Source organism: Eulemur rufifrons, chromosome 30, assembly GCF_041146395.1.
Source record: "Eulemur rufifrons isolate Redbay chromosome 30, OSU_ERuf_1, whole genome shotgun sequence".
NCBI lineage: Eukaryota > Metazoa > Chordata > Mammalia > Primates > Lemuridae > Eulemur > Eulemur rufifrons.
This window is the reverse complement of record NC_091012.1, coordinates 21,800,201-21,872,289: the sequence shown is the minus strand read 5'-3', so window position 1 is coordinate 21,872,289 and position 72,089 is coordinate 21,800,201. Positions and strand designations below refer to the sequence as shown.

Genomic DNA, 72,089 nt, shown 5'->3' with positions numbered 1-72,089 from the left:
TAGATTTAAAAACAGTGGGTACTTCAGCTTCCTGCCTAAAAACTATATTCTGGTTATCTCTAGTTTACTCTAGGTTACTAGTTACCCAGGAACTGCCAGTTATCTATAGAACTATCTCCTTACCTTGGCAAGAAATAATGTTAAATTTCAGAAGTATGTGTTTCATATTTATTTCTGGTTATCTCCAGATTCCCCTAGTTAACTAGTTACTTATGTATAGACTTTATACATCCTTACATAACTCCTTATATAAATAAGATATAAGAAGTTACAATACACACACTCACACACATATAGAGAGAGAGATTGTTTTCCCCATTATTCCACTAAGTGATAATACTTTGGAGTTGAGAAAATTGTTTTTTCACTTCCTGGATTTAACATCATTTCCTAAATATCAGTAATTATCTCTAGTAAACTAGTTACCTAAGCACCACTGATTATCTATAGTATTAATGCATTAAGAAATAAGGAATAAGAATTATGCCTGGGAAGCACATAATCAGTCAGCATTCTTACTTCACCTATTAATTCAAATTGTGTATAGTTGTATCTATTTAAATAGTTGCTGGTCCTACAAGATACGTTGAGTAGTAACTCATTATTCAATTATGAATTCAGACTTTAGAGTTCATAAGAATGCCTTTTATTCTTCTGCACTTCCACTATTTATTGTAATTTTTTTTCTAATCATAAATGAGTCAACACAGAGCTCCTCAAGGATCCCAGTGCCACCTCAGCAGCACATTTCTTACTTGAGTAGTGTCTTCTCTGCCTTCCAAGGGAACAGAGTTCAGAGGCAGGACTTTGATCTCACATAATAACTCATATCGCATACCTCCTTCCCCTAAATTTTCTCACCAATTCATCAATACTCTGCCAGGGCAGTTCCCATATTTCCATGTCATTTACTGTAGGCTGCTGTTGTCCAAACATAAAGGGGCCACTCTAGCAGGATATTAGGCCAGCCCCAGGCATGAAACCCCACGTCCTCTGTGCTCCCATGTCAATAAGTTCTCATATTGAATTATGTTCTGTCCCCTGTCATGCTGGCTCGACATTGTCAAAATCCATTCCCACCTATGTTATCCCAGTTCATGCAGGTGCATATTAGCCAGGTCCTGCAGTTCATCTGAATATAAGGTATTTCCCACGCAAACAGAAACTGTAGAGGTCTCCTGTGCTGTGATGTGCTGTGATCTCACCTATTCTTACTTTACACTTGTCATTAGACCAATAGCAATTAGCAGGATGGACATTGACTAAGACAAGCAACATCTTTTGAGGTAGTGTCCTCAGATGAGGTCTTTGTGGGGTCTCCAGGAACAAGGAGATTGCTTCCCAATTAGCAAGGGTTGGAGGTGCCTAATGCCAGGAAAAGAGTTCAGGGGATTCCAGGTATGCACACTCGTCCTGCTCATCACCTTTGCAGGTCTCAGGCTCTGCTCTTTCCTTGTCAGCGCCTCACGTGGATGCAGAGGCCCGCGAGTGCTGTGCGTGCCATCTCTGTGCGGTCCTGCCAACCCACAATTGGGACCAGGGCCTGATGTTCAGCAGTCTGTCTTAGGACTGGAGAAGGGGAGAGACCCTTAATCCAGTGGGTCAGGGTGGGTGGCGAGCTGGGCTTTCCCATCAGACAGACAGACAGACAGACACACACACACACACACACAGCCCTGTGATAGAGATCTGGGTTAGGGCACTCACAGAGTGGCCCTAGCAACTGCTTCTAGTGCAAGGGAACTCAGAGTCCACACAGCCATCAATCCACCCCCACGCCCCAAATGCCTTTCAATGACCCTGATTCCAAAAGGAGGTGAACACATGCTCGTGCGAGGCATGTCTGCCTCTCTTTGGTAAATGACATCCAAGAGAGACCGGGTCCCCTTCCTTCACCCCAAAGCAACAAACACGTATGATGTCACAAATATAGGAAGAGCCGGGAGTGTGGCTTCAAATACAGGCAGTTGTCCCATGACGCTGATAAGCCTTTCTCGTCAACGGGATGAAGCAGTGCGTCCTTGTCATGTCAGAAATCAGACTGTCACATGGGTCACAAGATTTCTGTGTCTTTCTATGGTACCTGAGGTTTATCTTCTGAGCAGAGCCTTAAGCCACACCTCACTTGCTCTCCTGACCTATAATGCTATGAATGAACGAATGAGTGAGATAGTGAAGAAAACACTGGAACCGAGAGGTAAACACGGCCCCACGAGAAAGCTGGAGTTGGCTGATGCACCGGACTCAGAGGGACACGGCGAGACAGAGGGGCTAGAGCGTATTCCCTCGTGTGAGGCCCATGCGGAGCATGGCGGTGGTCTATTCCCAGACACTTGCCAGCACCCTGAGATGTCACGGGGACGGCCGAGGTGGTGTGCCCCAGGGGTCGGGCTCTCGCTCAGGCAGAGTCCGGGCGGGTTCCGTCAGGCCCGAGGCGGATACAGCTGGGAAGGCCCTCTCCTAAAGCCAGAGCCCCGGGTTTCCCCACAGACAAAGTCAAGCATGAAAGTGAATATTTATTTAGAATGAGAAGAAAATTAACAACAGTCACAGCATAATTTCCCCAAACTACTATTTCTTTGGAAGTGTGTTCATATATTTTCTTAGCCACGCCACCTATGTAGTTGTACAATCTCAAGTGTGATGGAGCAGAAGTTCAAGGTGAGGGATGTGATGGTTTTGTTGTGAATCCAAACAGCTACTTGGCAAATTTTACTCAAACACATGGCCACGTGAACACGTGACGTGGGCGAACAGTTCACTGCCTCTCAGAACGAAAAACGCACTTGGGTTCGTGTTTATTTTCACATCGAGTTGGAAAAACAAACTAGATTTTCTAACATTTATCCTCAGAAACCCTCTCGTTGCAAGGTAGTCTAATCATTCATGGGCTTTACAACTTCTCTCTTCATGGCGTCTGCTGAATTCTAGTCCGACGAGGGCCACCTTCAGCCAAACGGGGGCTGCTTCTATAACCCATTTTCCAATCGGCAGCCCTGGGGCACCGACTGCTCTAGCAGCCTGGGATGCCTGGACAGTCTGCATTTATACCCTCGGGAGCCGTCGGAGCTGGCCGATGAGTAAGTCGGAAGATAAAGCTCGGTTGGTTTGAGGCAAATGAGTATGTTTTAGGGGCCAGGGGGATTCAGGACAAGGTGCTTGCTTTGCTACAGTTTAGACCGGAGTAGACGGGCCCCTGGGCAGTGGGGCTGGGCTCTCCGGAGGACAGCAGCCGGTCTGCGGGTACGATGACTCTAGCTGCCCTCCCCTTGGGGACAGACAGCAACAAGAGGAGGGTCCGGTCGCTGTCAGCTGTGAAAACAGCCTGAAGCCCGTTTTAGGAAATCGTCTAGCCATCGGAGAAGAACTACTGCCATAAACGGAATTTCAGGGAAACACAGGGTCAACGGTCTTGCACAGGGCTGACAAAATGCTTAACGCACGCTGAGATCTCATCCGCTGACACGTGGGCCACACGCAGGTAGGTGACCCAGGAACTTTGCGTTTCACTTTCAGCTTGCTTTTCAAAGAGGTATTGGAAGGTCGTGATAATATATAGGAAAACATGTCTGTCATCGGATTTAACCCTCAGGGCTAGTTTTCAAAAGATATAAATAGGCATTGCAGGGAAAATTCAGGCATCACCTTAAAAAGGAATCCCATAGTTGATATCCATGTGTCTCCCAAAGAATGGAAACTCCAAGTGATGTCTCTGTAAAAGTATACATCGGGTTTTAAAAACTATTGTGACTTCATAGCCGGCATCAGTGGCTTTTCGTGTAAAAAAAGAAAAAGAGTGTGTGTCCCGTGCGAGAATGTCAAGTAGGGTCACAAGAAATGGTATGAAAATCAACGGTATTTTCCTGTGGAACTATCTGGGCAGCCACACGTCCAAAAAAGGTCGAGGGAAATACAACTGTTTGCAATCCTTTTACAAAAAAGCTTGAGGAGGGTTTGGGAAGAAGGAACGACGGTGAACGTGCCACCCACAAACGCTAGAGATGGACCCAAAACGAGTTATGCACGTTCCCAAAGTCTCGAATTTCCAGAACATATTTACACGGCACAGAGAAGGGGTCACGCATTTCATACAGACGGGTTTTCCAATGAATCCTCGGAAGGAGGAGGCTCCCCGCTAACGCCTGCTGTGCATGGGAAGACACCTGAGAGCTTCCCTGGCGACTGCTGGTTTCCTTCTCGCTTTCTTTAGGATATTTTTGTCAAACAGCTCTTTCTCGCGGTAGTGCACGGGTGGGCCTCGCAGGTACTTCTCTTCCGCTCCCTTGTAGTCCAGCCCCTCAAGCGTGGCAATGGAACAGATGATGGCTTCTGGCAGAAGAACTTCCAGAACAAGGTCGATTTTCTCACGTCTTACCGGAGCCAGCATGGTGCCGTCTATGTGTTTGTAGACTTCTTGTAGGTGCTTTACCACGAGATCCAGCTGGTCCTCATCCTCCAGGTATGTTTCAACGCAGAACAGGCGCCTATTTGAGTTCAGAAACGACGTCAGCCAGCTGGACTGTTTCCTGCCTTTCAAGATGTCCAGAAGGTGGTGGTCGGCCCCCTTTCTCTTCACGATGAAGTCCACCAGCTTCTGGTTGGCTCGGTCCCCGGCGGCCTTCATCCGGTCGGGGAGGATTTTCTTGCAGGGCAGCTTCCCCCACAGGGACGCCTCCTCCTCCCAGTCTTCCAGGTCGGCGTAGTTCACCTTGGGAAAGTCGAAGTCCAGGTCGCCCTCTTGGACGGCTTTCCTCATCGGGTAACTGACGTCGGTGGCGTAGTACTCGAGGAAGGAGCCCGAGAAAGAGCCGCGGCCGAGGCCTTCCCGGTAGTGGGCGATGAGGGAGAAGCACCAGTTGACGCTGTGCTTGTACACCTTGCTGGCTCTCTGCAGCAGCCTGTCTTTCTCTTTGCACTCCAGGGGCTTCAGTCTCCGAAGGGGCACGCGGATGCCTCTCCTCTCGCGGCGCAGGTTGGCCTCAATCAAGAGCACCCTGGCCGTCTTGTCTGCCTTGCTGACACTCTTTACCACGGCCGGCCAGAATGGATGATCCTGAAATTTAAACCACACCATCATCCCCCTTTCAATGGGGCATGGCTCCTTCCGAAGAGCGGAGTCGGCGCGTTGCCTCGCTCCTTTACCACCAGCTGCTCCTTTGCTGCCAGCTGCTCCTTTACCGCCAGCTACTCGTTTACAGCCAGCTTCTCCTTTACCACCAGCTGCTCCTTTACCACCAGCTGCTCCTTTACCACCAGCTGCTCCCTTACTGCCAGCCGCTTGTTTACTGCCAGTGCGGATGGGATTCTTGGCCTTTGAGTCAGCGAGAGGCTGAGGTTCTTTCAGTACCTTCTCAAAGGGTGGGACTGGAAGCTTCCTCTTTCTACCTGCAAGATGGAGTGAGGACCGCTGCTTCGCGGGAGGGGACCAGCAGGCCGCTGCCATGCCTTCCAAGCCTGGCTTCCAGGCACCCTCTGCAGGGAGCTCAACATTCCCTGCCGAGGTGGGGCATTCGGAGGCAGCGGCCGGGGTCTGCGGGCAGGTGTCTTGTGCCTCTTCGTTCAGACCTGTGGGCACAGCGGACATGAGCCCCAGTGGCCGAGATGGAGCCGCCTGTTGGTCCTCAGCATGCACAGCCTCCTCCGTGACAGTGGGACCCAAGGACGTGACTGTGGAGCTGTCTGCCTTTTCCTTGTCCTCTTTCTCACCGCCATCCTCCAAAAGCATCAGGGAATCTTGGCATACACTGGAGCTTGACGATGCCTCTGAGTGCACTTCACCTGGGGTGGGGGCAGTGGCTGTGTGCCCCTCTGACTTAGCACCGTACGGGGCATCCTCGCCCTCTGAACGCAACAGCAGTGATCCCGGCTCTTTACTCTTGCCTAGACGGCTCCGTAAGTCCCCTTTGCGTTTCCGATACCTTTTACAACGTAAGTCCCCTTTGCATTTCAGATACCCTTTACGAAGTAAGTCCCCTTTGAGTTTCCAATACCTTTTACGAGGTGGTGGCCTGGCTCGCTTTTCCGGCACCTTGTGGGACAGCATCGTGGTCTCCTCCTCATCTGGTTTTCTTCCTGGACCCGAATTTATTCTCTCATTCAGAACCTCCAGGGCCACTTTAAGGGCTCTTCTGTAGTGCACTCCCTGTCCTGCTGGGGCTCTGACCCTCGCCCGCGGCGCCGCTGGTGAGGTGATGGCTTCCATCGCAGACTCAGTTAGGGCCTTTATGTCTGTGCTTTTTGCTTTAATTATTTCATCTATCGAGAGGATTTCAACTTCCACAGAAAGGGCCCTCTTCCTCTTATTTTTCAGTGAAGTCCCAGATCTGGACAAAACCTTTGCTGGCCACAAGTGGCCTCTCCACTTGCACAGGACATACTCAGAGTCCATTGTGATTTGAGTCGCGTGTGAAGAGGCCTCTAAGAGAGGCTGAGGTGCGTGGCCGTCATACTCACTGCTACTGCAGCTCTTCCCCAAAGCACGGTGCTTTCCGACGCCTCCTTTGCCTTCACACCGCAAGGGCTTTCCCTCCACCTGGATCTCCCCGAGACGCTTGAACTCGCGCCGCGGACGGAGGACACCGGCGTGCACTGGAACGTGGAAAAGGAACAGAAGAAACGTGTCAGAAAGAATTCCTTTGGTCAAAGCAGAAGCACCCTGCTCAATGGCATTGATAAGAGGTCCAATGAGGAAACATGAAAAGTGTGTCTTACAGGGGTTGATAAGTGGGAGTGTTTGGGGAAAAAACGCAGAGGGTGCCCCAGGACTTTTAGAGCACTGCAAACCCGGCGTCTTGCCCTGAGTGTACCGAGTGAACACCGAGGAGCATCTGTGTGAGGGACGTGTGTGTGTCCTGTCAGGGACCCCGTTTTTCTTACAGGACACTCAGTGACTTTTGGGTTCCTTGGGCTTCAGCCTATGGAAATGCTTCCTTTTTTCCTTTTCTAGGGTGCCCATGCTGCTCTGTGCCCCCCAGGAAGCCTGAGACGATCTCCTATGCACGGACGCTGGCTGTCAGCATGGCGTCACGTGCAAGGGCATGAACTTAGAAGCTAGAGGTCCACAAGGGTCATGCTGACGATGACTGGCTGTCATGGCCAACAAGTATGGCCACAGCATCGGTCATTCGCTGCGACCTGCACCTCTCTATTGTGGTTTAAAACATTTGTCTCCTAACACCAAATCTGTGATTCTTATCTTGAAAACAAGCGTCAGTAGAACAAGGTGCAAAAGAACATTGCACCCCAAAAGGTCAACACAACATGGCTGCAAATGAACGTTTAGGAAATGGGAAAGTCTTACCCAACATCAGGCAGGTAGCTTGGTTCTCACACTCCAACTGCTCCTGTGCACACCCTCAAGTGGTGCCAAACGAAGATACCCAGGGCCTGTGCACCGCTAACGTCAACCTGGAAAATCCAAAATGGATAAGAAATTAAGCCAAGTCAGTGGGGATGGATTTATCAAGTTCCCCTTGCCGACTCCCTCGTGCATGCCTTTTGGAAACAGAACTGAGATCTCAATCTCATCCATAAAGTAGATGTCGTATATATTTTCTTCCTTCTTTTGCATTCGAAAATACTTTCACGTTATGCTACTTTGTGGATGCTAGTCTCCTTCTATTTCAGAACAGCGGGAACTATGTGCTTTCGTGATAGCATCGGCCTCGGACGTATAGGTTCAATATTGGCAGGCTTTGTGTGTGTGCACGCACGCGTGCAAAGGTGTGTGTGAAAGAACAATGGAGTTTTTAATGTCACTGTGTTTTTCCAATTCTCAAAGAACATTACAGGGGCTTGCAGGGAATATGAAATGCATAGAAAGATATATAAAAAGGACAGCATGTTCCAGATGCTCACTCCTCACAGGATGACGCGTGTCCTTCCAACACGCTACCTATGCATGCGTGCACGCACACACGCACCAGTTATGTTCAACTAGAGTTCCTACCATAAGAGCACATTTGGACACATTGTCTCGTGAATGCCCATTTTCCTAAGTCGTTTTCTGTGGCTCTCTTTACAACGAGACTGCCCTGATATTTCCAAACTTTATGTAATGAGATGTCCAACATTATAGAAGCATTTCCACAGAAGGTGCTACCGTTCTCTCAGTTCTTCTCTTCCCACCGTCTCCCCTCAAATACTCTGTTACCTTGCTGTAGTTTTCTCTATATCTTGTACAATATATATTATAGCTCATTTGCATATTTTAGCCATGACTAGCTGTTCTTTGGAGCTTCTGTTCAGCTGTTCAGCCCTCCCTTTCCCTCTACTTACTAACCTCCAGGGGGGCGAACCAGGTGTGTCTTTCAGAACCCATGGATGGCCCTCCATTCTGCATAAGGACAAAGAGTTGCCTGGTTCACAAGGTAAGTCATTGCATCGTAGCTCATCATAGCAACAACAAAACTGCACAAACCCGGGTGATATCCGTGGGGAGAGGCTAACAAACCTATCGACCGAGCCAAAGATCCTACGTTATGTACCCAACAGAAGGCTGATGCAGACCTGAATGTACTGACAGGGGGAAAATTCAGTGGAAAAGTCTGGTTAGCGACCGATTAAGTACAGATCATAGAGTTTAGGTCAAATACACGATCACCTGGACAACAACGCTATCTATCTTGTCATAGGGTAAGGAAGACATTTCAAGGGAAGAGAAAAGTCTGGAAAGATAAACAGAGATCTCATGCCCTGGTTACACAGCAAAAAGGAGATGAAGGAGGCTTATGCGGGTAGATGGTATTTTTCAAGTCATGTTTAAAATGCTACACGGAGGACACATGTATCTGTATGTTCACGTGCCCCAACGTATTACGGCAAAGACGCTAAGGAGATATGGAATGAAACATCGGACAGAAGGAAAGCAAAGGAAGCGAGTTTGGCGAAACCGTGCTATCTGAAATAGAATTCAGGGGGAATAGATTTGAAATGTTCTTGGAGGGATATTTGTAATTGAGCAAAGGCTATATTCGTTGTTAAAGTTTGTATACGCAGGCACATAAGACATAGTCACTGGGAGTGCGAAGAGAGAGAGAGGAAGCCACAGTGGGGAAGTTTGCACAAGAAGGGAAAGCATCGAGCGGCACATGCACACGTGCCGACCCCCAAGTGTAATGCACTCTCTCACGCGCGCCCGCACACACCCACACAACAACAAACCGGGCCGAGGTTAATCCTGTAAAACTACCAGAAACCAAAGTGAAAGGGGCACCTTCAAGGGAAAGAGAGAAACAAACGACATTATTAAGCAGGGCCCTCTGTTGTTGTTGTTGTTGTTGTTGTTGTTGTTGTTTTTTAATAAAGGAGAAGTTGGTAAAATGATGTGGAGACCAAAAAAATGGTAAAAGAGAACGACGTGCTACCGAAGACAGCGCCACGGTGCGAAGCCGCAGGCCCTCCCAGGTGCGGGGAAAGCAAGGGACCGCGTGGGGCCTGCGCACCCACGCGCGGGGAGCAGGCCCTCAGAGCCTGGGCCTGGACTTCGGTGGAAGGCGGGCTGCCCTCTCCTCTCTAGAAAGAGGTTTCTAGAGAAGGTCAGGGAAGGGACCCGTGGAACCTGAGACCCCTGGCGACGGCGCCTGCCGGGGAGATGAGCAGCTCCTGCCGCAGTGGCAGGATCCCAGAGGCAGCCTCCCTTGGCCCCAGGTCTCCGGAGAGAGCGCACCAGAAATGACCCCGCCGGCGCTGGTCTTTCCACAGGGACACGACCAAGGGCGTGCTTGGAGTTTGAGGACAATCTACATTATGAACCGTCTCTCCCTACGGCAAAGACACGTCCCTACTGTGTGAAGGAACTCTGTCGGGGTGACACTGAGAGGAATGGCTGCAGAGCGGAAGGCACAGCCAGCCCCCCTCCCTCTTGACCGCCTGCCCCCTGTGAAGACCCCAGCCGGCCGATCCACACAAGGAGCCAGGTGGGGAAGGGACAGTGGGGCGGGCAGGTCCCAGTCCCACAACCACGGAGCAGCACCGAGGACTAGAGTCAAGAGACGTAGATACCCTGGACATGGCACCTGCTTCTGCCGAGACGCAACAGCATGTCCCGTAGAGGCTGGGCTGCTCTTCACAAGCACAGTAGACACAGACAGAGCCATGTCAGCAGCGTCCACTTCCAAACACGCAGCCACACGTCCCAGAACCTTGGTGAAGGGCCTTGCATTTTCTGCTCATTTAATAAAGAGGGGGCCCTTGCTGGGTTTAGCTTCATTTACCCAGCTCTCATTAGTGGCTCCATAACAGGACTTTCTCTTCCAGAGAAGATGCTTCTTAGCTCATGTGTCAGCTGCCCGGATGAGCACATCATCCCCTACCCCCGACCCCACCTTGCTCGAGGTTACATCGGCCCTTCCAGTTCTACCCGTCTTGTCTTTTGTCTACTGACCACGAGTTTCTCTCTCCCAATGGACACATAATAACGGTTTACGATGAGGAGGGGTAAATGAGTAAATTCACATCATTAAGGGAACGTGTGACAGCCGTTTCAGTTCAGGAATACTTGAGGATTGGTGCTTTACAGAGCTTAGATGACAGTCCTCTCACCAAACAGGTGTCACCTCGGGACAATGAGCTGGGGCTGGCAGACGACATGCCACTCAACCTCCTCAGCCTCCCTTTCATCAGCAGCTGCCAGCCTCGCTAATAAACACGAGGGATTAGAGCCCTGAATGGCCAACTAAAAGCCACACACACACACACACACACAATCACACTCACACACTCACACTCACACACACACGGATTGATCGCGGACACCTACTAGTCCTGATGTTTCTACAGTTACTCCATCCCTCTGGTCTGAAAATATCCTTGTGAAATGTGTCTGCCGCCAGGAAAGAATGGCTTACTCCGGTTGGCATGGAGACCAGAATGTCATCAAAAACGTTCTCCTTGACGTTAGCTTCCTATGGAAACCAGGAAGTACAAATGCATCCTCGGAGGCACAGTGTTGATCTAGATCTCAGTCAGTTACACCCCGCCCCATCCAAGGCGTGAATGAACGAGTGACGTACCAGGGACCTTGCTCGAAATCCTCTACGGAATAGGAGTTGGGGGCAGGGGGACTGTCACAAAATGGGCTATGGGGGAAGGCGAGTGAAAGGATGACAGGAGCTGTTCCCCCTCGAGACACACAGGCTCGGGATGCAGGTCCCGTGAAGCACCACTCTCCACGCTGCCTGAACACACAGGGCCAGGGACATTTGTGCAGGGGGGATCAGGGATCCTTGCTCACTTCAAAATGACCTTCACAGGACAAAGCCTGTGAGGATAAGGCACCCGCAGGCCAGAGGAAGGCAAAGCCAAACCTCAGGCTGTGGCAGGAACAAAGGACCCTGGGTCTACACTTGGCTTGGCAGCACACAAAGGTGCCTGTGAAGAATAATGACCCCGCAAAGTGCCCGTGACCTGGGACGACAGGGAGGTAGGGATGACCTGTCACATGTGGGATCCAGGCTCGGCATGTACTGCTCAAACCACAGGCCAATGCTAAATATGCTCAGAGGCAGGTCTCTTACCACTGGGGACACAGCACACACGTCCTGTCTCACAGCCAGCCGCTCCTAGCAGAGAGACGGAGCTGCCCTCAAGAGGGGGGGGTGGCGAGGGGGGAGAGGTGCGGTTCTGATGTCCAAGTTTTCCCCATTTCCATGGTGAAAATACTCCCCTCACGGCCGATTTCAGGCCCCCAACGTCTGGTCCCTGAGTGCTGAGTTGGCAAGTGGTGCCCAGAATCAGCTCTCTCGAGATGAAGCCCGAGACAGCCCAGCACAGCACGGGACTCAGGGACTCCAGTCTAGAGCAAGCACAGCCATGCCAGTCCACGCGCCACAAGGGAAGGGCCAAGCCGGACTCCATTTGTACCTGCGGACAAGCTGAATGAGGAGTTCCACCAGGTTCTTAGTGTGGAGGAACCACGGATACCTCTCCAGACCTGCCATCCGGCCTATCTACTTCCCCAGGCAGGGCAAACAGTGGCCTGCATTCACCGAGATCTTTTCAAATCAGAGAGAGAGACTCTCTGAAAGAGAGATGTCGGTTTGACTCTGAGCTCTGCCACTCACCAGCCTTGTGACTTTCACAATGTGCGCTAGCGTCTCTGTTCCCTAGCTTCCACTTTGGTCGAATAAACTGTTAATGTCTCTACCCTCAAAGGGTTGATTAAAGATCACCAAAGAAAACTGGTTTGAGCAGCTCCTAAATGGTCAGTTCAGGAACCCCGTTGGGGGATCAGTGAGGTCTTCCTTTCCCAACTTGGTATCTGTGAGTCCAGAGGGCCTCACACACTTCATCAGCGCATGCAACACATTGCAAGCAAGAGGTTGAATGAGGAAGCAGGTGGGAAAATACAGCTCCTTCCGCTTCTGGCACATATTAAAAAGACGTGCCAAAATGTCACACAACGTCATGCTTTTCAATATTTGTTTTGTTTTCAAAAGATAGATTTATTTTTCACATACTATGTTTATATGTAAGCATAAATGGGCTAAATATTGTTTTTAAGTGAAAACGTTTAAAAATTGGTTGCTTAGTTTTTTTTTTTTTTTCAAAACACTGGATGATTCCATTATATTGGTCTAACAATTCTTATGTGTCTCTTAAACACTGTTTATTGAAGTGAAATTCACATAATATGAAACGAACCATTTAAAGCACAGCACTCAGCAGCATTAAGGAAATTCAGAATATTGTGCAATCATCCCCTCTGTCTACTCACCCAACATTTGCACCTGTCCCAGAGGAAGCCCTGTGCCCACCAACCAGTCACTCCTGAGTCCTGCCTTCCCACAGTCCCCAGCAACCACCGATCTGGATACTTGGGGTGTTCCCATCTTTTGCTGTTGTGAGTAGGCATGCCAAGAACATTCGTGCACATGTATTTTTTGAGTACCTGTTTGTAATTTACTGAGGAACACAATGAGGAGTGGAATAACTTTGTCATGTGTTAACTATATACTTAACTTTTTGAGGACCCACCAATCTGCTTTCCACACTGGCTGTACTCCTTTAAATTCCCACCAGCAATGTACAAGGCTTCCAATTTCCCTACATTCTCGACAACAATTATTATTTTTCTGTTTACTTTTAGAAATTATAGACATGCTAGTTGAGGGTAACTACTATTCCTGATATTGATTTGCATTTCCCTAATGACTAGTGATTGTGAGTGTATGAGCATGTGATCGTCGGCCATTCATGTATCATCTTCGGAGCAATGTGGAGTCAGATCCTTTACCCACTCTCATTGGTTGTTTTATTGTGCTTTGCTTTGGAATTGTCAGAGTTCTTTTTATCTTCTGCATACTAGACCCTCACCAGATATGTATATCACTTGCCTTCATGTCCTCCCATTCTCTAGGGTACCCTTTCTTTCTCCTGATAGTGTCGCTTGACGCACAACCTGTTTTAACGTAGTCAAATCGATGAAGTCAGAAAGCAAGGTGGTGGCTGTCAGGGGATGGGGAGGAGGGAATGGAGAGTCAGTGTTTCATAGGTACAGAGTTTCCGTTAGCCAAGGTGAAAAAGTTCTGCAGAAGGTTGGTGGTGATGGTGGCACAAGAATTGGAATATACTTAGTGCCAATTAAATACACCCCTAAAAATGGTAACTTGTATTCTATGTATATCTTATTACAACAAAAAAGCACCAGAAAACACAAGCATAAATATTGTTATTCAGCATATATAAAGCACTTCAAAAATCTGTAGGAAAGTCATCCAAAACAATTGAAAATCCTCAAGACACTCACAAAGATATTTCAACGCAAAGGAAAAGCAAATGGCCATTATGAAAGAACTCTGTCTTATTAGTAATTGGAGAAATGCAAAGGAAGACCCCACGTGAATGTTAATTTACACCCACTAAAATGGCAGCGTTAAGAAATCTACTAAAGCAAGTGTTGGTCAGTGTACCTAAGAACGGGAACTGAGTCTGCTCTTGGGGCTGTAACTTGGAAACAATAGGGACATAGAGAATGTTCCCCTGGCCCATGATGGAGCAACTGCACTCCATCATACTGTGTAAAGCCTTGGGAACCTATGCCAGACATTAGAGTACTCACAGCATCATTGCTTAGAAACGGTCTAAACTTCAAACAATCGAGACATCCATGGACGAAAACTGGATGCCTATTTTGTGGACTGGGCCCACAATGGCACACCATCCAGTAGGGAAAGTGAAAGCTCTATGTCTACAGGTAGCGACATTTGCTCTCAACGAGAGCGGCCCCTGCTCTGCAAGAGCCCTGCCCAGAGTTCAGCGGGCCAGGAACCGCCGCATGCCAGCTGGAGGAGCCCCGGGGTGGTCCACGCCAAGGCAGGGGAAGGAAAGCAGGCTCTGTGAGGGACACACTGTGGAGCCGGCCAGCAAGTGGCAGAATCCTACCTAGAACAGGAGACCGTCTCCAGCGAGGTCCGGACCCGTGGGACACCAAGCCACGGCGGGTAACGGTACAGGCGCGTGTGCAGAACGCACACGGCCACGGGAGGGGGTGACTGAGCCACCATCTCCAGGGTGATGGCTGCTCCTCGCGCAGGGCCAGGGCCGGCTGGAAGGAGCCCAGAGGCGAGGCACTGGGGAGCGGCCCCTTGTCGTCGCTGCCCAGGACCAGGACCTGGGGAGCCCATGCTCAGGGCCCAGCTACTCTAAGCGTCCTGCAGGTGAATTGCTTCCCTGAGGGGGCGTCGCTCCTCGTGGCTCCGCCTCCTGAACACGTGCCATGCCGGCCAATCAGCGAAGCCGGCTGCTATCGCGTGGACACAGGCCAGCAGAGGAGCTTCCGTCCTCGCGGTGCCTGGGTCGCCAGTCTCTTCTGAGGGGGTGCTGTCGGGATCGGTCAGGTGAGGTGCGACTGGGTGGGGAGGTGGGGGAGGCCTGGGCCCCTGGACCTTGGGGACGTGGCTGTGGAGCCCGGCAGGCCCGGGGTTGATCTCTGACAAAATGCCCCCTGTGTCACCTGGGACCCGGATCAGGGCAAGGCCCCTGAGGGCGGTCCGGGGGGTGGGCCTGAGGGTCCCCAGGTCCTCTGAGGCTCACTGCGGGGCTCTGCGTGTGTGTGGGTGGGGCAAAGGACGTGGCAGGGGCGGCAGGACCCAACCTGGACGTGTCCCTCTTGCCCGGCTACCATAATAACGGGACACTCGGATCACGTGGGATCCCCCTGGCGTCTGCAGTGGCAAGTGGGCAGGGCTCTCACCTGAGTGTCCTGAACAGGTGCAGATGGGTTCATTACCCATTCAGAGGGCTGGAAGGATAAGGAGTCACTCCACCACGGTCTGTGCCCCCAGACGGACAGGCAGACAGGGCATCCCTGGGGCCCTGAGGGCCAGGGCCCCAGTTTGTCCCAAGGGCGTGGTGAGGGGCAGGCAGAGGGCACTGAAGTTGGGGTGTGCGGGGCAGGGGTGCGCTCTGTGGCCACAGCCCGGGATGGGTACTGAAGGGATGGGCCGAGGTGGGACTGGACGGGACTGGGCGCTGGCACCATCTTCCTCGTCCCCTCCTGCTGTGACAAGAGGCAGGAGGGTGAGCCAGCCCCACCCTTGTTGCACCTGGAGAGCCTCGCCCTCACCCGTGGGCTCTCACTGAACCGGTCCCCATTTCTGTAGTGTGTCTTTGCGCTCACAAGGGTCAGGAGTCATCTCTAGCGTCTGAAGACAGCCAGCCATGGCACCCCCGGGAAGGAAGCGCGTCAGGAGGAGGGCTGCCGAGGCCCCGGTGGAGGCTCAGCTTATGGCAGCCTATGACGTTCAGCATGGAGGTAAAAGCGCACAGAGGGGCGGCGGGCTGGGCGAGGGGCTCCCCGAAGCCTGTGCCCGTCCAAGGGCACGGTCTGTCTCGTCTCTTGGCAGACCGAGCACGTGGGCGGCCCAGGGCCCCGTCATTGCTATGGATTCCACCATGCAAATGCACCAGAGCCCCAGGTTTTTTCGAAAGCGGGTTCATGCTCCCACCCCCTAGCAGAGTTACAGAAGCTTTTAGCCCAGCTCTTCTGGACGGGTGCAGCCCTTGCTTCCAACGTGTCTGATAGGCAGTACACGGTTTGCCGTGACTGTAACGCCCAAAGGCTTGCAGAAGTGCCTCGGTGAAATGGTCTCAGACCCTGGCCTCATTTCACGCGACCTACACCTAAACCGTTCCACCTGTAGGTCTGCTTTGCCGGCTCTTGGCGGCCAAGAGGCCAGGAATTCCACCAATAGGACATGCCTCCCGCATCCTTCCTTTAAACATCTTTGTCCTTTTTGCTTTCAATGCAGAAAACTATCTAGGAATGGGTGACAGTGGAGAAAACAGCTCCTGTTCACGCACTCCTGAGCAAGATACGGGGTAATGTGTTCAGAGTCATTTTTGCCTGGTAGTAAAGTAATTAAGGAAAATCAGCTTCCACTCATGTGGCAGGCGTTGTATGTAAAGCACTTGGCAGAAGGCATTTCTTCTAATGCACACATGGTATTTCACTGACCAACAATGTAAATGTGAATGTAATGTCTTCGCAGGAATGAGGTCCAGAATATGCTGGAGAGATTTGAAGGTATGTTTTAGGAGATATTTGTAGGTGAAGACACTTTTCATAAACCATATAACGTTTACAGCAGGAACTGTCAGTCAGTGCGTGGCACTCCTGTCGTTTACTGCCTTGTTCTCAGGTACAGGATGTTACCTAAGTCTTGAGGGTGATTCAGCTCCATAGATTACTTGCCCCTTCGAATTGTTGATGTGAAGAGAATGGCACTGACAATGGTACCATCACTGGTGAGAGGTGATGCTTTTATTTGATGCACTGTGGAACATTAGAAGAAACTGATGAAATAATCTCTTCCACACTGTGCCACGTAGCGAGTCATAGATCCAGTTTTAACGTCAATGTTTCATTTTCCCGTGTCGGTTATTTCCCATAACTTCCCAATTACTTCTCCATGGGTGGCAGGAGTGCCGGTCGAGACCCCTAAAATACCTGCCTATCGTTATATTCACCTTAATAACCCTGGTAATGGAGAACGAAACACAACGTGGCTAGCAATGGAGTGATGTATGATCAGAGTCAATGGCAAGTTTTAAAGGAACATGTCCGATATCAATTACCTTAACTGTGTTAAAGGACATAGTCTTAAGTGTGAGAGTCAATTTTTGACTCCTCTGTGTGGATAATTCATACGAACAGGTGAGTTTTGATACCGTTGCTCAATTTGTTTGGGACAGTGTGCTTGATTTGTGAGCTGTCTTATAATTTGATCAATATACATGATAAACTATATTTCCAAATTATTTGTAGAATGCTGCAGTTCATTCATGATTACTGGAAAATAAGTACTGATGGTAGATCTGTTACAGAGAGTCAGTCGTAGGCTTGGCAAAGCATTATTTGAAGTAGTAAAAGTATTTATAAGTTTAGCAAATTTGAATTTTCCACAATGCAACCTTTTGATGACAATGATACGCAAACCCTCCACAAAATGATGTGGAAACTGTTCTTGAATAAATTTTCTCATTTCCTTGTCTTTTAGTCTAATTTATTTGAAAGGTTCACTGGCTAAATTAAATTTTTTATTCATTTTTCATGAAATTTTCTGTATCTTTTTGAAGGCCTGTTAATTGGAAAAATTTTCTGTGTCTCATGTAACAAATTCTAACAATCATTCATCTAACTCTGTCCTTTCAGTTGGTGAATATTTCATAAAATGTTATGAACCAGCCTTTATAGCCGTTATCTCATGACAAAATAAAGGGGTCAGTGTCACCCTTTTCTCACATTTTGGAAAACAGAAACTTTCAATCTTTAGCTGTATTTTCATCTTAAATTAAAAAGCGATGTCCCGTTAAGGCACACTGAATTAAAGGAGTAGCTGGAAGCTTTCACAAAAATATAAATAAATAAATAAATAAAGCGAAAAGGAAGCAAAGTATCTTGCTTTTTGAAATGATGCCTATTTGTTAGTGCTAAGTGTCTTTCCAAATACTGCGGAACCACCGTTGCCGGAATTGACTTGAACATATAGGACGGGAATAGTTTCCAAGAGTATATTTCAATGGGTATCTATTTGCAATGCAGGGGACATGAAAAAGGTTCTTTATGAAAAGAGAAAACATTTCAAAATGAACACCGATGCTTCTGTCAACACCATGCAGCAGACAATTGAGCATGCTTGGAAAACCCATCAAGAGCAAACGTAAGGTGGTTGGAAATTTCGAGCAAAACCATTTGTCTCATTTCTTAGTATACTCATGAGTAGAAACTACGGAAGAAACATACTATGTGCTGTATTTGGAGGATGCTCAAGTTGAAAATACATCTGGCTTGATTTTCCCCTAAGGAATTAATTCCTTTAGTCCTCTGACCTCACCCCATACCCCATAATTGAAATAAGATGTATTTCCTCAAGGTCAATAAAGGTGACCTATTTTGCTCTTGGCAATCACAGTTGATGTGCTTAACCTAAAGAAGTTTTTATTCCTTCCATGAATGTGCTTCCTGAATTAGAGTTAAGTGTCTTTAGCATTTAAGACTGTGTTTGAGCATATAGAAAAAGGTTAGTCTTATGTTGTCAATAATTTGTAAGTTTTGCTGGATTAGTCTCACTACTTGTACAAATAGTTGTCACAGGACAACATGGGGAAAAATGAAGTGTTTCTGGTGGGAGGTCACAGATGATAAGTGGGTACAATATTCACATGGAATTTATTTGTGACATCACAACCTGTGTGTTATTCAGGAAGAGAAAAGGAAAAAAGAAACCCATGTCAATAAAATGCATTTTCCTGGAAAATTTATAACACAGTAAATGTTCCGTGGTTTTGAAGAGCTAAGACATGTGAGGTAGCTTCTCTCTTAGCTGGTAACAAACAAAGATTCTTGTCATGAGAGTAAATCCTCTGTTGTATGTTCCCATCAGAGGATTGCAGCTGATGTCATCACCTTCTCCCTTCACGGTACATGTCGTGACAAAATAATTTTGTTTCGAAAGTGTTTTCCCTTTTTCTTATTGGTAGGAAGTGTCACAGCATCCATTATTCTGTTCTGCAGGCAGAAGCTTTGTCTGGATTATTCTCAGCAGTTCCAGGCTTTGATTCAGGAGTGGGATCTGGGTGCGAAGAAACTCAAAGAAGAGGAAGAAAAACTAGCTGTTGGTATCAGGCTTAGCTTTCTAATTAATTAATCTCTTGTCTCAGACTGTCAGGGATGAATCATTCATGCAAAACTTCCAGGAGAGAAGGTAGAGTCCAAGAGTACAGATGGACAAGGTGGGTGGGAGATGTGGCGACGGGAGCCAGGACGTCCTCTTTGGATTGGTCCTGTCCCTTTAGAGAGACACTAAGGTCATCAGTTAGAGGTAGGGGCAGGAGAGGAGGTGTTACCTTTAGGGCAGGGAACAAGGCCTGGAATTGTGTCCTGAGAGTGGGCCAGGGAATGGACTAGGGGACTCTAACTGCCAAGTGGCATTAGGGAGTCCATCTTAGGTTAGGGTCATAGCGATCATGAATTGACAATGAGACCAGTCAGCTTGCTTGAGTCAGAGCTGCTGTGCAATTGGGTTTTTCTGGGCTGGGGTCTAGCTGAGCACGTTGGCCAAGGGAGAGGGGTGCAGGGTGTAGAAGCAAGGACAGAGGTATGATGACTGACGATGGAATTGAAGCTGGAATTGAGGAAAATGAGGACACGGGGGTGGGGAGTTGAACAGTCAAAAGCGCTCACCCACTGGATGTTAGGTCCTGGGGACTACTGGGCTGTAGTACTGAAGTGAGTGACCTGCCAAGGGTGGGAAGTAGTGGCTGGATGTTGGGAAAAATGGAGAAACAGCACAGTACCGTGGTCCAGGGAGTGGCCTCTGGAACCACAGTGCTTGAGGTCCAACTCTGATTTGACCATTGGAAGCTGTGAAGCCTGAGCACATCCTTTGTGTGCCTCAATTCCCTCAGCTATGGTGGGGACATCATGAGAGAACCTATGTTGTGGAGTTGCTTTGAGCATCAAGTGAGTTACTACATAATAAGTTTGTTTAACATGGTTTAGCAGTGTATCCATGACCTGATTCCTCTGTGAGATTTTGGTATCTTTTATATTGTGTGGATGTTGCAGTTACTGGGACTGACCAAATGTAGGCTGTGACCTTGCGAGTGGCCAAGTTCAGAGGCGTGTTCTATGGAGGAACAGAAAGTCCAGCATTGTTGAAAAGAACATGTGTGTGGATTTTAAAATCATCAAGAATAAGACATACGTATATACTGTTGTTAAAAGAGAAAATTTGCTATTCTACTGAAATTTAATATAGAACCATTTTTTCCTAAATCTTCAATTTTACTCATAGCACTATTACAACTTTTCCCTTTTATATTTGCAGAGTATACTTCTACAGCTACAAAAGGCTTGTGACCACTCTAGAATTGTTGAGAGCTGGAGAATGAGAGAATTTAAAGAGTTACATGTGGCATTCCTAAAGGTCTGTTGTATTTGGCAACACAATGTAGCTTCATAGCACATAATTTGTATATTTTGTATAGAAATATTGTTTTTCTTTTCTAACTTATATTAATGTGATTCTATTTTTAAAATTCTTTTTTTTTACTTCTTTTAATTTATTCAGGATATTATGGGGGTGCAAACATTTTGGTTACATGTAATGCTGTTTGCCCCGCCCAAGCCGAACAACCCAAATGCCCTTCAGTACCTGAGTGGATTAGTAAAATGTGGTATATGCATACCATGGAGTACTGCTCAACTACAAAACTCAATGGTGATCTAGCACCTCTTATATTATTCTGGATAGAGACTGAGCCCATCCTTTGAAGTGAGGTATCAGAAGGATGGAAAAACATTCTCTCTCTTGAAAATTCTTAAGCATTTACCACTTTGGTATCATTGGTCCCATTTTAAGAAAAGTAATACATGTATTTTTACTTTTAGGATTTATTAGTGGTAGTGGGTGATAGTCATGCCAGGAAATGGTAAATCGGCACTTTTACCAAAAATACACATATGGTGCAGGATATTCATAGGTTACTAAGGGTCTTCATGGCTCTTTGTTCCACAGTGAGTTTTGTAGCAGAGTAAATAACTATAGATGAACACGGGAGGAGTAGGTCATTGCTACATGTGACTGCATTGTCTGCCTACTGCCAATGGTTCTCAAAGAGCAATGACACAATTGTAAGGAATGAGTATTTCTTTTATTTCAAATTGATTTCCTGAGTAGTTCGTGGCATATTTGCTTGTACTATTGCAGGATTGCAGTAGTATTGCAGTACTGCAGTATTACTGATGTGATGACAAATTGCTTTTAATTTTTTTATGGATACCTAATAGTTGTCTATATTTATGAGATACAAGTGATGTCTTCATACAGGCATGCAGTGTGGACTCATCAAATCAGGGTGACTGGGCCACCCGTCACCTCAAGCATTTCTCGTTTCTCTGTGTTAGGAGCATTCCAATTTCACCCTTCTAGTTAATTTAAAGTATACGATAACTTGTTGACTGTAGTCGCCCTGTTGTGCTGTCTTATGCTAGATCTTGTGCATTCTGTCTGGCTATATATTTGCACCCGTTAGCCATTCCCACTGTATCCCCTCTCTGCTACCCTTCCCAGCCTGTAGTCCTACCATTCTACTCTCTAGCACCATGAGAGCAATGGTTTTAATGTTTAGCTCCCACATGGGAGTCAGAACACGGGAAGTCAGTCTTTCACTGCTTGGCTTATTTCACTTAACATAATGTCCTCCAGTTCCATCCTTGTGGCTGCAAATGGCAGGATTTCATTTTTTTTATGGCTGAATGATACTCCATTGTGTGTGTACACATTTCCTTTATCCATTCATCAGTTGATGGACACTTCGGTTGATCCCAAGTCCTGGCTATTGTGACTAGTGCTGCAGTCAGTGTGTGGAGTGCAGGGATCTTTTCCACAGACTGATTTCCTTTCTTTGGATACATGCCTAGCAGTGGGGTGGCTGGGTCATAGGATAGATCCATTTTTAGTTTTTCTTCTTAACATATGACACTTGACTCTTCCCAGCCTGCCAGTAGCTTCCCCTCCTGAATTCTTAGACATTCACAGTCCAGCTCCCCCCATCCCCCGTTAGATGACCCCTTTTGAAACTTCGTTGACTGTGTTCTTTCTTTCATCCCCCAGGGAGACATCGCTCTGTGACGCAGCTCAGCATCACCCCGTGCTTTCCTGTGCTTTTCCTGCACAGTAGCTACGACTCGTTTTTCTTGTCCTGTCGAAATCTCATGCCTTTTCCTACTAAGCAGCTATTAACCTCCACTTTTTTACTGCATAGTTCCAGCAAGTTGACCTTCCATTCCTAGTATGCAACGTTTATGAGATTTCTATTTATGTGTTTGCTCCTGACTCCCGAATATGGAAGAGATTGTGTATTTATCTTTCAATCCCTCCACAGCACTCGACACACTTTGCTTTACGTAGGATGCACTATTTCACTGTTTGTGGAAGGAAGAGTAATGATTTAAATCACAATTTTTTTTAATGACTTGAACAGGTCGTATTACAGGTCAGAATATTCCCTTTAAGGATATCATGTTCTGTTGACCATTAGGGATGATAAATGTTTTAATACCCGGTGTTTTGGAAACTTACTCAGGGATTTCACGATTATGGCATTGATTGATAGAGAACTTAGCTCTTTTTCCATTCTTTGCTCCACCTTGGCCTCAAAAGTTCATTGTCTTATAGTTTCATGTAAGGTGTGTTAGCGTTGTAGCTCCTATTATAATAATATTTTGCTCAAGTCACACATTTCTATGTTTATGCAGTTGGTATTTTGGTGTTCATGCAGTACTCAGTATGTTTTTTATTTGGAATAAATAATGACCATCATTTGAAGTTTAAACTGTACTTCTTTTGGAATGTGTCTGTACGTATTTATAATGTAATGAAACATGGAGGTTTGGAAGTGAACTAGGCTTGTTGTTTTAGAGTGTCCAGGACCTGGAGGAGGATCATGGAAATCTTATTGGTGAAGGAAGTGAACTTAGAAAAGAATTGGCCGCGTTGCAAACAAAACTGATGATGCAAAATGTAAGTATTGTGTATTTGAAACTCAAAACTAAGGATTGATTAAGCACTAAGGTATTGTATTGGCTGAAATTTTCATAATACACAAAGATGAAAGAAATGATTAATATCTCTTCCTGTAACAGCAGTGGGAAGAGGTGGCCAGTGTTCAGATGATTATACTGTCCCTGTTATTCTGATGACACTTCGAAGTTCGAAGCTGAACCTGTGTGATAGGATACAGTCATAAAATGAGCTACATGAAGCCAATGTGGCCTAAAAAGTCTAGTTTCAATTATTACATGTTCTTTGTTCATGTGTTTGTTTAGCGCCAGACCCCCTTTCTGTTAAAACTCAAGTAAAAGCTAAAGAGTTCTGTGAGTAGCAGACGTTCCAAAGTTGTATGTTTCAGGCTTTCAGCCCCTTGATAGTATTGCGGACTTTGTTTCCCTAGCACTGTCAACTAACTTTTAGCAATAAAGATGATTCAACTTTACGTTTGGCCTCAGTGGATCTGTGTCAGTCTCAAATGGCAGAAATCACAGGAATGGAAGGTTACGCTGTTCTTCCTTAAGAAAAAAGTTAAAGAAGATAAAATCTATGCTATGTACACCCTTTTTTTTGCAAAATTAGTAAGTTACAAAACCTATTCTAATGCCAGAAACCTGCAGAGGAAATATGTTCTACAGATTTACAGGACTTAATAAAAGCTATACAAGTTTGTTCCCCAAAAGAAGTTACACTGCCAAAAATCATTACACCACAGAATAAGATATATAAATGTCACTTGTGGACATAGATTTGTGAAAAATGTCACTTTCACAAAAAAATCAAAATTTCATTTAATTCATTTGTGTCCACTGTTATTGATAAATGACACCTGCCCCTAGCAGGAGTAAAAGTATTTAATTAATGTGTATATGCCTAATGACCTATGCTTCAATATCGTATACCATTCTGTAGAGACAGAATTTTTTTTAAAGTGTGGTGTGTAGTTACCATATGCAAAATTGATTTTATATTCATCTATATATGTGAAAAATTAATTCACTCCCTTTGTCTTTTATAATGTGATTGATGGTTTTACACATGAAACACGAAATCTTCAATTGTACGTTTTGCATTTAATGAACCTGAAGTTGTTTCCGAATTTGATGTGCGTAAGTCAGTTAAACGCTATCTGTTGCTGAGTTACTCAAATTGCTTTCACGCCGTTCAAAAATCCACTCCCACTTAGAGAAGAGGAGTGACTTTCTCCCAAGTTTCTGCATGTTGACAATTTTTATTCTGGCCCCGAACACATTCTTCACTTCATTTAAATTTTTTTCCAAATTTTTAAATACAAGTGCACTCATATTCTATTTTCCAAACTCTGATATCTTACATAGGAAGAAGTGAGGCCTCCACCATGAATAAATATTTAATACTCTGGGTCAATTTACTACCTGACTTTTGTAAAAGATTTTCCCCTTAATCTAAAGTATGTGTTGGAATATATGTCTTCAGTATGATGTCAAAGTCCTAAGACGTCCCTCATTTGAGAACTTTTGCCAATAGGTACAGACGTGAAATAAATACTCCAGGCTGTTTTCTGTGTACCTAATTCTCAGGAGTATATTCTTTTACCTTTGAGGAATAGAAACGATCACTATTTTGTATTTTGTTCAACATATCTTTTACTGAAGATGGATGAAGTACATGTTAATTAGTCTCTGAGTTTTCTCATTATTTCATTATGTATCGTATATGCTTGCTCTATACGTAGGAGTCAATGTCCGTGAACACAACCTTCACCCACATCGCAGTCTCACAGTGTCCGTGGAGCACAGGCAGCTGACCATTTATCCTGTGATGGCACCGAGGAGGAAAGCCATCCATTGGATGAGGAGTTGGCAGCCCCGTGTGGGAGGATTAAGTCCTTTCTTGACACCAGGGCTCCTCAATTAAAAGAATGCCTTACCCCCAATTGCACGAGACTTTAGCAGAGACAAACTCAGACATTGGGGTGTAAAGGCAAGAAGGCTTTGCAAACACAATGGTTGGTGATGGCCTGTAGCTCTTTCATGGCACAAGGATCCTTAATCCTACGTGGATTGAAGGTGACACTGGGGCCCCAGGGGATACAGTAGAAAGCATCACGTTGTCATATTGCATCTATCACTCCAACACACTGGGGACCTAAGGAAGGGTACGCTATAGCTCATGGCCTAAAGGAGAGTCCAGAGCAGGGCTATGCTCTTCAAACTGTCACAGGGCCTAGGGTTACGCGAAGGTGATACAGTGCCACCGAGGTTTGACTCCAATTTTTATACACCTGATGTTTTACGCTGGTGACCGGCTAACAAATACCCATGAGATTTCTTCTATCCAAAATTTACTGTGTCGAAATCCATCAACATTTGTATGCCAAGGTTACTAGTTTTGTGCAGATATCTAAATAAAGCTTATCTGTCTGAAGTTGCAAAACACCTTCATCCCTGCCTAAGCAGTGAGAGGAGCTCATGGCTGCCCTGGCATCTGTGCACACAGCCCCTTTATTGCACCCAGACTGCAAATGCTCTGAGATGTCAGGTTGAACCAGGCAGCCAGTTGAATTTTTGCCCAGTTGAATGAGGATCCTCTCAGTGCTGCTCATCCAAAACACATTGACACCAATTAGGTAGTAAGGCTCCTCAATCTGGAACCCTCAATTCATACATCTGTGTCCCTTAAAACAGATTTGTTCTCATTTCATTGTAAATCATAGTGGTGACACTACCTACGTCACAAGACCATCCTGAGGGTCAGTGCGGCAGAAATGGGAGGCGTCGGGCTCCTGTCTCCCCAGTCTTCCTCCTGACACCAAGACCATGCAGCTGGGAGTCACCGAGCCAGGCCTGTTACCTCAGAATGGCTTGTGTCTTCCTGAGATTTCCTAGTACACTAAGCTTGAATTGAAGACAGTGACCTACTAAGCACCAACTTCTATCAAAATACCGAAAGGTCCCCAACGAAGCAGACAGTAAAAATACTCCTCAAGGTGAGAATCTCCGCCTCCCTGTAGTCTACAAAATATGCAAATTAGCAACTTTCTGTCCTGACCTTGAGTTACAAGTTTCAAGTGAAGAATATCATGAGCATTTATTTGTTTAAATGTCTAACGTAGCAGATAAATTTTGACCCGCAAAAGGTACCAACTGATATGTTTAATTGTTTGTGAGGAAAATGGGATCATTTACTTCTAAGGAATGATATGATCATGCATAGTGGGAAATGCCATAATAACATCTATGGGATAAGAAAATGAAGAGTATAATCACACAATGGTATGAACATATAAAATGAATAAAAGGGGGGAAGAGGTAAACTTAATATTAAATCCAGGGCAAGGGTTTCTGATAATACCAACAGTGCAGTATTGTCTTTCTGAATTATTTGAAACAGGCTTAAGTGAAATATTAATTTCAATACCTACGTTTACCATATAGTGCCGCATTGTTGCTCCTCAAAATTAAGACTTTGCAAAAGTGATCGTGGAGCTACCTGAATTTCAGTGACATCAGGTGTAAAGAGGAAGGACAACCGGCAGGTAAGGGTTTATGCACGAGATTCCTGAATGGGGAGGACTGCTAGTGCTGTCTGAAGCACCGAAGGTGTAGACATGCCTATGGGCTTAGTTTATTCTGACTGTCAGTCCTGTGATGGAATCATCATCTGGCTGCACGGTTAAGTGAACAAGGCTAGAGAGCAACATAAGCTCCCTCACGTGGTCGCGAGGTGCACATTAGCGTGCAGACTGGGGGGAAACGGACCCACTGAGAGCATAGATTAAATTCCTGATAAAAGTTATCAGTGAGGTGACAGAGACCGTTACTCTCTACATCACGTGCCTCTATAAGGTTGGAATATGTTTTACACAATCTTGGATCACTCTTGTAATTAGGAAAAAAATATAACATTGAAAATGATATAACTTGAGGCACATTGTCAAACACACACAAGCCAAATTGATTTAAAAAGTCAAGTATTCGCTTTGAAATACTCGAGTGGGCCGGGGCACCACATCAGATTTGGAGAAGGCAATACATAAAGCAGACTCAGCTGCCTTTGGGCAGTTGTTGAAGCCAGGTGATCAATACATGGGGCCCATTATATTCGTCTCTGCAATGTGTACGTTTCACAAGTTTCAAGAGCCTCTCAGGTTGTGAGATTGCCAAGAAACACTCCTACATCGTGGCTGGATTTGACAATATCGTGCTAGGTGAAACAAACCGATAACAGGTCCAGAAGGAGACATACTGCACGCTTCCACTTTAATGAGGTATTAAAATAGTCAAATTCATACAAGCAGAAGGTAGAATGGGGACTGCCAGGGGCTGGGCGAGGGGTAAATGGGGAAGCAAGGTGCAAGGGACATAGAATTTCAGCCTTAGAAGTTGAGAAAGTTCCGGATATTCACCAACTAAAGAATTCAAACGAATCCGCAAGAAGAAAACAACACCAGTAAAAAGGTGGTGAACATGAACAGAAGTTTTTCAAAAGAAAATAGACAAATGACAAGCAAACATATGAAAAAATGATCAACATCAATAATCATCACGGAAATGCAATTGAAAACCACAATGAGACACCACCTTAGCCCTTCAGAAGGACCGTTATTAATCAGGTAGAAAACAATGGATGTTTGCATGGATGCAGAGAGAAAAGAACGCTCATACACTTTCAGTGGGACTGCAAATTAGTACAACCTCAATGGAAACAGTATGGAGATTCCTCAAAGAAATAAATGTAGACTTACCGTTTGACCCAGAAATCCCACTCCTGGGTCTCTACCCAAAGGAAAAGAAATCATTTTATCAAAAAGACACCTGCACTCGAATGTTTACTGCAGTACAATTGCAATGATATGGAATCAACCTAAGTGCCCATCATTTCATGAGTGGTTAAAGAAAATGTGGTTTATATACACCATGGAGTACTACTCAGCCACAAAAGGAATGAAGTAATGTGTTTTGCAGCAACTTGGATGGAGCTGGAGGCCATTAACCTACGTGAAGTATCTTAACGGAAAAACAAACACCACATGTACTCTCTAATATTTCGGATCCAAACAATGGGCACACACAGGCACAGAGAGATGGAAAGGACATTGGACACCAAGAAGCAGGGAGGTTGGGAGGGGGTGAGGGGTAAAATGTGACCTGTTGGGTGTAACGAACACTGTTGTGGTGATGAGCCCACTAAAAGCCCTGACTTAAGCATTATACAAGGTATCCATGTAAGAAAAACCTTTGCACCCCCCCTAATATTTTGAAATAAAAACAGAAATATATTTTGAAGTTATCAAATTTAATAAGGTTAAAATCTTTTTAAAAAATTATTTCATCTAGGAGATATCATATGCCGGACTGTTATTATTAATAGAAACAACTTAATATTTTCAATAAAATATTTTACACTGGAGAAAAGGGAAGAGCACACTTGAATATTATTTGGTTTTCTTATGTGACCACAATAAAGAGAGAAACCTATAAAATGACATCAAGAACCATGTATAATGTTTTACATACCGAAAGAATTGTCATATACCGTTTTGACATACAGAGTTTTAATGAAAATGTCATGGCATTAAAGTCAGGTGCCCTTATCTCAATTAATCCCTGAAATTGATTTTTAAACACACTCTGCAAAATTACTCCCTAACGTACACCTGTCCAAAAATTGACCACAGAAACAACCCAATTCATTTCAGTTTTTAAGTCTTCATTATGAAAAAGAAAAAAAAAAAACGTAGCAGAAAGTTCACTAATTTACCTTTGGAAAGAAATGCACAACCTTGGCCAAAGCGCTTCCCTAAAAGAGAACAAGAATTTGTTCTTCTGACTTACTTGTTCCCCATCGATAACGTACAAATACTTATTGTTCAGGGTTAGTGCAGACTTTGCAAGTAAACAGGCTTTCCGTTCTACCCAGCATGCTCATTAGATCATTGGCATCTCCATATGAGAAATATACAAGGAATATGAGATAGTACATAAGACAGTGTTTATGGCGTGTGCTAACACCCTGTTTCTGTGGTGCAGTGTCCTAGGTTTTACAGAGTTTCATGGGAGGCGCTTACAAGTTAAATACACAAAGCTCTGGAATCCATTCCCTGGTTAATTACTGGAATCCCTGACTTCACCAAGGGAAGGGCTGCAGCATAACCCATACACTGTTTCACAAATGAGGCTACCATTTCTTCAAAACTGGCATTAACTAGGACATCTTTCAATCTACCGTTGAAATGAGTAGAAACAAGTGGAAAAGGCTTGTAGAATAAGCGCTTTCCACCTCAAGCCCTCCTTATGTCATACCTTCATAAGGACATAAAAGTTTCAGATGCTAGTCATGATAAGATTAAAGGGCATGCATTACTCTATCAGTTATTAATAACTGGAAATGGAATCACGATGATAGTCTCTTTCATTCCTTTTAAAGTGATAATTCCCTTTCTCCTTTGGCCTGTAAACTGGGCTTCAACAGTAAACATGTTGGTTGCTAAAATAAATGATTATATATGTGTGTTAGAAGAGAACTGTGTTTCCACCCTATGGAAATATGAAATGTACTACCTCTCCTCTATTGTAAAAATAAACATCTTCAATCAAGCAGATGAGTTTTACTCTGCTTTGAATTTTTTCTCTTTCCTTAATTTTATATACATATATATATATTTTCTCTTGAAGGAATGATTTAAACAATTCTACTGGATTACAATAGTTATGTTAGCAATCAAACATAGGTAGGTAGACTCCAGTCCTTGGTACTTGGTTTAAGTGTTACCGGGCTCCCACGAAGCAAGGAACCTCACAAGAAGCCGTGTCACATTGTTGAGGAAGTTTGTGTCCAGGGCTCAGCCCTGCCCCAGGGTTTATCCTCCCTGTCTGGCTCCCAGTGGACCAGCTGGTCTGACCCCAACCCCGCAGGACCCACCCCCTCCCTTCCCACACACCCGCCTCTTCCCTCCTTCCTCCCTCCCCACCATCACAGAACACGCAGACAGACTTCATTTCACAAGTGGTTGATTTTATTCTCATCGCCACGGTGTACCCGGTTAGTGAAAAATTCCTCGTCCACACGCTTGGCCATGTCCGGCAGCCAGACCTCTGGCGACTTCGCAGATAGCTCTGAGGTCGCTGGCCTCACTCCAAGGTTACTTACTGGCTGCTGAGGGTGACACTTGAGGTGGTGGAGCTCTCCCCGCTCTCTGGGGCCTGCTCTGGCTCATTTTGACCGAGTCCCTCTGCAAGCTGGTGACAAGGGTCGAACGGTGTCGGCCCTCTCCCCTCCTTGGGTTTCATTGAAGGAGGAGTCACTTTTGGAGAAGCTTTTCTCTTCAAAGTCCCTCGAAGGGGTCCTTTCGTCTTCCTGGGCACCTGCAAGGACAACAGGGAGATCACAGAAGGGCACTGGTTTGGGGGAAGAGGGTGGAGGTGGGGTGGGAGCATGGGAAGGGGTGCGGGCCGAGGAGGGTTTGTGCTGGGCGAGGGCAGAGGGGGAGACTGGGGGGCAGGACTCGAGGGGAAGGCGGGGAGGAGCTTGGGTGGGTCGCTCACCTTGAAGCTGCCTCTGGACCTGTGCTGACGAGGGGCCTTCCTCTTCTTCCCCCTTTTCCCTGCTTTCACATTTGTAGTTGGTTGTTTAGTGACGGTGCTGGAGGCTTCTGGTTTTCTGGTCATCTTCACCGTGTCACGGCTTCCCAGAGGTCTACCCAGGCCACCTGACCTCCCTGTATATACCCTCCAAGGGATATGGCCAGGCCACGCCCCTGAGCTTTGTTTGGTCACCGAGCCACTCTCGAGCCAATGGGAGCCCTGGGGGGAGGGGCTTTGACATCACAAGGCACCAGCCTGACATCAGGGTGAGGGAGGGGGATGCTGCGGAGAAAAGGAGGATTTCCTTAGCAACCCTAAAGCGCTTTCCCACACTGACCTGCCACCCCTCCTCATTTCTTCATTTTCAGTTTTGGTGGGTCCCATGGCACAGATCATGTGTCTCTTCCCCACGTTTTACGTGGACTTCCCATACAGTGGTACATTCTGTTCTCTCCCACCTTCCACCATTACTTAGTTTTTGTATCTCCTGCCTAAAATCTCCCCATGCTAACCTGGCCCTCTTTAAGACTTACATGGAGATGTGCACCGTCCCTTCCTCCTACAAATTCCTCTCATGTACTTTGAAGACCATTCACTTCTTGGCTGTTTCATTTCACCTCTCGTTCTCAGTGTCTGCTTACGTTGCCTCGGTTTTCTGTTTTCATGCTTGAAATTACTGACTTCAGGCTGTCAACATCAGCTGGGTGTCTGCCGCAAGCTGGCTTCTCCAGAGAAGGAGAAAGAGAAGCAACAGCATACGTGTGTGTGTCTGTGTGTGTGTGTAATTGTATATAGCTTATAGGTCTATTTTGTATTGTATAGCATTTGTATATGAATATTGTATATATGTAATCTGATTTAAATTAAGGAATTGGCTCACACATTGCTGGAGGTGCCAAGATAAAATATGCCAAGCAGGCTGTGAGGCTGGAAATTCAGGAAAGACTTGATGTTGCATTCTTGAATTTCAAATATATATGGCAGCCCAGCAGTTCCAGTAGCTAGAAACTGAAACGGGTACTCCTGAGTTAGAGATGTGTAGAGTAGGCTCACATCAAAACAGACACGTGGAAGAATTGAAGAGACATAAACCCAAGCATATACAATTAACTGGTTTCTGACAAGCCCAGCAAGAATAGACAACGGGAAAAGAATAGCGTGTTCAATAAATTGTGTGTGGGAGACTGAATATCCACATGCGAAAGGATGAAACTGGGTCCTTATCATAGCCCAGCTCTGCTGGACGGATGCAGCCCTTGCCTCCAACATTTCTGATAGGCAGGAGAAGGTTTGCTGTGACTGTAACCCCCAAAGGCTTGTAGAAGTGCCTTGGTGAAATTGTCTCAGACCCTGGCCTCATTTCCCATGACCTGCACCTAAATGGTCCCACGAATAGGTCTGCTTTGCAGCTCTTCATGGCAAGGAGCCCAACAATTTCACCAAGATGACATTTCTCCATGAAACCTTTCCAGAATAGTATCCTTCATTTAAAGTGTTTCTCCTTTTTATTTCAATGCTGGAAAGGATCCAGGAACTGATAAATGTGGGTAATGTGTTTATCATAATTTCTGCCTGTCAGAGAAGGTACTTTAGGCAGAGTCTCCTGTGGCATAGGTAATAACTATGCTATGTAAAACATTTCACCTGAGACATTTCTTTTCCACGAAACACTAGTTTATGTAGCATTATTTAAAAATCTTGATATAACTCACAGGGACGATGTACAGAAGATGTTACACGGATTCAGAGGTATGTTTTGGGGGCTATTTGTAGTTAAAGAAAATTGCTTTCAACCGTGCAATTTTTAGAAAAGGAAATGTTAATTACTAGACTGTTAAATGCCTCCTTCTCACATATCAGATTTAGCATAAGTACTTATTGTGATCTGCCTGATAGATTTCCTTTCTGACCTTTTTAACTGTTGTTGGGGAAAGTGAGAATACTTCTAACAATGGTGAGGTAAGAGTGCTCCTTTTGTTTTGTCCACAGGGAAATTTAATCGATTGTGACATACTAGAGGAAATTGGTTGAGACACATCTCTCCTTCTTTTAGTGTGCACAGATTAAATGATATATCAGTTTTTTAATATCAGTTTTTCATGCTCTTAATTTAGCTATTCTGCTTTGCAGCTTTCTGATGTTGTTTTCTTTGGAGTAGCAGTAAAAATTGAATTTTTATTGTTATTTTTACGAGTAAACTATGTAGGGGAAAACTTAAGACAACTTTTCTAGCTAGTGTGTAATTGGATCAAAAAACTCATAAATTTTATATTGGCACGTTAAATGCTAGCTGCACTAACTGTATTGTGGGACCATACTCTTTAAAAAGCCTTACTGATTTCCTGGCACTTCTATAGAGACCATATTTTTATAAAAGAGTCCTATTCAATTTTTGGCTCTTCTACAGAGATAATTTGTATAAGCAGTATATTTTGAAAGCTTTGTTCTACGTGGTGGTTTCAAAGTGCTGGTTTTGTGAGCAGTCTAATAAATTGATTGTTATAGATGATCCTGTAGGTATAAAATACTTGTATTATGGTACAGATCCTTTATGAGTACTTGAAATCTAACAATTGATGGTACATCCCTGATGTTAAATCATATGTTTAGTGAGACATTACTTATAGTAGTAAGACTTTATTAAACATGACACATATGGATAAACATGTTATATAAAAAGCTCCCAGAAAATATTTCAAAAGTGTTCTTGAGTTTGTTTATCTACTTAAACTAATATTTTTACACCCATGGACGTTGTCTCTTTTAGTAAAATACAGTTAAAAGCATCACTCCCCTAGAATGTTTAAAAAGAATTTTCTTCTTGTATATTAAATAATTTCTATCCTTTTCGTGGTATTGTTAAATAAAATACTTTTGTGTATTTTATGTAATGAGCTGTGACAATATTCCATCTAAACTTGTCCTTTGAATTGGGGGATATTTTATAAATGTGAAAATTAAAATTTGTGTTTGAGACCTTTTATACACATTTTAAAGATACAAACTATTTTGATTATTGGATTTTTTTATCATCTGTAAATTAAAAGTGATCTGCAGGCCGGGCGCGGTGGCTCACGCCTGTAATCCTAGCACTCTGGGAGGCCGAGGTGGGTGGATCGTTTGAGCTGAGGAGTTCGAGACCAGCCTGAGCAAGAGCGAGACCCCATCTCTACTAAAAATAGAAAGAAATTATATATCGACAGCTAAAAATATATATAGAAAAAATTAGCCGGGCATGGTGGTGCATGCCTGTAGTCCCAGCTACTCGGGAGGCTGAGACAGGAGGATCCCTTGAGCTCAGGAGTTTGAGGTTGCTGTGAGCTAGGCTGACGCCACGGCACTCACTCTAGCCTGGGCAATAGAGAGAGACTCTATCTCAAAAAAAAAAAAAAAGTGATCTGCAGTCAGAACAACTAGAATTGGAATACTAATACCGAAGGTTTTCACAGAAAATAAGTGAGCAAGTCTTCTTTTTTGAAATGATACTTATATTATAAATTTTAAATCTTTCTAATATTTTTGAAGCAAAATTTCCCATATTGTTTTGAATATAAGGGAACAAAATACTTTTCAATATTGGTTTTTAATGACTATTTATTTGCTATGTAGCTGACATTAAACAGGCTCTTCCTGCAAAGAGAAAAATGTTTGTAAGGAACACAAATGCTTCCATCAACACCACTGATGAAAACGAGCATGTTTGCAAAACACAGCAAGAGCAGGGGTAAGGTTGTTTACTTCTTTGAACCATGATATTTGTGTCATTCTTAGTATTCATTGGTGCAGATAATTTTAGACAAACACTATCTTGTATTTGTTAGAGTCTCCAGTGAACAATATATTTCACGTGATTTTTCTCTAAGCAGGTAAGTTTCTTTAGTTCTATAAACTCAGATTAATCAAATTGAAATATATTAGCTAGAAGCCAATGAAGGTGATCTATTTTCCCCTTTCATATAACAATAGGGTTTTCCTGTAAAACTAATTTAATATACATTTGTAGGAATATGCTTGTTGAGCATAAGGTGACACTCTTAAACATTTACTCTTGTGATAGTTAACAATAATCAGTTACATAGAAAAGGGTAATATCGTAAATACATTACATATTTTAGTTGTGTTCACTATTCTGTTTACAAAATCATTGTTGTGCCAAAGTGAGGAAATATCAAATGAAATATTCCTGTTTGGAAGTCATGTAGGATGAATGGATATGATGTCCTCATTGAATCTACCTAGCGTGTCAAAGTCACATGTTATTCAATGAGAGGAAATGAAAAGTAAACCACTTTTAGATAAAAGAATATTTCTGGAAAATTTTTAGTACAGTACATCTTCCTTTGTTTTCAAGAGGTAAAGAATGTAAGATAACTTCTCTGGTAGTCAGTCAGGAAGAAATACTTTTAGAATGAAAGTAAATTATTTGACCTTTTCCCCATGAGAAAATGTCAGCTGCTGATACTCCCCTCTCATTTTGTGATATAAGTTATACCAATTCAATTGTTTTGACTATGTTTATTTTTTCCATACTATTATGAAGTATGACTGTGCTCTTTATTACGCATTGCAGGCAGAGTCTTCATTAGAAATATTCTCAGAAATTTCTGACTTTGTATCAAGAGTGGGATATAGATGCACAGAAAGCTGAAGAACAAAAAGAAGAAAAGCTGTTGGTATCAGGCTTTGCTTTCTAATTAATCAATCTCTTTTTTTTTTTTTTTTTTTGAGACAGAATTTCTCTCTGTTGCCCAGGCTAGAGTGAGTGCCGTGGCATCAGCCTAGCTCACAGCAACCTCAAACTCCTGAGCTCAAGGGATCCTCCTGTCTCAGCCTCCCGAGTAGCTGGGACTACAGGCATGCACCACCATGCCCGGCTAATTTTTTCTATATATATTTTTAGCTGTCCATATAATTTCTTTCTATTTTTAGTAGAGATGGGGTCTTGCTCTTGCTCAGGCTGGTCTCGAACTCCCGAGCTCAAACGATCCGCCCACCTCGGCCTCCCAGAGTGCAAGGATTACAGGCGTGAGCCACCGCGCCCGGCCCTAATTAATCAATCTCTTGTCTCAGACTGTCAGGGACGAATCATTCATGCAAAAGTTCCAGGAGACAAGGTAGAGTCCACGAGTACTGATGGACAACGTGGGTGGGAGATGTGGCGACGGGAGCCTGGACATCCTCTTTGGATTGGGCCTGTCCCTTTAGAGAGACACTAAGGTCATCAGTTAGAGGTAGGGGCAGGAGAGGAGGTGTTGCCTTTGGGGCAGCGGAGAAGGCCTGGAATTGTGTCCTGAGAGTGGGCCTGTGAATGGACTAGGGGACTCTAATTGCCAGGTGGTATTAGAGGGTCGATGTTAGGTTAGGCTCATAGCGATCATGAATTGACAATGAGACCAGTCAGGTTGGTTGAGTCAGAGCTGCTGTGCAATTGGGTTTTTCTGGGCTGGGTCTAGCTAAGCACGTTGGCCAAGGGAGAGGGGTGCAGGGTGTAGAAGCAAGGACAAAGGTATGATGACTGACCATGGAATTGAAGCTGCAATTGAGGAAAGTGAGGATGCGGGGGTGGGGAGTTGGACACTGAAAAGCATTCCATTCAATGGATGTTAGGTCCTATAGACCAGCAGTCCCCATCATTTTTGGCACCAGGGACCAGTTTCATGGAAGACAATTTTTCCATGGAGTGGGGGTGGGGGGAGTGGTAAGATACTCAATTGCCACTATAAAGCCTGCCACCAGATGCAGCTTAATTGTTACTTGCCACTCACCGATAGGGTTTTGATATGAATCTGCAAGCAACTGATTTATTATGGTCTCTGTGCAGTCAAACCTCTCTGCTAATGACAATCTGTGTTTGCAGGTGCTCCCCAGTGCTAGCATCACTGCCTCAGCTCCACCTCAGATCATCAGGCATTAGATTCTCATAGAGAGCACACGGCCTAGATCCCTCGCACATGCAGTTTACAGTAGGGTTCGAGCACCTATGAGAATCCAAGGTCACTGGCGATCTGACAGGAGGCAGAGCTCAGGTGGTGATGCAAGTGATGGGGAGCAGCTGTAAATAAAGATGAAGCTTCACTCTTCTCCTGCTGTGCCGCCTGGTTCCTAACAGGCCACAGATCAGTACCAGTTCATAGCCTGGGGGTTGGGGACCACAGCTATAGACTACTGAGCTGTAGTACTTAAGTGAGTGACCTACAAAGGCAGGAAGGTAGTGGCTGAATGTTGGGAAAAGTGGAGAAACATTATAGTGCAGTGGTCAAGGACCTGGACTCTGTATTCACACTATTTGGGATCTAGCTCTGGTTCCACCATTTTCGGCTGTGAAACCATGAGCAAATTATTTGTGTGCCTCAGTTTCCTTTTGTCTGAGAGGGGACATATTAAGAGTACCCACTTCAGTGTTGTTCTGAGCATTAAAGAGTTCCTATAGGATAAGTTTATTCAAAATGTTCAGGACAGTATCTGCTATATGGTTCCTCCATATCATTGCTAGAATTAGTGCTATGTAGGTGTGGCACAATCTAGAGGATGACTACGTAAGCGAGTGGCAAGTAGAGGAGAGGACCAAGTTATTGCTGGAGAGTAGGTCAAGGAACAGAAAGGCAAACGTTATGGGAAGGTTCATCTGTGTGCATGTACAAATGACCAAGAATTAATATGTGTTTTGAATATTGGTAAGAAAGAATATTTCTGCCTTAATTTATGTTAGGTAGAATTCTTACATAGATCTTACCTGTTTGTGGAGACCAAATTATTGTAAAGGTCATCTGTGGGTTTTGAAATCCAGAATTAAGACATTTTAAATATTTGTAAGAAGGACAATTTCCTAATCAATGTCTGATGGAAACGATTATTATATTGTTTTAGCATATTAGCAGTGAACACAATCATTTAAAATTGGTCATACAAGTTGTTAAACAGACAATGTCAACAAGTATAGATTTAAAGACTATTCCATTAACTTTAATGTAGAATTATGTTTCCTTCTTATTAAAATTTACCTAATTTTTATCACTTTTTGTTTTATACTTGTAGAAGATATTTTGAGAGCAATGCAAGATTTTTCTACAAGCTAGAATTGTTCAGAGGCAGAAAAAAAAATATATAAAAATTTATATGAGAAATTCTTAAAATTCTGTTGTATTTGGTAACAAAATATGTTCTTATAAAATACCCTGCATATATAGAAGTAGAAGACAGTTGATTGGCAAATTTATGGAAAAAAACATTTTGGTTATACATTTTAACTTGTTAATTGGCTTAATTTTGAATTTCTTCTTCCAGATTTAATATAATTAGTAAGTGTATTTTTATTTTGAGGGTTCATGAATGGTTTTGTTGGGTTTACATAAAATAGGAAAAGGTAAATTGTGAAGTATGCATATAGTGTATAAAATTGATACTTCATTAACATAATATTGAAGATTTTATGTTCAACAACCAGTTTTTAGGAGATCAGCAACAAATATATAGTGAAAAGAATGATATCCATAAATCCTTTGTAGATATCTTTTATTTGTTTTGACAGATTTTTTTAAATAGGAATTAGGCAGGAGTAACGATTGGGTATCACTTTTATTTTATAATGAAATATACGAGTATTCAGGCCCCGAAATAACGTAGAACAGAAGGGCATGCGGTGCTTAGCAGCAGTTGACTTTTAAAATGAAATAATGGATATCAAAGCTTCATGATCTTTTTAGGGAAACCTTCCTGTGTCCCAAAAGGGAGGACCCCCTTGATAACGATCACAAAGGACAGATAATTATGAGGCTCTCAGCTGTCATGGAGTATTGGTGAGACAATATGGAAACACCTTATAAATATTAAAGAGCAATCATTACTCTTTAATCATATACAGATACGTGTGAGTGTGTGTGTGTGTGTGTTAGATTACGCCTCAGGAAACAGCACACATGGTAGGAAGACTAATCTCTATTTCCCTTGCCCATGTAGATTCCTCTGCTCCCCATTCCTTAAGAACTTTCTGCCTTTTCCTCATTCCCACCTTTGGCTTCCGGTGCCCACTGAATCTTTTTAGCCCCATGTCAGTTTTGCATAGGGCAAAGAGTGGCTCTCAACAAAAATGTCCGGAATTTATAAAAGAGAGGAGAAGCTCAAAACCACAGATAGTAATCAGTGGGAAGACCTAGACCACTTTTAACCTTGATTCCAAATTCTAGAATAATTGCAGCTGCAGCCTAGTGGATACGGACTGTCTGAGGCTCAATGGTAAACACTTCTCTGGTATTATTGATTTTAGTCTTCACATTACCCCTATAAAGTGGGTACCCTTATGTCTACATTTTCCAAGGGAAGCAGGGAGTGTTGGCAACTTTCTTACAATACTTACAGCTTATCGAGTCAGGATTAAAACTCAAATCTCCAAACATCAAACTGCACACGCCACCCTCATAAGGACTGTTGCTCCATGCTGGGGAAACAGAACTATACTGGATACTGTGGAAGGATGCAAAGGACATTTCACAATATCCCCTGCACTAGCAACCAGATCCTACGCCGAGTGTGTTAAAGACAGGAGACATATTTCTTTGACTCTACTAACACACCCCGTTTTAGTCCGTTTTGTGCTGCTATAACAAAGTAACTGAGACTACATAGTTTCCAGGTAATAGTAATTGATGTTCTCACAGTTCTGGAGGCTGGGAGGTCCAAGAGGAAGGCACTGGCAGGTTCGGTTGTCTGGCAAGGGCTGCTCTCTGCTTCCAAGATGGCACCTGTGGCAGCATCCTGTAGAGGGAATGAATGCCGTACCCTCACGTGGCAGAAGGCTGAAGGGCAACCTCAGTGAACACTGAGTAAAGCTTCTTTTATAATACAAGGGGCTTAATCCCATTCATGAGGGAGTAGCTCTCATGGCCAAAGCACCTCTTAAAGGCCCCACCTCCTACCATCATCACATTGCCCGTTAAGTTTCAACACCTGGGTTTTGGAGAAGAACACGCATAACTAAGCGTGGACTGGCTTGCTTCAGGTTTGCCCTCAGCACTGAAGAAATCCTAAGTAAGCACAAGGTAATTCGATTCCATTAATACAGGAAAGATTTTTATGGGAACTGTGAGTCTTTAGCCAATTCCTAGAGAAATAAAGGACATTTACTGGCTGAACGGAGGAATTGTGCTGGGGATTAAGTAGAGGAAGGGCCTTTGGGATGGCGGGCAGACACAGGTCCGGGGAAGTGCTTTATGAGCTTACAATAGGAAGAGGAACAGAGTTGAGGATCCTTTGGGGGGAGTAGTAGGAAAGGTGCTAGATTCACAAACTGACAGATAATTGTATCTAGACCGAGAACTTGAGAAGTAATCCAAAGTTAAAGTAATAGCGCCAAAAAGTGGAGAGGAAAGTGTGAATTCAGTGTTCTTTCAATAAGGATTCATACATGATGAATTAATTCACTCAACAAATATTTGTTGAGAACCTTCCATGGTCAGGCATTACCCTAGGTGATAATAAAAGAATAATAATGTCTGTCCTTATTGGGCAATATCGAATCCTGGCAACGATTGTGTGAGATAGAAGGGGTTATCTTATTTTATCCTCACTTTACAAAAGATGACACTGAGGACCAGCCAGCTTAAGTAATCGGTTCCGGATGACCTAGTATTTGAGCAGGAGTTTGAGTTTGTGTGACTCCAAAGCCCACACATTGCCCAGTACACTGTGCGGCCTACATAAGAGGGAAGCCGTGAGAGGTTGTGTGAGGCTTTGAGTACAGAGAATGAGAAAATTAGGTGGTTTTTTTTTATTGTGGTCGACAACACATTACATGAAATGCACGCTGTTAAAAATTTTCCGGTGTACTATACAGTATTGCTAGGTATATGCACATTGACTTACAGCAGACCTCTGGAACTTGCTCATCTTCTGTGGCTGAAACGCTATGTCCCTTGTTCCTTGCTTTCCCATTTTCCCCTCCCCCAGCCCCTGGCAGTCCCCATTCTACTTTCTGCTTGTATGAATTTGACTATTTTAATACCTCATTAAAGTGGAAGCGTGCAGTATGTCTCCTTCTGGACCTGATACCAGTTTGTTTCACCTAGCACGATATTCTCTAATCCAGCCACGATGTAGGAGTGTTTTTTGACAGTACAAAACTTGAGAGGTTCTTGAAACTTGTGAAACGTACACATTGCAGAGACGAATATAATGGGCCCCATGTTTTGATCACCTGGCTCCAACAACTGTCGAAAGGCAGCTCATTCTGTTTTATGTATTGCCTTCTCCAAATCTGATGTGGTGCCCGGGCCGACTCGACTATTTGAAAGCAAATACATGACTTTTTAAGTCAATTTGGCTTGTGTGTGTTAGACAATGTGCCTCAAGTCATATCGTTTTCAATGTTATATTTTTTTCCTAATTACAAGAGTGATTCAAGATTGTGTAAAACATATTCCAACCTTATAGAGGCACGTGATGTAGAGAGTAACGGTCTCTGTCACCTCACTGATAACTTTTATCAGCAATTTAATCTATGCTATCAGTGGGTCCCTTTCCCCCCAGTCTGCACACTAATGTGCACCTCGCGACCACGTGAGGGAGCTTATGTTGCTCTCTAGCCTTGTTCCCTTAACCGTGCAGCCAAATGATGATTCCATCACAGGACTGACAGTCAGAATAAACTAAGCCCATAGGCATGTCTACACCTTCGGTGCTTGAGACAGCACTAGCAGTCCTCCCCACTCAGGAATCTCGTGCATAAACCCTTACCTGCCGGTTGTCCTTCCTCTTTACACCTGATGTCACTGAAATTCAGGGAGCTCCACGATCACTTTTGCAAAGTGTTAATTTTCGTGCATAAACCCTTACCTGCCGGTTGTCCTTCCTCTTTACACCTGATGTCACTGAAATTCAGGTAGCTCCACGATCCCTTTTGCAAAGTGTTAATTTTGAGGAGCAACAATGCAGCACTATATGGTAAAGGTAGGTATTGAAATTAATATTTCACTTAAGCCCGTTTCAAATAATTCAGAAAGACAATACTGCACTGTTGGTATTTTCAAAAACCCTTGCCCTGGATTTAATATTAAGTTTACCTTTTCCCCTTTTTTATTCATTTTATATGTTCATACCGTTGTGTGATTATACTCTTCATTTTCTTATCCCATAGATATTATTATGGCATTTCCCACTATGCACGATCATATCATTCCTTAGAAGTAAATGATCCCATTTTCCTCACAAACAATTAAACATATCAGTTGGTACCTTTTGCGGGTCAAAATATATCTGCTACGTTAGACATTTAAACAAACAAATGCCCACGACATTCTGCACTTGAGACTTGTAACTCAAGGTCAGGACAGAACACTGCTAATTTGCATATTTTGTAGACTACAGGGAGGCGGAGATTCTCACCTTGAGGAGTGTTTTTACTGTCTGCTTGGTTGGGGACCTTTCGGTATTTTGATAGAAGTTGGTTCTTAGGAGGTCACTGCCTTCAATTCAAGCTTAGCATAGTAGGAAATCTCAGGAAGACACAAGCCATTCTGAGGTAAAAGGCCTGGCTCAGTGACTCCCAGCTGCATGGTCTTGGTGTCAGGAGGAATACTGGGGAGACAGGAGCCCGACGCCTCCCATTTCTGCCGAACTGACCCTCAGGATGGTCCTGTGACGAAGGTAGTGTCATCATTGTGTTTTACAATGAAATGAGAACAAATCTGTTTTAAGGGACACAGACGTAGGAATTGAGGGTTCCAGATTGAGAAGCCTTACTACCTAATTGGTGTCAATGTGTTTTGGATGAGCAGCACTGAGAGGACCCTCATTCAACTGGGCAAAAATGCAACTGGCTGCCTGGTTCAACCTGACATCTCAGAGCATTTGCAGTCTGGGTGCAATAAAGGGGCTGTGTGCACAGATGCCAGGGCAGCCTTGATCTCCTCCCACTGCTTAGGCAGGGATGAAGGTGTTTTGCAGTTCAGACGGATAAGCTTTATTTAGATATCTGCACAAAACTAGTAACCTGGCCATTCAAATGTTGACGGATTTCGACACAGTAAATTTTGCATAGAAGAAATCTCATGGGTATTTGTTAGCTGGTCACCAGCGTAAAACATCAGGTGTATAAAAATTGGAGTCAAACCTCGGTGGCACTGTATCACCTTCGCGTAACCCTAGGCCCTGTGAGAGTTTGAAGAGCACAGCTCTGCTCTGGACTCTCCTTTAGGCCATGAGCTATAGCGTACCCTTCCTCAGGTCCCCAGTGTGTTGCGTGATAGATGCAATGTGACAATGTGATGCGTTCTACTGTATCCCCTGGGTCCCCAGTGTCGTGTCACCTTCAATCCACGTAGGATTAAGGATCCTTCTGCCCCGAAAGAGCTACAGGCCGTCACCAATCACTGTGTTTGCAAAGCCTTCTTGCCTTTACACCCCAATGTCTGAGTTTGTCTCTGCTAAAGTCTCACGCCATTGGTGGTAAGGCATTCTTTTAATTGAGGAGCCCTGGTGTCAAGAAAGGACTTAATCCCCCCACACGGGGCTGCCAACTCCTCATCCAATGGATGGTTTCCTCTGCGGTGCCATCACAGGATAAATGGTCAGCTGCCTGTGCTCCACGGACACTGTGAGACTGCGATGTGGGTGACGGTTGTGTTCACGGACACTGACTCCTACGTATAGAGCAAGCATACACGATACATAATGAAATAATGAGAAAACTCAGAGACTAATTAACATGTACTACATCCATCTTCAGTAAAAGAAATGTTGACCAAAATACAAAATAGTGATGGTTTCTATTCCTCAAAGGTAAAAGAATATACTCGTGAGAATTAAGTGCACAGAAAACAGCCTGAAGTGTTTATTTCACGTCTATACCTATTGGCAAAAGTTCTCAAATGAGGGACGTCTTAGGACTTTGACATCATACTGAAGACATATATTCCAACACATACTTTATTTTATTTTTTTTATTTCATCTTATTATGGGGGATACAGAATTTCAGGTTACATACGTTGCCCATGTACCGCCTGTCCCCCCAAGTCAAAGCTCCAGGCGTGTCCCTTCCCCAGACAGTGTGCATTGCACTCATCATGTAGGTATATACCCATCCCCCCTCACATCCCCCCCTTTCTCCGAGTGAGCACATTCAAGCACCAACACATACTTTAGATTAACGGGAAAATCTTTTACAAAAGTCAGGAAGTAAATTGACCCAGAGTATTAAATATTTATTCACGGTGGAGGCCTCACTTCTTCCTATATAAGATACCAGAGTTTGGAAAATAGAATAGGAGTGCACTTGTTTTTAAAAATTTGGAAAAAAGTTAAACGAAGTGAAGAATGCGTTCAGGGGCCAGAATAACAATTGTCCACATGCAGAAACTCGGGAGAAAGTCACTCCTCTTCTCTAAGTGGGAGTGGATTTTTCAACGGCATGAAAGCATTTTGAGTAACTCAGCAACAGATCGAGTTTCACTGACTTATACACATCAAATTCGGAAACAACTTCGGGTTCATTAAATGCAAGACGTACAATTGAAGATTTTGTGTTTCATGGATAAAACCATCAATCACATAAAAGAAAAAGGGAGAGAATTAATTTTTCTCATATTTACATGCATATAAAATCAACTTCGCATACGCCAACTGAACATCACACTTTTAAAAATATTCTGTCTCAACAGAAAGGTATACAATATTGAACCATAGGTCACTAGGTATATATACATTAATTAAATACTTTTGCTCATGCTAAGGGCAGGTGTGATTTATCAATAAGAGTGGACACAAATAAATTAAATGAAATTTTGAATTTTTTTGTGAAAGTGACATTTTTCACAAATCTATGTCTCACAAGTGATATTTATATATCTTAGTCTTGGTCTTAATGATTTTTGGCAGTGTAACATCTTCTGGGGCACAAACTTGTATTGCTTTTATTAAGTCCTGTAAATCTGCAGAACATATTTCCTCTGGAGTTTTATGGTATTAGAATCAGTTTTGTAACTTACTAATTTTGCACAAAAGGGTGTACATAGATTTTATCTTCTTTAACTTTTTTCTTAAGGAAGACCAGTGTAACCTTCCATACCTGTGATTTCTGCCATTTGAGACTGACACAGATCCACTGAGGCCAAACGTAAAGTTGAATCATCTTTATTGCTAAAAGTTAGTTGACAGTGCTAGGGAAACAAAGTCCCCAATACTATCAAGGGGCTGAAAGCCTGAAGCATACAACTTTGGAACGTCTGCTACTCATAGAACTCTTTAGCTTTTATTTGAGTTTTAACAGAAAGGGGGTCTGGCGCTGAACAAACACATGAACAAAGAACATATAATAATTGAAACTAGACTTTTTAGGCCACAATAGCTTCATGTAGCTCATTTTAAAACCGTATCCTATCACACAGGTTCAGCTTCGAACTTCAAAGTGTCATCAGAATAACAGGGACAGTATAATCATCTGAACACTGGCCACTTCTTCCCGCTGCTGTTACAGGAAGAGATATTAATCATTTCTTTCATCTTTGTGTATTATGAAAAATTCAGCCAATACAATACCTTAGTGCTTAATCAATCCTTAGTTTTGAGTTTCAAATACACAATACTTACATTTTGCATCATCAGTTTTGTTGGCAACGCGCCGAATTCTTTTCCAAGTTCACTTCCTTCACCAATAAGATTTCCATGATCCTCCTCCAGGTCCTGGACACTCTAAAACAACAAGCCTAGTTCACTTCTAAACCACCACGTTTCATTACGTTATAAATACGTACAGACACATTTCAAAAGAAGTACAGTTTAAACTTCAAATGATGGTCATTATTTATTCCAAATAAAAACCATACTGAGTATTGCATGAACACCAAAATACCCACTGCATAAACATAGAAATGTGTGACTTGAGCAAAATATTATTGTAATAGGAAGTACAACGCTAACACCCCTTACATGAAGTAATATGACAATGAACTTTGGAAGCCAAGGTGGAGCAAAGAACAGAAAAAGAGCTAAGTTCCCCTCGATCAGTGCCATAATCGTGAAATCCCTGAGTAAGTTTCCAAACCACCAGGTATTAAAACATTTATCATCCCTAATGGTAAACAAAACATGATTTCCTTAAAGGGAATATTCTGACCTGTAGAACGACCTCTTCAATTATTAAAAAATAAAAATAAAAAAAATTTGTGATTTAAATCATTACCCTTCGTTCCACAAACAGTGAAATAGTGCATCCTACGTAAAGCAAAGTGTGTCGAGTGCTGTGGAGGGATTAAAAGATAAATACACAATCTCTTCCATATTTGGGGGTCAGGAGCAAACACATAAATAGAAATCACATAAAAGTTGCATAATAGGAATGGAAGGTCAACTTGCTGGAACTATGCAGTAAAAAAGTGGAGGTTAATAGCTGCTTAGTAGGAAAAGGCATGAAATTTCGAAGGGGGAAGAAAAACGAGTCATAGCTATTGTGCAGGAAGAGCACAGGAAAGCACGGGGTGATGCTTAGCTGCGTCAGAGAGTGATGTCTCCCTGGGGGACGAAAGAAAGGACACAGCCAACGGAGTTTCAAAAGGGGTCATCTAACGGGGGGCGGAGGGACTGGTCTGTGAATGTCTAAGAATTCAGGAGGGGAAGCTACTGGCAGGCTGGGAAGAGTCAAGGGTTATATGTTAGGAAGATAAACTAAAAATGGAGCTATCCTATGGCCCAGCCATCCCACTGCTAGTCATGGATCCAAAGAAAGGAAATCAGTCTGTGGAAAAGATCCCTGCACTCCCACACTGACTGCAGCACTAGTCACAATAGCCAGGACTTGGGATCAACCGAAGTGTCCATCAACTGATGAATGGATAAAGGAAATGTGGTACACACACAATGGAGTATTATTCAGCCATAAAAAAATGAAATCCTGCCATTTGCAGCCACAAGGATGGAACTGGAGGACATTATGTTAAGTGAAATAAGCCAAGCAGTGAAAGACAGACTTCCCGTGTTCTGACTCCCACGTGGGAGCTAAACATTAAAACCATTGCTCTCACGGTGCTAGAGAGTAGAATGGTAGGACTACAGGCTGGGAAGGGTAGCAGAGAGCGGGGATACAGTGGGAATGGCTAACGGGTGCAAATATATAGCCAGACAGAATGCACAAGATCTAGCATAAGACAGCACAACAGGGCGACTACAGTCAACCAGTTATCGTATACTGTAAATTAACTAGAAGGGTGAAATTGGAATGCTCCTAACACAGAGAAACGAGAAATGCTTGAGGTGACGGGTAGCCCAGTCACCCAGATTTGATGAGTCCACACTGCATGCCTCTGTGAAGACATCACATGTACCTCGTAAATATAGACAACTATTAGGTACCCATAAAAAAATTAAAAGCAATTTGTCATCACATCAGTAATACTGCAGTACTGCAATACTACTGCAATACTGCAATAGTGCAAGCAAATATACCATGAACTACTCAGGAAATCAATTTGAAATAAAAGAAATACTCATTCCTTACAATTGGGTCCTTGCTCTTTGAGAAACATTGGCAGTAGACAGACAATGCAGTCACATGTAGCAGTGACCTACTCCTCCCGTGTTCATCTATATTTACTCTGCTACAAAACTCACTGTGGAACAAAGAGCCATGAAGACTCTTAGTAACCTATTAGAATTCTAGAAGAAAACGTAGGAAAGACTCTTACAGACATTGGCCTAGGCAAAGAATTTATGAAGAAGACCCCTAAGGCAATCACAGCAACAACAAAAATAAATAAACGGGACCTGATCAAATTAAAAAGCTTCTGCACAGCCAAAGAAACAGTCTCGAGAGTAAACAGACAACCTGCAGAATGGGAAAAAATTGTCATATACTACACATCAGATAAAGGACTGATAACAAGAATCTATTTAGAATTCAGGAAAATCAGTAAGGGAAAATCAGTAAGAGAAAATCGAACAACCCTATCAAAAAGTGGGCAAAGGACATGAATAGAAATTTTTCAAAAGAAGATATAAAAATGACTAACAAACATATGAAAAAATGTTCAGCATCTCTAATCATCAGGGAAATGCAAATCAAAACCACAATGAGATATCACCTAACTCCAGTGAGAATGGCCTTTATCAAAAAGTCCCAAAACAATACATGCTGGCATGGATGCGGAGAGACAGGAACACTCATACACTGCTGGTGAGACTGTAAACTAGTGCAACCCCTGTTGAAAGCAATGTGGAGATACCTTAAACAGATTCAAGTAGACCTACCATTCGATCCAGCAATCCCATTATTGGGCATCTACCCAGAAGAATAAAAGTCATTCTATAAAAAAGACACCTGCACCCGAATGTTTACAGCAGCACAATTCGCAATTGCAAAGATGTGGAAACAACCCAAATGCCCATCGATTCATGAATGGATTAGCAAAATGTGGTATATCTATACCATGGAATATTACTCAGCTATCAGAAATAATGGTGATATGGCATCTCTTTGTTTGTCTTGGAGAGAGTTGGAACCCATTCTATTAAGTGAAGTATCCCAAGAATGGAAAAATAAGCACCACATGTACTCACCAGCAAACTGGTTTCCCTGAGTGCACATTTGGGAATAACACCAATTGGGTATCGGACAGAGGTGGGGGCTGGGGGGGAAGGGATGTGTGTATACCTACTTGATGAGTGTGATGCGCACTGCCTGGGGAATGGACACGCTTGAAGTTCTGACTGGGGGGACGGGGGTGGGGGAAGGGGATGGGTGCACACCTACATGATGAGTGAGATGTGCACTGTCTGGTGAATGGACACATTTGAAGCTCAGACTCAGGGGGATTGGGAGGCATGGGCAATATATATAACCTGAACTTTTGTACCCCCATAATGAGCTGAAATAAAAATAAATAAATATAAAATAAACAATCTGTAGACAGAAGTGGAATTGTTGACATTTCCAGAGAAACTATAGCCACATTACCTAGGCAGGATTTTAGGTAAGAAATATAAACAGCAGGTAATGCTGAAGGGTGGGAGAGAACAGAGTGAAGCACCGAATGGGGTGGCCACGAAAAAGAGCTTGTGGGAGACACCTTCTCCCTGCCATGTGACCCACCAGAATTTAACAGGGGAGATGAGGAGGGTGGCAGATGTGTTAGCAAGGATCTTTATGGGTGCTAAAGGAATCTTCCCTTTCTGCAACCAGAGTATATAGGCCTTCCAGCATCCCCCCATCCGCATGCAGGTGTCAGGATGGTGCATTGTGATGTCTAAGGTCCCCCAGGGCTCCCATTGGCTGGGGAGTGGCTCAGTGACCAAACAAAGCTCAGGGGGCGTGGCCGGGCCCTGCTGAGACGTTCCATTCTCACTGGCCTTCTCAGGCGGGATGCCAGTGGATGGAGAATTAGAGGCTGAACTGCCTATCGGTCACCGCCCGCTCCGTTGTGTGCCTCTCCACCCTGCAAAGCCCCTGGGCCCTGCCACACTGACATCAGTGTGTCTCCTTGCCAGGGTCCTATGTGCGCCTGATACTCAAGTTCCAGGTCCAGAGGGAAGTCAGCAGCTACCTTGGGCAGGTCTACTGGCCTACGGTCCTCACCACTATTCTCTCCTGGATATCGTTTTGGATGAACTATGATTCCTCTGCAGCCAGGGTGACAATTGGTAGGTCCTGTCTCCGTCCCAGGGAGGAGCGTGGGTTGTCTTCCTCGGAATAAAAAAGGCGAGCGTAAGGGAGTGGTACCTGGCGCAGCGTGTGACTGCATGGGCAAGGAAGCAAGGGCTTTTCCGGCAGGCGTATGTGTAGGTGCTCGGCCAAGCCCCGGTGGAGAGACTGACATTGGAGACGGGTGTGAAAAACACACTAGACTTGCAATCCTGGTATGTTGTGCCCAAAGTACCAGAATTCATAGTTTGTTGAGTCCATAACTCAATGGACAAGTCACACATTTAGAACAGAAATACAACACAATAAACATTGATTTAATCCAGGCATCATAACGCATTACCAGGCAACAGGGCTTCAAGAGGAGCTGCCCTGAAGGAGCCTCTAATCGGCCCCAGATCCAGGCCTGCTTTCTCTGTCACCGTCTTTGGGGCAGACTCCTCGGCCTCCTTCTTCAGGAGATCATTCGGGACTAAACCTTTGCACTTGTGTAATAGTTTAGGGCTCACAAAATTTTCCCAGGGACTAAAGGAAGACAAAAGGGGAAGGGGCCAGCACAGGGCAAGGGGGAACCACAGGTGTTAATCACGGAAAAGCAGCCTTGGCTGGGGTTTTGGCACTTGACCGTAAGAGCGATGGGATGTCGTGGACTGCTGAGGCAGAGGCTGGGCTTCAAGATGGGGGAGGAGGAACAAAGCCAGCACTTCAGCAAAGGCGCTCCCCGGCCCAGAGAGGTGCAGGCTTTTGCTGAGGGCCCTCCTCACTCCAGAGATGGCCAGGGGCCCAGTGGCTTGCCAGGAAGCTCAGCCACCAGAGGAGACTGAGCCGGTGCCGTTCTGTTTGTAGGTCTCACTTCGATGCTCATCCTGACCACCATCCACTCTCATCTGCGGGATAAGCTCCCCCACATTTCCTACGTCAAGGCCATCGACATCTATATCCTCGTGTGCTTGTTCTTCGTGTTCCTGTCCCTGCTGGAGTATGTCTACATCAACTATCTTTTCTACAGCCGGGGACCTCAGCGCCCCCATAGGTGACGCAGGAGGCCACGAAGAGTCATTGCCCACTACCGGTACTAGGAAGTGGTGGTGGGGAACGTGCAGGTTTGACTTTTTGATTGACAATAAGCTTTCCCTGAGCACCTGTGGAGCCCCAGCTTAGCGCTTTTGACCCTTCCGCATTTCGTAGTTCCTTTAATCTTCACACGCACAGACACACAGCACACGTGTGTGCGCACACACACACACATGAACAGGTAACGAGGAAGTAGGACTCTTTATCATCACTCCTTGACACATGATCATTGTCCAAGGTCACAAAGCAAGTACACGGCAAGGCTGAATTTCTGCAGACCTTTGGACAAAATCTAATCCACTTTGCACACGTCCAGGGCAGGCACTGAAGCTGGAAGGGAAGATGGGCAGAGGGAGGCTGAAAGGAAGACAGATGCCGGAGAGGCTGGCCTGCCTACCCTGCCTTCTTTGGCACTTCTGACTCCCAAGGCAGTGCTGAGGCTCTTGCTGTGGGCGGTACGTTAATGTCCAACAACGTCCCTCCTCCTTCGCAGAGAGCCCAGCCCTGCCTGCCTGAGCAGGCCTCCATCCACCACACAGCGCTCCCGAGGGAGCAGCTGCCCCCAGGCAGACATCCGCTTGGCAGCCGCCATGGCCTGCCCTTGCATGCTGACAGCCTCTTGGTCCTGTTCCTCAGCCCCCTGCACACCAGAGACCCCTAGCGGAGACGGCTCTGTCTGTCAAGAGATTGACAGTAACAATGCAAGTGCTGATGAGGAAAGACCCTCCCCTCTCCCTGCCCCCGTGCATAGCCACCTAGGCCACAGGAAACTGATGAGCCTATCCATTATCTCCTCAAAGGATGGCCTGATTATCGTGGAAGACGGAGTCAGCTCTCTTCCCAACACCCCGGCTCAGGCCCCCCTGGATAGCCCGGAAAGCCTCAGTTCTCTGATGTCCATCTCTGAACAGGCCCAGCTGGCCACCTCAGAAAGCCTCAGCCCACTCACTTCTCTCTCAGGCCAGGCCCCGCTGGCCACCGCAGAAAGCCTGAGCAATCTCCCCTCCACCTCAGTGCGGGCCCGCCTTGGCTACGGTGTTTGCTTTAACGCTTTCCAGAACAGTGACAGTGTCATTCCCACCGAAATCCGCAATCGTGCCAAGGCCCATGGCCGTGCTGAGACTCGTCACTCCAAAGACTCTGATGGGAGCTTGAGCTCAGACGAGAGCCACGGCCGTCACCCCAGTGGGCGGCCCGTGCTTCGCCGTGGCCAGGGCTGTGTGCAAAAAGCAAACCGTGAGCTGGAGGAGATCCACAGCTTACACGATGACGTCAATGTTGAGAGCAGCTGCCTTGGCCTTGAGGAGCAGCCCGAGTGTGATGCTGATAGTATCTGGAGCCTGGATGATGATGACCTCATGGCCAGTGGCCAAGACAAGGACAGTAGCTCAGAGTCTGAGGACAGTGCCCCCCCGAGCCCTGGGTGCGCCTTCCCCGAAGAGTTCTCCTTCGATCTCTTCAACCCCGACTACGTCCCTAAGGTTGACAAGTGGTCCCGGTTCCTCTTCCCTCTGGCCTTTGGGTTGTTCAACATTGCTTACTGGGTGTACCACATCTATTAGGCCCCCAGTGGCCCCAGAGCGGCAGGGACACTGTGCTCTGCTCCTTTATGGTTTCTTTTGGTTTTATTTTTCCCTCTCTCCTTCATTCCTTTTATTTTGTGGCTTTCCGGGCAATCTGATCAGTTCCACACTTCTCTTTATAAACATGAGTTGCCGAGTGATTGGAAAGCGTGTATTCTGGCTGGAAAGGAAGGGACTGAGGAGGATCTGGAGGTAAAGAGCACATTGATTTCCTTTCCTGCTAGAAGGCGCTCACCTTTGCAAAGACTTCTCACGGCTAGTAAGCATGGAAAGGCCCCTGGGAATGTTTAGAGGACAGGGGGCAGCCAGGCTTGGGGACAGGGGAAGGATCTAAGCCTTGCTCACAAACGTTTCTGGGGGCTTTTCTGTCCCCCTGAGGTGTCAAACTTTCTTTTTCATGACTTTTTCTCTTCTTCTTTTTTTTTTTTTTTTTTTTTTTTTCTCCTAGGTCTTATGGACCTTGCTCACCCTCTGCTTAGGGCTTTATAGGAAAAAGTCAAGCTGGGCTGGGCTGGGGTGCACAGGGGAAGAGCTAGCCATGGCTTGGAAGTTCAGGGAACTGGCCATGGGAAACTCGGGGAGCATTTGTAAGTGCCTTTTTCCCACTCTTTTTGTCGTATTTAGAATGCGGCGTGGTGGTGCAGGGTTGGGAGGGGAATGTAGGTGGGTGAGGCTGCACAGCTACCTGTCAGGGTAAGTGACGGAGCACACACCCAACTGGAGCTTGCAGTGGGGACAAGGCCAAGTTGGAGGTGACACTGTTGAGCTGGCCTCTTTGGAGGAATGGGAACTTCTCTTGCCTGTATTTCTGCTTCAGAATGCCTGACACCAGGGACTTGGTACATCTGTCTGAGTCGGGAGTTCCCTTGCTATCAGACGCTGAGTTGATCACGAATCCCAGAATAAGCACTTGGGAATAAGCACTAGGGTTAGGAAAGTTCAGACTTGGGAGTTCACCGTCTGACCCAGATTAGCAGATGAACATCTACTGTAAATCTATATACTAATCCTTTCTATTGTCTAGTGCACAGTGTCAACAAGCTCACTGACCCAGGACACCATCGGACCCTCACAGGAGCCCTGCGAGCCAGGAAAGGCAAAGCACATTGTTCCCAGTGTGGCAAAGAAAACAAACGGAGCTTGTGTGTCGTGCTTCAGGGCGTGCAGACCCCCACCCCACTTGCTCTTCCTTCTCCTAACTCTCTAAACCAAAGAATTCCCCCTTTCTTTTCTCCCCTTCGCAAAAGGGGATGCTCCAGCATGGAGTCTGCCTCTCTCCCAGGCCCCCAACCTTACTCTATGGTACCGGTACCGGGGGTGTCTCTACAGGAACTGGCTGGTGGCCAGCCAAGGAGGGGGAAGTGAGCAGATGGTGAACATGGTCACTGCCCACCCAGCAGGGCCCCTAATGGAAGTAGGCTTGGCCTGCGCTTCAGCTTGCCAAGCAGCTACACCTCATTGATGGAGGCCATGAGGGAGTGATCGCCACCAAGCACTCAACCTGTACCCCCTTTTCTCCTTCGGAAGCCTCTCCTGAAGCCCCTCACCCCTCTGCCCTCCTCCCTTTAAGTATGCTTCTGTGTTTGTGTTTCCTTGTATACCTGGATGTGTTCGTATGTATCAACGTAGGTCTAGGTGCATGTACAACCTTTTGAGAAGCTGCATACTGCTGTGCCTATCGCTGTAAATCTATACTGCCATGCATGCAAGTGTATGTGCAACAACGTTTGGACCTGTGCTTGTGGATGCATCCCCATGAAAGTGAACGGGCCATACCTAATCATTTCAAAAAAAAAAACTTTTAAAACAGAACAAGCCATTGTGGTGTGAAAATACAAGGTAGACATCTGGTTCCCTTTTACGGGGTAAGGGGCATGGGATAAGCCATCTTTATAAAGAAGAAAAGTGTTTGCAAAATCTCCTTTGCCAACATGGATGTGCAGAATAGAGAGCAAGAAAGCCTTCTGAGGGTGAGAATAGAGCATGCTCAGGATTAAAACGTTTGCAAAGTCACATTCAAACACCCTGCAGTGGTGCAGGGCGTCCTTGCTGTGGCCCACATTCCTCAGCGCATCTCCAAGCAGCTTTTGATGAAAACCTTGGAGTTGCAGCAGAAACCCTGGCCCAGTGATGCTTTGTGGTCCCTTTGGTGCCCCAAACAGGCCAGGAGTGCCATGCAAACCCACCCTGCAGAGGCCGCTTTGCTGCTCCAAGCTGGGACATACACAGGATAGAAAAGTTTGCCCGATAGCCCTTCTTCCCCACTGTTCTGACTCATGTCAGCAGGCCCTGGCAACGCGCCCCATTCTCCTGGCTCCCCCTGGTCTCCCCCAGAAGACTCAGGATCCCAACCCCACCTGCCCACTAAGACCCGACCCCAGGCCTGATTGGCTGCAGAGAAGCCCACTGCAGAGCACACGCTACTCGGTGCCTCCCTCACCAAACACTGCAGCCGGGAGCCCTTGCTGGGCCCGCCTTTGCAGTGCGGTCAGCTCCACGTGACCTTCCCACAGATTCCACTGTGACCCTGACAGGCAGAAATCTCCCTTTCAACGCCTAGCAGCTCTCCTGCTGCTGAAGGCTTACCGTGCCGGAGGGGTCACAGGTGCCTGCGGAAAGAGGAGGTGCAGCTTGGATGTGGGGAAGAGTTTTCTCGCAGCCGGGACCTGTCATGAGTGGCTGCGTGCTCTTCTGCTGGGTAAGTTGTTGCGGACAAGCGAGGTTCAGAAGGTGGCCACAGGTGGAGCGTGTGGCACTTGGATGGGCCTGACACCGACAAGACAACTGTAACTTGCTGCATGCAGGACTACACGACTACCCCAAGGGCAGGGATGAGAGGAGGGGAATGGGATCTCCCGCTTCCCAGTTTCGCTAACTCTTGGGGTGAAGGAGCCCTTACCAGCTTCTTCCCAGTCTGGCAGGCTTCCTGGGGCCCCTCGGGCTGCCACGGTGCTGCTTACCCAATTCAAGCGCTCCCCCCAGTTGGGGTCACAAGGGTGGGAGAGGACAGGAATTGGTAAGGTATACAGGACTGAGGAAGGTTTGGCTTATTTCATAATAAACTTGAGTTTATGTTCGTGCTTAACAGTAGTAGAAGAGAAGAGACCTATTGGCCATGGGACTCCAGAGAGTTTCCGTCCTGTGGTCTGGAAGCTGCTCAGGAACTGCACAGGGAGTCAGTGTTAGAATTGGAACATGAACTTTTCCAAAGGCCAACCTAAGATTCGCTGCACGGAATCCAGTTCTGCATCCTTGACTCCAAATTTCTCCATTTCAGTTTCCTTCCCCATGTTTCTCTCTCTTGGAGTTTGTCTCTCTTTTTTTTTTTTTTATTTCAGCATATTGTAGGGGTACAAAAGTTTAGATTACGTATATTGCCCTTCCCCCCCCCCCGTCAGAGCTTCAAACGTGTCCATACCATGGACGGTGTGCATTGCACTCATTATGTATGTATACACCCATCCCCTCCTCCCCCCACATCTGCCCGACACCTCATCAATGTTATTCCTAAATGTGCTCTTAGGTGATGATCAGTCAAACCAATTTGATGGTGAGTACTTTTTTATCTGTGTCCAAACAAATACACCGACCCAAGTTATGGCTGTAAAAAGTCAAAAGGGCTGACAAAAGAACCTGAAAGAAGTGATATCTCCCAAAGGCGTTCTCTCAAGGAGAAACAAAGGGAGCAGAAACACATCAGCTTCTTAGAAAGTCTCCCTCTAGTGCCACTTGGGGAAATGAGGGCAAAAATTGATGGGAGATGATGGACTCTGTCGTCCTTCCCCACCTCACTCCTGTCTGCAATACTCTGTGTGCCCTCGGGAGCCTCCTCCAGTCCTCTCCCAGCTAGCCAGCCCACTCTGACCCCAGGCCAGGTACACCCCTCAAAGCTCTGCCCATTCAGGAAAGAATTTTCCCTTACCACTCTCTTTCAAGAGCACCTGCTCATCTGCGTGAGATGCAGTACCAGCCATTTTAAGCTTGTACCTTCCCCCGCTTCAGCTGGCCATAAAGGACCCTCCATATGGCCATAGAGGCAGGGTGGGGAAGGGGCGCTGTGCTACGGTGCTGGGTGGTACGGGAGCCTGAACTATTTGCTCATGCAGTTACTTGTGCCCTCTGGTCCTGTTCAGACGGGAACAGGCTGGCCCCGTCATCCCTGCTACTCCCAGTCATTGAATGGGAACAGCCCCAGGGGAAGCATGGCCTCCGCACAGACAAGGCTGGGGCTGGCAAGTAATGCTGCGCCCGATGGCAGGTTTTCCTACTGGAGACCTGACAGACACACCTCCAGGGCCACCACACAAACATACCTTTCTATTGCTAATGTTGCTCTGCCTCGTGCAGCACAAAATGTTCCACCTAACCAAAGACCCTCTCCTGTTATTCTAGCTCCATACGGGCCACGCCTCAGGGAGACTTTCCATCCCGACACACTCTCCATAGAGGAATATGTCCATTCTTGGGCGAGAAAAATGAGAACTCAAGCGTCCTCTCCAATGAGTAAAAAGGACTCTGCCCCATCACAACACGAGACAATGGCCAACTACATGGAAATGCCCAATTTGGAATTGGATAATCAGTCGGGACAGGCTTGGTGCTGCTGTGGTGACCATCTGAAAGTCCCAGTAACTTCACCCAGGAAATGTTCATTTTCTTCTCACACTGTGTGTCTAATTCAGGTCACCGGGGGAGCTTCCGCTCATGATAGCTATTGATGTGTCCTTCTGCAATCTTCATGGCAGGGGGACGGAAACGTAGCGGGGCTTGCACAAGTAATTCAGTGCTGCTGTCAGAAGGGAAACACCTCACTGACACTCACAATTCATTAGCTAGGACTAATGACATTGACCCAACTATAAGGAGCCAGGACATTCAGCTTGCTGTGTACCCAGGAAGAGCAAAGCATTTATCATTGAAGAGTGCTGATAACAACCATATGTACTTTCCCTTGGTCTTTGGAGGCTTGTTGCTTGGTCTTCTTCCCACTTAGAGGTACTCATGCCCTCCTTTTCCTTTTTACTGTTATGTGTACATCATAGTTGTATATCTCTATAGGGTACATGTGATGCTTTGATACTGGCACAGAATGTGAATTAATCAAATCAGGGTAATTGGGGATTCCATCACCTCAGGTATTTATCATTTCTTTGTGTTAGAAACATTTCTATTCTAGCTATTTTAAAGCATACCCTAACTTATTGTTGACTATGGTCATTCTGTTGTGCTATGAAATAGTGTTTATTCTATCTACCATCTAACTATATTTTTGCATCCATTAATCATCCCCACCTTATCCCCCTGTCCTCACTACCCTTAGCCTCTGATAGCCGTCTTCATACTCTTTGTTTCCATGACATGTTTCTGTTATTTAGCTCCCACATATGAGTGAGAACGTGCAAGATTTGCCTTCTGTGCGTGGCTTATTTCACTGAACCTAATGTTCTCCAGTTCCATCCATGTTGTTGCAAATCTCAGGCCCCTTTTTGCAGTAGTCTTCTCATCTTTAATCTTGACACATAAGCCATCAACATATGCTAAATTTCCAAAATATTGCTATTCATCAGTGAGCTATCTACTGTGGGTAGTGCACAGAAGGAGCTCCAGGCAGTCATTCCCCTCAACCCTTCCCCCGAAGAAAAGGAAAAACAGCTCTTTTCCTATTTCTGATGGGATGCAGTACCAAAATCCCAGAGGTCACAGGGGCCAGGAGTGAAACTCTGACTCCAGATATCTCCAGGTACGAGAGAAGAGCTTTATTGTGTAAGCTTTCCACCTTCACCTCAAAGGTTGTGTATCAGTCAGGGTTATCCATAAAGACAGAACCAATAGGATGCATAGACAAATAGATACAGATATATGAGAGGAGATTGATTAAGGGAATTGGCTCATGCAATTTTGGAGGCTGAGAAGTCCCACAATAGGCCGTCTGCAAGCTGCAGAACCAGGGAGCCAGCAGCATGGCTCAGTCCAAGTCTGAAGGCCTTGCAACCAGGGAAGCAGATGGTATAACTCTCAGTCCAAGGACAAAGGCCCAAGACCTCAGAGCAGATGCTGCTGCAAGTCCAACAGTCCAAAGGCCAGAAAGCCTGAAGTTCTGATGTCCAAGGACAGGAGAAGAAGGGTGTCCCAGCTCCGGGAGAGAGAGAGAGAGAGCAAACTTGCCTTTCCTCTGCCTTTTTGTTCCATCTGGGCCTCAGCCAATTAGATCATGCCTAGCCACACTGGGTGAGGGCAAATCTTCCTTACTTAGTCCACTAATTCGAATGCCGATCTCTTCTAGAAACACACTCAGAGACACACCCAGAAATAATGCTTCACCAACTACCAGGGTATCCCTTAACCTTTTCAATTCCACATCTAAAATTAACCATCACAAGGTGTATATCCTATTCTGGCTACAAGAAAGGCTAATGTACCCGAGACGCTAAAGCCAAAGCTGAGGAAGAAAGCAAACTCAACTCCACAACAGCTGAGTTGGTCCTGAACAGAGTGGATCTGGAGATGACCCAGGCCTTCAGTGAAATCTCTCACAAAACCGTAAGTCGGCCGGGCGCGGTGGCTCACGCCTGTAATCCTAGCTCTCTGGGAGGCCGAGGTGGGTGGATCGCTTGAGGTCAGGAGTTCGAGACCAGCCTGAGCAAGAGCGAGACCCCATCTCTACTAAAAATAGAAAGAAATTATATGGACAACTAAAAATCTATATAGAAAAAATTAGCCGGGCATAGTGGCGCATGCCTGTAGTCCCAGCTACTCGGGAGGCTGAGGCAGTGGGATCGCTTAAGCCGAGGAGTCTGAGGTTGCTGTGAGCTAAGCTGACGCCACGGCACTCACTCTAGCCTGGGCAACAAAGTGAGACTCTGTCTCAACAAAAAAAAAAAAAAAAAAAAAAAAACCGTAAGTCAGCCTCTTCTGCAGTCTTGGCATTCCTGAATTCTGCCGAGGCCCTTGTCCAGAGTGAGGGCAGCCGAAAGGAAGTATGTGGAGCAGAGGTGGGAGCGAGTGTTGATCTGGGCCACCAACGACCCTCGGGTAGATGGAACAATCGAGATGGTGCTCTCCCTGCTACAGGGCCCCTCAGCACATCACCCTGTGGCTCCATTTTGGGTGACCCCATTCTCATTCAGAGACTGACTGCCAGCCTAAAGCCTTTCAAGCCAGGAGCTCCAAATCCCATTATAATGCCATTTTAATGGTCGAGGGTCTTCATTGAGACACTTTCGCAACACCCCTCCCCAGCCTGGAGACAGTTCATGTGCTGCAGGGAGAGGCCCCCCTACTGGTATCCCTGGAGGCCCCCTGCCCACTCGGAATGAGTTCAATGTCATCCCATGATGCTTGTCCTCTCCACATTTACAGCACCCCTGACCTCAGCAAGGAGAAAGACACTTGCTGGGCACCTTTCACAAAGTTTACTCAAAATGGATCCTAGACCTAAATGTAAAGCACAAAGCTATAAAGCTTCTGAAAGGTAACATGGAAGAAAATCAAGGTGAACTTGGATTTGGCAACGACTTCTTAGATACAACACCAAAAGCATGACTCATGAAAGAAAAAATTGATAAGTTAGACATTATTAAAATTGAAACTTCTACTCTGTGAAAGACACTGTTAGGAGAATCCTCCCCAGACTGGTGGTAGTTCCCGTGCTGGTAGGGGAAGCCCGCCCACTGGTATCTCTGGAGGTCCCCTGCCCACCTGGACTGAGTTCAATGTCATCCCATGATACTTACCCCTCCACATTTAGAGTACCTCTGACCACAGGAAGGAGAGATACCCTCCTTTGCTCCATCAAGTACTCCAAATCCTACTAGCAGGGGTGTGAAGAGAGGGATTTCTGCAAAAGAGCAGCATCTGCGGTACACCTTGAAATGAGCCAAACAAAGAGAGTGGCCAAAGCCCCCAAGCCCCTCCCTCCATCAACAGCTCTCATCCAGGTGAGGAGGGAGGCAGTACTCTGCTCCCTTCACATGTGGAAAACCTGGCCTTGTCTCCAAGCCAGTAAAGGCCTCCTGGGCCTGGTCTGTGTGTCAGTCCAACATCCCTTGTCAGGCGTCTCTGGACTTGTACATCAAGTCACACTTGTTGGAGCACCAGGGCTCTAGTGGCCAGCAGGGCTTGCAGTAGGAGGTGGAATGAGCACATCATTGGTCCAGGTAGCCTTCTCTCAAGCTGCCTCTAGCCACCAGGTCCTGCTCTTTGAAAATGAAGGCCCATGAAGGTAGCAAGGCCATCTGTGTCAGAGACAGAGAGCAGAAGGAGCTGCCATTTCCTCTCTTTCTCCCCAGCTCATATCATCTCCATCCCTTCTGGCACCGAATGATGTCCCCAGACACTTTCAGTCCTTTCCCCTCCAGCACTTTCAAAGCCCTACTTGACCCACCACGCTAGGTTCATTCAACTGTTCAATATAGTTTTGTGTGTTTTGAAACGTTTTATAGCAACAATTGAAAAAGTAGACCTTTAATCCCTCTGCAATTGAATTTTATGTAGCTTCAGAAGAATTCCAGTTGCATTGGGGTGTCTACATGGAGATCCAGTGGTTTCGCTGTCATTTACTAAAAATACTGTGAATCCCCACTGTTCTGCCGTTGCACCTTTTTCGTAAATCAACGGTCCATATATAAGCCTATCTGTTTCAAGAGTACGCTATTTCCATTGATCTGCTTGTCAGCCACGACACACATACCACAAACTTAATTACTCTAGCATTTTAATAATTCTTACACATCTGGTAGAGTAACTAGTTTTATCTTCCTCTATTCCTTCAAGACTGTCTTGGCTATGCTTGGCCTGTTGCATGCCAATTGAAACATTACGCTGATTGGGTCACATTTCACACAGATATGCACATAAACAGACATATTCACCCACAAAGCCTTTGGGAATTTTTATTTAGATTGCAGTCAGTCTGTAGATTAATTAAGGAGAACTAACATCTTTATGCAACTGAATCTTCGTATCCATGATCATAGTAAACTTTGTTTTAGGTTAGGTGTTTATTAATTTATCTAAACAGTGCTTTTATATTTTTCCATACAGTTCCTAAACGTTCTTTGGCGAGATTTACTATTCAATATGTAATATATTGGTATGATAGGTTACAAGCCACATTTTGCTGACTTTCATTTTCATTTTATACTATTTGTTGCTGCAGAAACAAAGTTTACTTTTTGTATATTGATGTTATACCAAGCAACCTTGACATTCACTTTTATTCATTGAATAGTTTAACCTTCGTTCTTTTGGATTTTCTTCACACACAGTCTAATCATCTGTTAATCATGGACACTTTATTTCTGATTTTATGATTGCTATCTCTTCTGCTTCTCATTACTGCACTGGACAGTATCTCCATCAAAATATTGAAGAGAAATGGTAATGGGAGGAAGCCTGTGTAATCCTCAGTTTCAAAGCAAAAGCTTTCAAATTTCCCCATATGTGTATGATATTTGCTATATGTTTTTCACATATATCCTTTGTCTAGTTGACTAACTTTTCTTTTTTTCCATTTTAACAAGTTTTTATTTTAGAGTAGTGTTGGATTTACAGAAAAATTGCAAACATAGTACAGAGAGTTCCCACATGGACCACATTCACTTTCCCCTATTAATTAACATCTTAGTATGGTTCATTGTTTACAGCTAATAAACTAATACAATGTTATTAACAAAAGTCCACCCTTTCTTTAGATTTCCTTATTTGTTACTTAATGTCTTTTTTCTGTTCCAGGATCCTATCCAAGATTCTACAGGATATTTAGCCATCACACTTTCTTAGACTCCTCTTGGCTATGACAGTTTCTCAGGTACTCCTTGTTTTTGATGACCTTGACAGTTTTGAGGAGTACTAGTCAGGCATATTGTAGGATGCTCCTCTCTTGGAATTTTGCTGATGATTGTGTCATGATTACCTTGGTATTATGGGTTTGGAAACGGGAGGACCACAGGGGTAAAGTGCTATTCTCATGACATCATATCAAAGATACATACCATCATCAATGACTTCTCACTGTTATTGTTTTATTTCAGAATATTACGGGGGTGAAAACACTTTGGTTACATATACTGCCTTTGCACTGCCCGAGTCAGAGCCACAAGTCTGCCCATCCCCCAGACAGCACACTGCACCCATTAGGTGGAAATTTACCCATCCCCTCCTTCCCCCTCCGACCTGCCTGGCACTTATCACTGTGGATATCAATCTTGATCACCTGGAAGAGGGAGAGTTTTTTCAGGCTTCCCCAATGTAAACTTACTCTTTTCCCCCTTTTCCACATTGTATTTTCTTGGGGAGGAAGTCATTGTGCCCAGACAACACTTGAAAAGTATAGAGTATCTACATATCTGATTTGTAATTCTTCTGCACAGGAGATTTGTCTATACTCCCCCGTTTATGTATTCAGTCATTTATTTAACAGCAGAGACTCATGGATATAAATTTTATACTTTGAGGGAGAGGGTGGGGCAGAAAAAAATTTTATACTTTGAGAAATATCTCTTTTTACTGGGAATGCATGTCAATTTTTATTGAATACAATTATGTATAAAATTACTGTAACCAGGCAAATGCAACTTAAAACTACAATCAGATACCATCTTACTCCAATTAGAATGGCCATTATTAAAAAGTCAAAAAAATCATTAGTTGTTCGTGTAGATGCAGTGAAAATGAAACACTTATACACTCTTCGTGGGGATGTAAATTAGTATGAAACTTTCTCAAAGAATGAAAAGTAGATCTACCATTGATCCTGCAAACCCAGTACTGGGTATCTACCCAGAGGAAAAGAAATCATTATATCCAAAAGACATCTCTGCTCATATGTTTATCACAGCACACTTCACCATTGCAAAAGTACGGAATCTAGCTACGTGCCCATCAACTGAATGGCTTAAGGAATTGAGACACACACACACACACACCATGGAGTACTATTCAACAACAAAAAAGAGTGAAATAATGTCTTTTGCAGCAACTTAGATGGAACTGGAGGACATTATTCTAGGTGAAGTAACTCTGGAACAGAAAAATAAATGCTCCATATTCTCGCTTATAAGTGGGAACTAAACTATGGCTACATAAGGGCACACAGAGTGGTATAATGGACATTGCAGACTTAAAAGGGTGAGGGAGGGAGGAGGTGAGGCATGGAAAATTACCTATGGGGCACAATGTACACTACTCAGGTGATGGGTACACCGAAAGCCCAGACTTCACCACTATACAATATATACGTACCACAGAATTCCACTTGTACCCCCCAAAACTCTAAATTTTATAAAAATTAATAAGCTTACTATAGATATGATTTGTCTCATTCAATCTGTTACTATGGTTAGCTAGTCCTGGGACTCTTTGCTCCTAGATCCATCTCTCATTTTCCCCTACTCTGCTCTCCACTATACAGGATTAGACTCCTGAAGGCTCCAATTCCTAGGCTCACCAACATTTGGCTGCAATTTTGGTTCAGGAAGATAGAGGGATTAGAGTTTCTTTCTCCTCCTTCTTCTGTATCAGGTGACTTCTCCTTCAGTGACTACATTGTCCATGGCTCCAGCCACCATCAGATAGTCCCACCATGATTCCAGATCCTGTTGAACCCAATACCTAGGCTCCATTAATGCTAAATTCCTGTTTGTCCTTCCGACCTAGAGGTGAGATTGACTTCCTCGTGTGGCTAATTATTGGGTTCTCCAACTCTCCCTCGTTTGGCTTCTCCGTCACTTGTGTAATCAGTCCCCGGCATTAAGTTGCCTCTGTATTAAATATTGATAGAATTTTCTATTTTCCTAGAAAACCCTTGACTCTTACACATGGCCAGTTATATTGATTGATCTTCTAGTGTTAAACTTCTTTGCATTCCTGCAATAAACCCAACTCTGTCAACAGCATGTAAATGTATTTAAAACTGTTCTTTAACTAATGACAAAAATAAAACAACACAAAATGACTTTGGAACCTGAAATCTCCTCCAAGTGAAATTCTATTGCTATCGTCCTCTTCACAGCCTTCTCAAAAAAAAAATTTTACACCCCTCGTTTGGGGATATATATTGAAAATTTTAATAGCATAATAGAATAATATATTCAACTTGTAAAAAATTCAAGTCATACACATAAAGCTACAGAACACTCACTGTGTGATACAGCCCAAGTGATCCTCAGAGGGAAATGGATAGCCTTAAATATATGAGACAATAAAAATATTTAAAACATCTGCACAATTCAAGAAACTAAAGATTAAATACCATAGGAAACTTAAGTTAGTAGAAGGTATGAAATAATGAAGATAAAAGCAGAAATAATGAAGCAGATAACAGTAGAGATAACTGACAAAACACAATTCTTTGAAAATATTTACCAAATAGACATTTTTCCAAGTAGGATCAATTACTAAAGAAAAAAGCATAAACAATGGAAGTTAACATTGTACAAAACATAGATACAGAAGAGGTTTGAATAAGAGAACACTACATATATGCCTGCTCACCCTTGGTTGTGGATCCAACAGCTCCCCATTTAACATATACCCGGGGACTTGAAGTCATTTTTTACAAGGGTTGCAGCTGGCCGGGCGCGGTGGCTCACGCCTGTAATCCTAGCACTCTGGGAGGCCGAGGTGGGCGGATCGCTTGAGCTCAGGAGTTCGAGACCAGCCTGAGCAAGAGCGAGACCCCATCTCTACTAAAAATAGAAAGAAATTATATGGACAGCTAAAATATATAGAAAAAATTAGCCGGGCATGGTGGCGCATGCCTGTAGTCCCAGCTACTCGGGAGGCTGAGGCAGGAGGATTGCTTAAGCCCAGGAGTTTGAGGTTGCTGTGAGCTTGGCTGACGCCACGGCACTCACTCTAGCCAGGGCAACAGAGCGAGACTCTGTCTCAAAAAAAAAAAAAAAAAAAAAAACAAGGGTTGCAGCTGGACAATTGGTCCAACGTGGAAGGGAGAGGACATTTCCCATGGAGCATTTAATCAAGGAGCCAAGGGCCAAGATGAGGGCTCTCATGAGTGAGAACTGAGGTGTCCACCCACCAGAGAACATAGGAGTCCCAAAGAATCCATCTCTGCCCTGTCAGTCCTGGAAGACTCCAGGCAGAGTTGTCAATTGTCGACAATGCAGGCGTTGACCTGTATGAGTGAAGTTCTGCCTCAAGGCATTCAGGGCAGTGTAAGCCTTAGTCTACTGGGGACATACTCAAGTTAGCCCAGGGAGGTGTCACATGCCTCAGTAGGAATCGAGGTGAGGGTCCTGACCAGGAACCAAGGCAGCCTTGGACTCCAGAATGGAAGAGGTCCGAGCACTTTACTAGTGGTCAGCTGTGGGAGATTCCCTTGCCAGTGTGGATGGAGTCTGAGGTTCTGCTTACAGTCAAGGTGAGACACTAGAGAGGACTAGTGGAACCTTAGACCCTAGGACAGAGAGGCTCCACCCCTGCCTCTGCCATCACTGATGTCCACCAACTTCTGCCTTAGAGGTTGACAGAGGTGAGGACCTTGGTGTGAAGTGAAGACTTCAACTTGGCAGAGGGCAGAGGGCCCAGGCTCTGTTAACAGTTAGGGTGAGACACTGAAGGAGGGCTGAGGAGGTCCCCACTACAGGCAGAGGGACGCAAATAATCCAGCTCTGCCCCTGCTGTCAGCCCTGGGCCACCCTGGGACAGACTTGTCAGGCTGAGCCCTTCCCCCTTAGAACAGAAGGGACTCTGGGAGTCATATGTTGATGTGACCCAGGGTCAACTAAGGGCCGTAGAGGGCGGAGATCCAGGCTCTGCCGCATCCCAGTAGGGGGCCCCACAGTCCATCCTTGTTCCTGCTGTCAGCCCTGGGAAGCCCGGGTACGGGGCCGGATGTGACGTCCACCGACTTGCTCCTGGGGGGCTGTCAGAGGCGGAGGCCTTGGTCTGAGGTCTGAGCATCCGGTCGACCGTGAGGGGAGGCCCCAGTTTCGGTGAGGAGTCAAGGTGAGATGCTGAGGGGCAACTGAGGGGGCCCCCTTCTGGTAGAGGATCCCCAAATAATCCAGCTCTGCCTCTCCTGTCACCCTGGGGAAGCCCGGGGAAGCCCGGGTGTGGGGGTCCAGCTGCGACATCCACTGACGTCCATCTGGGGGCTGACAGAGGCGAGGCCATTGGTCTGAAGGGCAGACGTCAGATCGGCAGAGGGGAGAGGGCCCAGGCTCTGTTAAGAGTGAGGTGAGCCGATGAGGGTGGACTGAGGGGGCCCCCACCCCACGTAGAGGGTCCCCAAATAATCAAACCCCGCCTCTGCTGTCGGCCATGGACCACGCCCCGGCAGACATGTCAGCTTGCACCCCTACCCCCCCCCACCTTCTTCCTCAGGGGACTCTGGGAGTCAGAGCGTTCGTGTGACCCGGTAGACTAAGGTCCATAGAGGCGGGGATCCAGGCTGCACCACTCCCCGATAGGGGGCCCCACCGTCCATCCTTGTCCCTACTTCACCAGGAAGCCATGGGTGTGGGGCCCGGATGTAACATCCACTGACTTCCACCAGGGGGCTGACTGAAGTGATGTCCTGGGTCTGAGGGGCAGGCTTCAGATGAGCAGAACGTAGAGGGCCCAGGCTGTTAGGACTCAAGGTGAGACGCCGCGGGTGCATGGAAGAGGCCCCCATGCCACGTAGAGGGTCCCCAAATAATCCAGCTCTGCCCGTACTGTCAGCCCTAGGAAGCTCCGCGTACAGGGCCCAGAGGTCAACGCCAACTGACTGGGGTCTGGAGGGCTGACAGGCGAGGCCGTTAGTCTGAGGGGCAGACTTCAGATCAGCAGAGGGGAGAGGGCCCAGGCTCTGTTAAGAGTGAGGTGAGCCGATGAGGGTGGACCGAGGGGGACCCCACCCCACGTAGAGGGTCCCCAAATAATCAAGCCCCGCCTCTGTTGTCGGCCATGGACCACGCCCCGGCAGACATGTCAGCTTGCACCCCTACCCCCCCCACCTTCTTCCTCAGGGGACTCTGGGAGTCAGAGCATTCCTGTGACCCGGCAGACTAAGGTCCATAGAGGCGGGGATCCAGGCTGCACCACTCCCCGATAGGGGGCCCCACCGTCCATCCTTATCCCTGCTTCAGCCCCGGGAAGCCATGGGTGTGGGGCCCGGATGTAACATCCACTGACTTCCACCAGGGGGCTGACTGAAGTGATGGTCTGGTTCTGAGGGGCAGGCTTCAGATCAGCAGAAGGGAGAGGGCCCAGGCTCAGTTAGGACTCAAGGTGAGACGCCGAGGGTGGATGGAAGAGGCCCCCACGCCACATAGAGGGTCCCCAAATAATCCAGCTCTGCCCGTACTGTCAGCCCTAGGAAGCTCCGCGTACAGGGCCCAAAGGTAAAGGCCAACCGACTTGCGTCTGGAGGGCTGACAGGCGAGGCCGTTAGTCTGAGGGGCAGACTTCAGATCGGCAGAGGGGAGAGGGCCCAGGCTCTGTTAAGAGTGAGGTGAGCCAATGAGGGTGGACCGAGGGGGCCCCCACCCCACGTAGAGGGTCTCCAAATAATCAAGCCCCGCCTCTGCTGTCGGCCATGGACCACGCCCCGGCAGACATGTCAGATTGCGGCCCCCCCCCCCCACCTTCTTCCTCAGGGGACTCTGGGAGTCAGAGCGTTGGTGTGGCCTGGCAGACTAAGGTCCATAGAGGCGGGGATCCAGGCTGCACCACTTCCTGTTAGGGGGCCCCACAGTCCATCCTTGTTCCTGCTGTCAGCCTGCGAAAGCCCCGGTGTAGGGGGCCAGATGTGACGTCCACTGACTTGCGTCTGGGGGGCTGACAGAGGTGAGGCCCTTGGTCTGAGATCCACACTTAAGGTCAATGTAGGGGAGAGCACCCAGGCTCTGTTAGGAATGAGGTCAGATGATGAGGGTGGGCTGAGGAGGCCCCCACTCCAAGTAGAGGGTCCCAAATAATCCAGCTTTGTCTCTGCTGTCGGCCTTAGGCCAGCCCAGGACAGACATGTCATGCTGAGGCCCTCCCCATTACACCTCAGGGGACTCTGGGAGTCAGAGCCTGCTGTGACCTGGGGCTGAGTCAGGGCTGTAGAGGGTGGGGATCCAGGCTCTGCCAGGCATCAAGGTCAGGACCCTGAGGAAGGACTGAGGCCTCCCACCGCCCATCCCATTCCACCCCCAGTGTCAACCCTGGGAAGCCTCGGGTGTGGGATCCAGATGAGACGTACACTGACTTACGCCACAGAGCTTAGAGAGAAGTAAGGGCCTTGGTGTGAGTGGAAGGGACGCAGGCTGTACCAGGCAGCCAAGATGAGAACACACAGATAAGGAGGAGGGGAGGGAGCCTTAGACTTCAGGATAGGGGGGAACCCCACAGATGCCTGTCCTTCCGTCAACACTGGGAGGCCCCGTGTAGGGTGGCCTGGCACGTGCGTCTTGACAGCCACCTCCGGGTCTAAGGGAGGGTAGGGGCTTGGTATCTCGAGCACGGCCTCGGGTGAGCAGAGGGAGATGCCCAGACCCTGCTGGGAGACAAGAGGTGGACAGAGACCCAGGATCCCAGGACAGAGGGGCCCCAACCTTGCCCCTGCTTTCATCCCTGGGAGACCCTGGGCAGGGTGGCCACCTGTGGTACATCCACATTTCTTTACGGCCATGAGGAAGGTGAACACCTTGGTGTGAGGGAGGACCAGGGGTACCCCACTTCAGAACAGTGGAGGCCTCACAGAAACACCCTGTCCCCACAGTCAGCCCTGGAAGCTCAAGGCAGGGTGGCCAGACCTGGTGCTCCCTCACTACTGCCTGAAGGGGCTGAGTGTGGTCACAACTTTGGTCTGAGGGTGGCAGCTCCAGGTCGGCACAGGAAAGAGTCCCAGGCCTGCTAGGCATCATCAAGGTGAGGACACAGGGGGATGAGTGAGGGGACCTCGTACCCCCGATAGAGAGAGCCCGTCCATCCCCTACGCCAGTTGTTGGCCCTGGGAGGACCCAAGCATGGGTGACCAGATGTGCTGGCCCCAGAACGGTGGGGACCTCACAGAGCCTGGCCCACCCTCCTGACAGCACTGGGGGTACCAGGGCTGTGCGTGTACCTGCAGCCTGAGGGCCCCTCACTTCCCCTTAAAGGGGATCCAGGAACCCACTGTGAGACCTTGGTCTGAGGCGGTGTCCTCAGGTCACAGAGCAGAGGAGGCCCAGGCCGTGCCAGGAGTCAAGGTGAGGTACACACTGTGAATGTGTGCCAGAGGCCCTGCCCTCCCCAGGACAGAGGGGACCCAATAGTGCCCGGCCCCACCCACTGACTAGCAGCTCTTGAGCCTCACACTCTGCGGGCCAGCTGCGCCTGAGGAGCCATCTCCTTTTCTTGTTCATGTGCTCAGGGGACAGGCTGACCAGGAGGAGAGGAGCCCTGGGAGGCCCCAGGGCATCACCTAAGGAGAAGGCCTGTAGGTGGCACTTGGTAAGAGCCCCCAGGGTGTGGTTCTCACTGAGGCCACTGACAGGCTCCCTCTCTTCCCAGGTCTGTGGGTCCCCATCACCCAGCTCCTGCCCGCACTCCTGCCTGCTGTCCCTGACCAGAGCCATCATGCCTCCCCGCCGCTCTCAGAGGATTCAGCGCCTTCGGGCCCAAACAGAGGCGCAGGGCCTGGTGGGTACCCAGGCTCCCGGGGGTCAGGAGGAGGGGGCGGCTGCCTCCTCCTCTACTGTCACCCCGGGCACCCTGGAAGAGGTTGCTGCTGCAACACTGAGTCCTCAGGGAGCCTGCTCCTCTCCCACTGGCCTGGCCTCCAATCCAGAGCACCACTCCAATGAAGGCTCCATCACCGGAGAACAGGAGGGGCTGAGCACCTCCCAGCACCCGGCAGTCCCGGCGTCCCTGCTGCAAGAGGAGCTAAATGACAAGATGTCTGATTTGGTTCATTTCCTGCTCCTCAAGTATCGAATGAAGGAGCTGACCACCCAGGAAGAAATGCTGAATATTGTCATCAGAGATTACCAAGATTTCTTCTCTGAGATCTTCGAGAAAGCCTCCGATTGCATGCATATGATCTTTGGCCTCGATGTGAAGGAAGTGGATCCTGCCAGCCACTGCTATGCCCTTGTCACCGCCCTGGGCCTCACCTACAGTGAGGAGCTGAATGATACCCAGCGCTTTCCCAAGGTCGGCCTGCTGATAATCACCTTGGGTGTCATTCACTTGCAGGGCGACCGTGCCCGGGAGGAGGTCCTCTGGGAAGCACTGGGTATCATGGGGGTGCATGCTGGGAGTGAGCATTACATCTACGGGGAGCCCCGGAAGCTCATCACCCAGGATTGGGTGCAGGAAGGGTACCTGGAGTACCGGCAGGTGCCCAACAGCGATCCTGCATGTTATGAGTTCCTGTGGGGTCCCAGGGCCCACGCTGAAACCACCAAGACGAAAGTCCTGGAGTATGTGGCCAGGTTCAATCGTACAGACCCCAGATCCTTCGCACTCCTGTATGAAGAGACTTTGAGAGATGAGGTAGAGAGGGAGTGAGCAGGAGTGGCAGGCAGGGCCGATGGGGGGACAGGGCCAGTGCACATCCAGGTCCCCTTCCAGCAGCTCCTCCTGCCCCATGAGAAAGGAGTCCTTTCTTTACTCTGTGTTTGAAGAGAGCAGTCAGTGTTTAAAGAAGTGGAGGGCCCCAGTAGCTTGGAGAAACCACCAGGGCATAACCTTTTGTGTCCCTGTTACATTTGGGTGTTTTGCATATTGATCTTGTTTGTCTTTTGGAATTTTTCAAATTTTGTTCATGTTCATAGAAGATTTAATTAGCTTCAGCATCTAAGTTGGGGAATGATATTGACCACACATGTAATTTTGCTTATCAAAAGTAAGAGTTTGCCATTTTGTAAAAGAAATGGAGTCACCTTCCATTTCATTTTGCTGCTCGGAACAAGGTGGAATTGGAATGTCATTGCAATAAGAATTTTCTTGGAAATGTGAAAGAACTTTGCATTTAAATGTGTGGAGTTATGAAATAGAGAAATAAAATTTAAAGACAGTTACTTCTTGCCATCTTATCCTTTTACACATGTTTTTCTATAAAATTAAAATACGTGTTTGTGTGTGTGTGTGTGTGTGTGTGTGAATTTGCTTGGCTTAATTGAGAACATAGGGAAATTTAATCTGAATAAATAAGACCCCTGCTCGCTGGCACATTTGTTCCCCAAATATTCATTGACCATCTGCTCTTTGAAAGGCCCTGGGTTAACAGACACACTAGGGTAAGCCAGACCCACCCCTGCCCATAGAATTAGAGAGTCTGGGAGCTGCAGTCATATAATTAAGGTGGTGAGAGGTCCTCTAAGTCCTAAAGAACAAGTGACGGAAGGGTTGAGGGTGGTGCTTCTGCTGAGAGCAGTGGGGTGTGAGGGCCCTGAGCCAGGGCGGTTTGGGGCTTGGGGAAACTGCAGTTCCTTCTGTGGGAGTTGGTTGTAATGAAGCCGGGTGGTGGCAGGGCCAGACTGTCAGACCATGTGACTCATGACTTAGGGCTGAGAGCAAAGCCTGGAAGGGAGAACTGCCCTGAGCAGTTCCTTCTGGATGGTGAGCAAAGCAGAGAGGAATCTCCAGGTGGGGCAGGTGCGGAAGGTGTCCTGTGCTCTTGTCCCACTGCGGCTGAGCACAGTGCCAGAGCCAGGTGATCGATAACTGTCCTCTGCAGGGATTTGCTGAGAGATAAGGGTGAATCTCCCATGAAGTGAGGCCCCCAAGCCACTGGCCAGGTGCACATCTGCCTGGCTGGGAGAGCCAGAGCTGACACTATTAAAAAGGCATTTTATTTAGGTTATCTCAAGTGTAATTTGCCCAACTGTAAGGGCTTACATTTGAAGTGGTGATGAAATGGATGAAAATAGCAGTTTGGCTGGAAAAGCAGCTGGGAGGGAGGGAAGGAGTTGGTCCTTGACTCAGATGCCAGGAGTTTTCAGCTGTATCCAGCTGGGAAGACTCCCCCACAGCCACATTAAATAGGAAATCATCTAGGAGGGAATTTTTACTGAGTTTTATCCATGAAGCAACATTTTGGGCTGAATAGGAATTCCCTGTCCTATTGCGCTGCATACTCAGACGTTTCCTAGATAATAACGACACTAGCAAAAACAAAATTCCCAGAGGTAAGTGTAGTAGGATCTGAGGTCCAAATATACTAGTAATGCAAATAACTGTCAAGCAGGAAAGATCTAACATATGCCAGACACTGTGTCA

The 72,089-nt window shown here is 46.1% G+C and overlaps 1 protein-coding gene across 1 annotated transcript; it reads left to right on the top strand.

Annotated features, from left to right (window-relative positions):
• The first annotated feature begins 15,660 nt into the window (after positions 1 to 15,660).
• On the top strand, positions 15,661 to 51,875 carry LOC138378827 (gamma-aminobutyric acid receptor subunit theta-like). Its single transcript, XM_069464164.1, is given in 4 exon segments — positions 15,661 to 15,754; positions 49,086 to 49,238; positions 50,086 to 50,342; positions 51,114 to 51,875. Coding segments are annotated over 4 exon segments (1,266 nt in total).
• The last annotated feature ends 20,214 nt before the right edge of the window (positions 51,876 to 72,089 follow it).